This window comes from Moschus berezovskii, chromosome X, assembly GCF_049115385.1.
Source record: "Moschus berezovskii isolate FMDL1 chromosome X, NW_MosBer_1.0, whole genome shotgun sequence".
Lineage (NCBI taxonomy): Eukaryota > Metazoa > Chordata > Mammalia > Artiodactyla > Moschidae > Moschus > Moschus berezovskii.
In genome coordinates this window covers 109,417,214-109,489,302 of record NC_142488.1, presented here as the reverse complement: position 1 = coordinate 109,489,302, position 72,089 = coordinate 109,417,214, and the positions used below count along the sequence as shown (strand labels likewise).

General features: G+C 39.1%; 1 protein-coding gene across 1 annotated transcript; it reads right to left on the bottom strand.

Annotated features, from left to right (window-relative positions):
• Positions 1-19,128: 19,128 nt before the first annotated feature.
• Positions 19,129-66,450, bottom strand: LOC148773431 (dedicator of cytokinesis protein 11-like). Its single transcript, XM_088834297.1, has 8 exons — positions 66,310-66,450; positions 41,255-41,377; positions 38,386-38,499; positions 37,727-37,873; positions 31,332-31,429; positions 28,525-28,663; positions 19,362-19,470; positions 19,129-19,163 (listed from the first exon to the last, which is right to left on the bottom strand). Exons 1-8 carry the CDS (start codon positions 66,448-66,450, stop codon positions 19,129-19,131), a joined length of 906 nt encoding a protein of 301 aa, XP_088690423.1.
• Between the last annotated feature and the right edge of the window lie 5,639 nt (positions 66,451-72,089).

Here is a 72,089-nt window from a genome sequence, read left to right as displayed (position 1 = left end):
GATTGCTATCAGCCAGCATCTTTGTATGTTTTGTCGGTGGGCTTCTGTGGTGGCTCAGATAGGTAAAGAATCTGCCTGAAATGCAGGAGAGCCCGGTTCAATCCCTGGCTAGGGAATGTCCCCTGGAGGAGGGCCTGGCAACCCACTCCAGTATTCTTGCCTTGAAAATCCTATGGACAGAGGAGCCTGGTGGGCTACAGTCCATCAGGTCGCAAAGAGTTGGACATGACTGAGTGACTTTCACTTTCCATAACAAAGGAGGATGTGGTGATGGTGCTGGTGGGATTACCTTATTTTCAAAAACAAAACATTACCTCTTGGAACATAATTTCTCTTGAATGTGACCTGAATTGTATTCAGCTAACCCTGTACTTACTTGGGGTTCTGGTGGAACAAAGTGCAGCCCAGTTTCCTCCCAGAAGCCTTTCACTTTCACTGTACTTGTTCTTGTAGGGATAATTCTGTCAGCTCAGGCCTTTCCCTTCACTCAACCTCTTTCATTTTGTGTGTTTTTGTATCTAGAATTAGTTTGGGCTATGGAGGGAAGATCTAGTACTATCTTATGTTACAGTGCTTCTGGAAGCATCTCAAATCTTGACTATGGCAAGCAAGAATTATGAAATAATTCAGGGCATGAGCACTATAGGACCTGATCAGCTTTGCACTGAACAGAACTCCACGTCTATATTAGCTCTGCTTTTGCTTCTCAGTATCAAACATCCAAATATAACAGTGCTAGGCACTATTGCTTACATCTCTCAAACAGATACAGAATCCAGAAGACCCAGTCCAGTTAATGACAGTAAAAGGCCACCCTTGGAGTAACTACTAGATTATAATGCCTTATCTGTATACCCCAGGTGGCTCGGTAGATAAAGAATCTGCCTGCAATGCAGGAGACGCAAGAGACTTGGGTTGGGTCCCTGGGTTGGGAAGATCCCCTGGAGGAAGGAATGGCAATCCACTCCAGCATTCTTGCATGGAGAATCCCATGGACAGAGGAGCCTAGCAGGCTACAGTTCATGGGGTCGCAGAGTTGGACACCACTAAAGTGAGTTAGCATACACCTGTGTATCTACCCACTGAATACAGCCTTGATCGTCCGTGTAGCTGGTTTACAATGGTAGATCAAAAAATTGTGACAGATGGTCGACAATTCCCAGATTACAGCCCTCAACCGTTCATATGATAGCTTCCCTTGGTTTCCTATCAGAGGCACACATTCAGCATGCTAAACGAGGAGTCCAGAGCCTGTAAGACTCTCAGCCCTAGGCGGTCTACAGAATCAGTGATTATTACAAAATGCTGCAATACACAAAGAATACAAAATGCTGAAATAAGCAAAGAACAAGACTTGTTGGTCAGAATTTGACTGAGATTGGCTTCAAAATTTTTCTAACATGGGGATGAAACAATTAGAGTGCAAATGTTCTGACAGAAAAAAAAGCTGCTTTACTGAGTTTGAGTCTAAGGCAAAAGGATAGGGGGGTCAGAAGAACAAGATCATGTTACCTGCTTTTATATGCACTCTATTATTATTTTTCCTTTGCATGGCTGTTATGATAGTGATCGGTTCTAATGGTCAGTGCTCATATAATAGTTAAAATGAAGTTTTTAACTACCCTGCCTAAGGTCCTTCCTTAACACACACATCCTGGTTCCTACCCATCCTTCAAGGCTGTCGTCCTTCATGAAGCCTTTTGTTCTACATCTAAAAAAGTTCTGCCTATTCAAGCACTTGTCATGACCACTGATTTGCTATTATCAGACCTTCTCATATCTCCTATGTGACTATGTCTTATCTTCCTCAAACACAATCTCTTTGAGGTCTGGGGTATTGTTCACACTGCCTTGCCCATACTAAAAGCTCTAGAAGCATCTGCTTATCTAAACAGGCTTTCTTGAGACTGCTCAAGTACTTATTCTTTGGCAAGTGCTTTTATGTTTCAAGGAAACAGAGACAAAAAAATCAGAAGAGACTCTACCTTAAGGGGCTTACCTTCTTAGTAAAAAAGTGGGAGAGAGGAACCTTTTTGGGTCTCTGTACAAACCTGCAGCAGGAGACTGTAGGAAATAGTATATAATAGCTGAAAACACTTTGGACTCTGAATTAGGATGCTTTGATTTCATTTCTAATTTGATGTGTATCTTGAGTACATTTCTTAGCCATTTGCCATCCATTTCCTTATATGTCATAGAGTACATGTCATATTAACATTAAGAAATGTACTCTTTCTTAATAGGGTACATTTGTCATCTATTTCCCTATACGTCATACAAGGATCATATGACTACTGGGGGAATTGATTGAATCGGAAAACAGATGCAAAGCATGTTGCAGGGAACTTCCTCAACCCAATAAAAAGCATCTATGAAAAACCCATAGCTAAAACTACACCTAAAGGTGAAAGTTTGAAAGCTTTCTCCCAAAGATGACTAATAACAAGAATGTCTTGCTCTTACCACTGCTATTTAACATTCTACCGAAAGTCCTAGCCAAGTGCCAAGTGAGAACATGAATAGAATCAAGATTGGAAAGGATGAAGTAAAATTCTCTATATTTCCAGATGACATGATATTATATAGAAAACACTAAAGAATCAGTTAAAAAAAACTATTAAAGCTAATAAATGCATTCAGCAAGCTTTCAGGATACAAGGCCAATACAGAAAAGTCAGTTGTATTTCTATAAACTAGCAAAGAATAACTGGAAAATGAAATAAAAAAAAACTCCCTTTATAATAGTATTAAAAAGACTAAAATACCAAGGAATAAATTTAACAAAGAAAGTGCAAGACTTCTACACTGAAAACCACAAAATACTATTGAAAGAAATTAAAGAAAACCAAAGTAAACAGAAAAACTTAAGTTTGAATTGAAACTTTAACTTGAATTGAAACTTAAGGTGACAATACTTCAGGTGGCAAAACATAAGGTGGCAATACTCCTCAAATTAAATTATGGATTCATAGCAAATCCTACCAAAATCTCAGCTATATTTTTTTTTCCAAAAACTGACAATCTGAATCTAAAATTCATATGTAAATGCAAGGGACCAGAATATCCAAAACAGTCTTGAAAAAGAACATAGCTAGAGGACTTGCTTCCCAATTTTAAAACTTACTATAGAGCTACATTAATCGAGACAATGTAGTCCTGGCATAAAGACAGACATATAGATCAACGGAATAGAACTGAGAGCCCAGAATAAAACCATACGTTTATGGCCAACTGATTTTTGAAAAGAGTACCAAGATAATTCAAGGGGGAAAATAAGTCTTTTCAACAAATGGTACAAAGACAACAGGATATCCACATGCAAAACAATGAATTTGAACCCTTATCTCACACCATATACAAAATCCAGTTGTAATGAATCAAAGACATAAAAGTAAGAGTTAAAACTATAAAATTCAGAGGTGCTGATAGTCCCCATGGTGGCTGCTCCGGAGCCTAAGGACCCAGGGAACGGGAAGTTAGAAATAAAAGATTATGTGACATTGGAGTAGAAGGATTTATCTTGGTGACTTTAGGATGCTGGTTCCATTTTAGGTATAATTATGCAAAGCTAAGAATCCAGGAAATACTTGCCAGAGAAGGAATTAAAAATAAGATTATATATGAAAGTGCCCATCTTGATCCTGAGAGAAAACAAATCAGTGGCGGCAGCAGCAATTGAGCATAGAAAACCCAGCAATTGAGCATAGAAAACAACTCACTTCAGTGTGAACAAAGCTGAGATGAACTACAGAAAATATTTTATGTACCATAAGAAGGCTTGCAATTTGTAAATAAAGTATGGGTAAGTAGTAAAATTAAAAAAAAATTTTTAACTCAAAGAAAATATAGGTATAGATCTCCATGACCTTGGATTAAGCAATGTCTTTAGGCACAACATCAAAGAACAAACAAGAAGAAAACAGAGAAATCAGACTACACCAAAATTAAAAACTTTTGTTTCCAAGAATACCGTTACAAAAGTAAAAAGTCAACCGCAGAAATACATGGAATTCTTATAGCTGATAAGAAACTTTCATCTAGAACATATAAAGAACTTTTGCAACTCAAGGATCAAAAGACAAACCAGTGTTTAAAAATGGGTAAAGAATCTGAATAGACGTATTTCCAAAGAACCTATAAGAATGGTTAACAAACACATGAAACAATGCTCAACTTCATTAGCCATCTGGGAAATGCAAACAAAAACCCTAATGAGATACCACTTCACACCTACTAGGAAGGTACAATCAAAGAGGCAGATAATAACAAGTGTGATTGAGAATATGGGGAAATTAGAATCCTTATTTAGTGCTGCTGGGACTGTTCAGTATAGTTCAGTAGCTCAGTCGTGTTCAGCTCTTTGTGACCCCATGAACCACAGCACGCCAGGCCGCCCTGTCCATCACCAACTCCCGGAGTCCACCCAAACCCATGTCCATTGACTCGGTGATGCCATGCAACCATCTTATCCCCTGTTGTCCCCTTCTCCTCCAGCCCTCAATCTTTCACAGCTTCAGGGTCTTTTCAAATGAGTCAGCTCTTTGCATCAGGGTGCCAAAATATTGAAGTTTCAGCTTAACATCAGTCCCTCCAATGAACACCCAGGACTGATTTCCTTTAGGATGGACTGGTTGGATCTCGCAGTCCAAGGACTCTCAAGAGTCTACTCCAACACCACAATTCAAAAGCATCAATTCTTCGGTGCTCAGTTTTCTTTATAGTCCAACTCTCATCCATACATGACTACTGGAAAAACCATAGCCTTGACTAGACAGACCTTTGTTGGCAAAGTGATGTTTCTGCTTTTTAATACACTGTATAGGTTGGTCATAACTTTCCTTCCAAGGAGCAAGCGTATTTTAATTTCATGGCTGCAATCACCATCTGCAGTGATTTTGAAACCCAGAAAAAATAAAGTCAGCCACTGTTTCCACTGTTTATCCATTTATTTGCATGAAGTGATGGGACTGGGTGCCATGATCTTAGTTTCCTGAATGTTGAGCTTTAAGCCAAATTTTTCACTTCCTAATGCAATTACTGTGAAAAACAGTCTCAGTTCAGTTCAGTTCAGTCGCTCAGTTGTGTCCGACTCTTTGCGACCCCATGAATCACAGCACACCAGGCCTCCCTGTCCATCACCAACTCCTGGAGTTCACTCAAGCTCATGTCCATCGAATCGGTGATGCCATCCAGCCATCTCATTCTCTGTTGTCCCCTTCTCCTCCTGCCCCCAATCCCTCCCAGTGTCAGAGTCTTTTCCAGTGAGTCAACTCTTCGCATGAGGTGGCCAAAGTATTGGAGTTTCAGCTTTAGCATCAGTCTTTCCAATGAACACCCAGGATTAATCTCCTTTAGAGTGGACTGGTTGGATCTCTTTGCAGTCCAAGGGACTCTTAAGAGTCTTCTCCAGCACCACAGTTCAAAAGCATCAATTCTTCGGTGATCAGCTTTCTTCACAGTCCAACTCTCACATCCATACATGACCAATGGAAAAACCATAGCGTTGACTAGACGGACCTTTGTTGGCAAAGTAATGTCTCTGCTTTTTATTATACTATCTAGGTTGGTCATAACTTTCCTTCCAAGGAGTCTTTTAATTTCATGGCAGTTCTTAAAAAGATTAAACATAGTTACCATATGACCCAGTAATTCAACTCTTAGGTATATGCCCAAGACAAATAAAAACATGTCCATATAAAAACTTGTACACAAGTGTTCATAGCAACATTATAAACAATAGCCAAAAAACAAAAATAACCCAAATGTTCATTAACTGATGAACAGATAAAATATGACATATTCATACAAAAGGAATTATTATCTAGCCATAAAAAGGAGTGAAATTCTGATACAAGTTAGAACATGGATGGACCTTGACAACATCATGCTAAATGAAAGAAGCTAGTCATAAAAGGTCACACAGTATATGCTTCCATTTATATGAAATGTCTAAAATACTAATCTATAGATGCAGAAAATTGATTACTGATTGTCAGGGGCTGGGTGGGGGCTAGTTGGTGGGCAACAGGGAGTGACTGCTTATGAGTATGGGATTTCCTTAGGAAGTGATGAAAATATTCTAAAATTAATTGTGGTGATGGTCACACAACTGTGAATATACTAAAACCCACTGAATTGTGTATTTTAAATGGGTGAATTGTATGGTGTACAAATTACAGCTTAACAAAGAGGAAAAGAAAAGAAAGTATGTTGGAAAAAGTCTTAAGATGCCATACCTAGAGGCACAATCTTTGAAGAATTTAGTCGCAACATCAATCCGGAGTTGGATAAACATACATACACACTTTTCTTAGAGGTGCCATTATGTGGCTAGGGACTAGAAAGAAAGCATTGTCACTGGAACAAGATGAACAAAGCACTCTTACTGGCCAATTCCCAGGACAGGGGAATAGTCCTGTGATACAAACCCATTCCCCACCCCTAATCATCTTTTACTCTACTCCTCTCCCTGTGTTTTGATAGCTGAAGCAGTGTACTGTTAGTATAAGACTGAAGGTAGCCCACCATTTTGTGTATGAGAAGCCTGAAATATGTATCTCATTATTAAGATTTCCAACAGTTAGGAAATTCCTAAGATTTCAATACATTGCTCAGGTTCTGCATTACAGATAAACTAGTATTTATAATCAAAGGCTTGGGTTTTTATTATGCTGACCTATTTAGTTTGTTAATTAACCAGTGAGTCATCTCTAGTTCTAGGTCACGGTTCCAAGGCTGTTGCTACCACTGCTGCTTTTTGTTTCATTTTTAAAAAGATGTTTCAGTTCAGTTCAGTCGCTCAGTTGTGTCTGACTCTTTGCGACTCCATGGATTGCAGCACGCCAGGCTTCCCATGTCCATCACCAACTCCTGGAGTTTGCTCAAACTCATGTCCATAGCAGATCAGTGATGCCATCCAATCATTTCGTCCTCTGTCGTCCCCTTCTCCTCTTGCCTTCAATCTTTCCCAGCATCAGGGTCTTTTCCAATGAGTCAGTTCTTTGTTTCAGGTGGCCAAAGTATTGGAGTTTCAGCTTCAGCATCAGTCCTTCCATTGAATAGTCAGGACTGATTTCTTGTAGGATTGACTGGTTGGATCTCCTTGCAGTCCAAGAGTCTTCTCCAACACCACAGTTTAAAAGCATCAATTCTTCAGTGCTCAGCTTTCTTTATACTTCAACTCTCACATCCATACATGACTACTGGAAAAACCATAGCCTAGACTAGACGGACCTTTGTTGGCAAAGTAATGTCTCTGTTTTTTAATATGCTGTGTAGGTTGGTCATAGCTTTTCTTCCAAGGAGCAAGCATCTTTTAATTTCATGGCTGACGTCACCATCTGCAGTGATTTTGGAGCCCGAGAAAATAAAGTCTGTCACTGTTTCCATAGTTTCCCCATCTATTTGCCATGAAGTGATGGGACCAGATGCCATGATCTTAGTTTTCTGAATGTTGAGTTTTAAGCCAACTTTTTCAGTCTCCTCTTTCACTTTCATCAAGAGGCTCTTTAGTTCTTCTTTGATTTCTGCCATAAAGGGTGGTATCATCTGCATATCTGAGGTTATTGATAATTCTCCAGCAATCTTGATTCCAGATTGCACTCTATCCAGTCTAGCATTTCACATGATGTACTCTGCATATAAGTTAAATAAGCAGGGTGACAATATACAGCCTTGACGTACTCCTTTTCCGATTTGGAACCAATCTGTTGTTCCATGTCTATTTCTAACTATTGCTTCTTGACTTGAATACAGATTTCTCAGGAGACAATTCAGGTGGTCTGATATTCCCATCCCTTGAAGAGTTTTCCACAGTTTGTTGTGATCCACACAGTCAAAAGCTTTGGCGTAATCAATAAAACAGAACTATGTGTTTTCCTGGAATTCTCTTGCTTTTTCTATGATCCAATAGATGTTGGCAGTTTGATCTCTGGCTCCTCTGCCTTTCCTAAGTCCAGCATGAACATCTGGAAGTTCACAGTTCATGTGCTGTTGAAGCCTGGCTTGGAGAATTTTGATTATTACTTTGTTAGCATGTGAGATGAGTGCAATTATGTGGTACTTTGAACTTTCTTTGGCATTGCCTTTCTGTGGGGTTGGAATGAAAACTGACCTTTTCCAGTCCTGTGGCCACTGCTGAGTTTTCTAAATTTGCTGGCATATTGAGTGCAGCATTTTCACAGCATCATCTTTTAAGATTTGAAATAGCTCAACTAGAATTCCATCACCTCCACTAGCTTTGTTCTTAGTGATGCTTCCTAAGGCCCACTTGACTTTGCACTCCAAGATGTCTGGCTCTAGGTGAGTGATCACACCATCATGGTTATTTGGGTCATGAAATCTTTTTTGTATAGTTCTTCTGTGTTCTTGCCATCTCTCCTTAGTATCTTCTGCTTCTGCTTCTCCTTTGCCTTTAGCTTCTCTTCTTTTCTCAGCTATTTGTGAGGCCTCCTCAGAGGACCATTTTGTCTTTTTGCATTTCTTTTTCTTGGGGATGGTCTTGCCCACTGCCTCCTGTACAATGTCACAAACCTCTGTCCATAGTTCTTCAGGCACTCTATCAGATCTAATCCTTTGAATTTGTCACTTCCACTGTATAATTGTAAGGGATTTGATTTAGGTCATACCTGAATGGTCTAGTGGATTTCCCTAGAAATTTCACTAAAAAGATATTTACAGTATTTATATATGCAGTCAATTCATATAAATATGGTAACAATAGCAGTAACATCTATGTACATGATGCCATTGGTGCATTGGTTACTCAAAAAATCTGCATGGAATTGCTTACTTTCTCTATGGGTTATCATTATCGTGATAAACTAATACTACTAATGGTGACTTTATTCACATTTTACAAGCTGTTCAAAGACTATCAGAACAGTAGTTTCCAAGGAACCTGGAGTCAAGCTTAGTTGCAAAAATAATCAGTATAGCAGAAATGTATCCTTTGATATGAATTCATCTGTAGAGGCCAAATCACTTCATGAAATATTTATTTTTTTAAATTTATTTATTTTGCTGCTGCTAAGTCACTTCAGTCGTGTCCAACTCTGTGCGACCCCATAGACGGCAGCCCACCAGGCTCCCCCGTCCCTGGGATTCTCCAGGCAAGAACACTGGAGTGGGTTGCCATTTCCTTCTCCAATTATTATTTATTTTAGTTGGAGGCTAATTACCTTACAATATTGCTGTGGTTTTTGCCATACACTGATATGAATCAGCCATGGGTTTACATGTGTTCCCCACCCTGAACCTTCCTCCCACCTCCCTCCCCATCCCATCCATCTGGGTCATCCCAGTGCACCAGCCATGAAATCTTTAAATTATATAAACAGTAATACCTAATAGACACAGTGTTTCAAGGCATACTTAGCTGGCTTTGTCTAGTCTAACCCAACTTGTTCTCTCTATATACCTTTCTGCCCTTAGTTTGGAAGCTGGTGAAAAAAACCTCGGGAAATTGTGCCACGACCTGGAGGCCTGTGGCCACAGGACACATAATTATCTTTAACTTTTCCTTTTTCCTCCTTGGTCATCAATGAATCATGTCCAATCTTTCCACATAGTATCTCTTGCACTTGTCCTTTCTCCATTCTTGTTCATATCTATGGACTTATGGAGTCATAATTAACTATCTAACTTGTTTCCATATGTCCATCTCTCTTGGACTCACAGGCATCTGGCAGCAATAAAAAAGGATTACATTCATAAAAATAGTGCTTAGTCAAGTAATATCTCCATTCAAAAACCTTGACTGGTTTCCTTCTGTTTATTGAGTAAAGTTCAAATACTCCTGGTATTAAAGGTCTTCCAAAATCTAGGTGTGAATTTTCTTTCTAGATTCAGAATCCATTACTCCATTGAACAAACCTGGCCTCTTCACCATCCCCTGAACTTTTATAAACTATTTCTGCACCTTTGCACGTGATGGTCCTCCTGCCTAGAATAGCTTCTCATCTTTGAAAGCCTGTTCAAGGCTTTCGTTTCTCCATGAAGTCATCCCTGAACATTAAAACTCACAGCAGCTTCTCATCCCTTGAATATGATATGCGTCATTCATTTGGCAGTCCTCAGAGACAACTTATCTTGTCTTATATTGTTAATTCTTGTATTATTTATTTTTGTGTCTATCTTGCCTCCTCAACTAGACTGCAACTCCCTTGAGGGCAGGGGTCATTTGTTATACTTTTCAAAATGACCCACAGGGCACAATGCCGTGCTGGGGAATAAGATAGGGACTGGTCATTGACAAAAGAGCACTCAAGTTTCCCCAAGATGCCTCATTCTCAGAAGGCAGCACTCTCTCTGGGTGATGATTTTTTTACACATATGTGCCAAATATAATAATAGTTTTAAAGGTGAAACTAACTCTTCACGTTACTCTAAGATATTAAGAAATTACAGACTGCTTCTGGAATTTCTGAAACCCTTATTAAAATACAAAATTAACCTTTCATAAGTAATTTAATGCTTCCCTGAAAGCTTAAAAATGACATGTAAAGAAAAATGGCCAAGCCAGGTGCATAATAAACTCTAAGATTTACTTAATCACAGAGTATTTAAAAAGCCAAAGCTCCATGCAATCCACTTATATTTCAGTGTCTGTTTTTTCCTTTTTTGTCTTTAAAATAGGCTAAACTACATATGAAAAATAGATCTAGGACTTAATGTTTACATGAAAGGCAGCCAAAATTTTATGGATAGTTTAAGTTAAAAATGTCCTTCACATCTTGGTTTCTCCTGAATTATTTAGTTAATCTGAGGTTTCTTCATAGTTAGAGATGTAATCCTTAGCCAGCAGCTGCTAAATATGTGGTGGTTATGTATACTGACTCAAGAAATGCTGTGATCATCAAGTTTTATCAAAATACTTATTAATCTTGTAAACTGAAGAAAATCATCATTACAAAATCCCTACCCTCAGATTCTGCTGCTAACTCTTTGAAGTTGCATAGTATATACTGACTGCATATCTCAGAGATGTTTGTTTATCTTTATGGATAGCTTCAGCTGATGAAGCTTTGGCAACAAAGGCTGCTTGCTAGGCAAACACAGGCCACAAAGGAATCTCTTGTCTTGTATGTGAGAGAGACCACTGACTGTGAATACCTAGCATGATTGGATCAAAACTTGAAGGATTGGTAAGCCTGCTATTTCTATACGTATCATTTCTTTGTGAAATTTTCCTTTTCACATAATGCTTTTGTTTCCTTTAGCTCAGTCTAGACCATTGATAGGCAAGGTTTCAAATTATCTCCTCAGTTGGAAGTATCCATGTTTCATGAAAATTTTATCATTTTTTTTCTCCAAGGACTAGTATAATAATGAATTTAGCTTCCTGTCAAGAAAAACGCTAAGTTCAAAGTATTGTTTCCTTCACTTTTAATTACAAAGAAGTTTTAACTCTTATTGAGTGCCATTATACCGTTTTACACAGTGCCATTAATATTTTAAGTAACAATTAAGCAAATCGAATTAAAGTTTTTGAGCTCCACTTCTCAGTATATAGATTTACCTAAAAAAGTACAAGCTAAGCACAGTGGTGCAATTTTCCAGGCACTTTCAAGTTGCTTAAATATTTACAAATATGTAAGCACCCTGTATGAAAGCATGAAAGTTTTGGTGTCAGGAAGAAACACTCTGTGTATAACAAATCTTTGAATTTTTAACATTTGCACAGCTCCAAATATTCCTGAGAAAGTTCAGTCTTGTTGTCACTTGACATCTGCATGTTCTCATATTTCAGCAGTGTATCTTGGGGAACCATAACTTTGGTCACTCAACATACCACTAATTGCACAAAATACATGTAATGTGTTGCTCATCCAGGGAGAATGCATTGGGGCTTCTTGTATTATCTGAAACGAAAAAATGGCATGTTTATCACAAAGCAAAATAGCCACGGCCAAAAAAAGTATGTGTATATGAAATCACAGGCATATTCCAATTTATCACTGACATTGAGCTATTTAAAACAGAACTTAGCTATATAAAGCAAAAAGAGCAAAGAAAAACATTACCGACTCAAATCTTCAAAGCTGTATTACAAAGGCAGCGTATCAAAAAAGCAGAAAAGATCTGGTTACTCATTAAGAGAAACGAAAGGTTGTAAAATGCAAAATTCAACAGAAAGTGAGAGGTAATAAAATGTTTAAAAAATGTTCTTATTCAGTTCAGTTCAGTTCAGTTCAGTCGCTCAATCGTGTCTGACTCTTTGCGACCCCATGAATCACAGCACGCCAGGCCTCCCTGTCCATCACCAACTCCCGGAGTTCACTCAAACTCATGTCCATCGAGTCGGTGATGTCATCCAGCCATCTCATTCTCTGTCGTCCCCGTCTCCTCCCGCCCCCAATCCCTCCCAGCATCAGAGTCTTTTCCAGTGAGTCAACTCGTCGCATGAACTGGCCAAAGTATTGGAGTTTCAGCTTTAGCTGGTCAGAAAAGAGCCTCAACTGTGAACTTTTTGATATGAGTTTATAGATCATCTTCTAAGAGTGGTTCTCAAGTTCACTTGGGGGCTATTCAATATGCAGATACCCATGCCCCTTTCCTGGAGACTTGGGAAATAATTTTAAGTGAAGAGAAAATAAGTCAATATTTCCAAATATACACCATAATTATGTAAACTAATTGATGCAAAAAAATGTTTAATGAAGAACTTCGTAAATATATTAATAATTTTATAACCTATAAGCATAGAAACATATATATTCATAATAGTATAGACATTTAAAAAATTATCCATTTTGTGTGATCAAAAGCAACAGATATCTCATGCATGGATTAGATGAAAGAATAGCATACCAACCACTTTACTAAACAGTCCCAACTTAGCTTTCGAACCTTCAATACTAGGTTCTCAACTTAGCTTTGAAATTTCAGTAGGAAGCCTGCAAATGGCTTCTGGTGGCAGCAATGGGTCATATCATTTGTGCTGCTGCAAATCACGTCTTTATTATAAAGTCTATCATAGAAAATTTTCCTCTTATAAAAACTTAAAGAAGTTTTAAAAAGGACTTCATATTTTGATATAGTGTAACAGATAACACTGAAAAGGGCCAAGGAATAGCCAGGCCATATCTTTTTGTCAAGTCATCATTTATGGAGCTAAACAGATAATTGACATTTCAATGCACAGTTATATTTTATCTTATTTTATATTATTATATACCTTTGGGAAATAATAAATCTCAAATTTTGTGACTAAAAATAGTTATTTTACATGAAACTATAATTGGAAATATTGATTTATAAAACTTCACTAAAAACTCAAAATTTGCCTAAACTAAAGTACACCTAAATATGATACATCATGACTGTACAGCTTTCATAAATATAAACTAATAGAAAGCAAGATTTTTCTTGGTTAGCTATAAATATATATAATATATAAGATAGAATGATATATAATGTATAATATATAATATTAAGGGTCTAAAATTTGGTCTCTAGAACTACATATAATAGTCATGGTTTATAGAAATTGAATGAGAAAGACAGGTGGGAAATATGACAGCAGATTCATAAAACCCAAGTTTCGGGGTGTTAAAAAAGAGACAAGGAACTTCCCTGGTGGTCCAGAGGATGGGACTCTATGCTCCCAGTGCGGGGGGGTAGTGGGATCAGCCCCTGCTTGGGGAGCTGGATCCCACATGCCACAGCTAAGACATGGTGCAACCAAATAAATTTTTAAAAAGAGAGAGAGACAAAGAGGCCCAAAATGGAGTCACTTGTGCTAAACCCACATCACCTGAGTTATAATATATAGCCTAATTGTAGTTTCAGCCTTTTTCAGGCAGGTAATCTTAACTAGCGGAGAAGGCAATGGCAACCCTCTCCAGTACTCTTGCCTGGAAAATCCCATGGGCGGAGGAGCCTAGTAGGCTGCAGTCCATGGGGTCGCAATGAGTCAGACATGACTAAGCGACTTCACTTTCACTTTTCACTTTCATGCATTGGAGAAGGAAATGGCAACCCACTCCAGTGTTCTTGCCTGGAGAATCCCACGGACAGTGGAGCCTGTTGGCTGCCATCTATGGGGTCGCACAGAGTTGGACATGACTGAAGCGACTTAGCAGCAGCAGCAGCAATCTTAACTAGTCAAAAAAGTACATGTATTACTTTCAAGTTTGGAATTTCCTGGTCAGCACTAGTGAGGTAATTCACTGGACAGACCCTTGTTATGCTCCAGAGGAAGGTGACCTTGCCTGAAACAATCAGGTATCTTTTAGAATAACTTCCTTGACCTGACTCCTTCTACCTGTAAAAGACTTCCATTTTCTACAGCTCTTAAGAGCTCCTTTCAATCTGCTACATGGGATCCTGCTGGACTCGTGAATCACTGAATAAAGCCAAAATCTTTAAAACTGACTCAGCTGACTCTGAATAAAAAGCAGAGACATTACTTTGCCGACAAAGGTCCATATAGTCAAAGCTATGGTTTTCCAGTAGTCATGTACAGATGTGACAGTTGGACCATAAAGAAGGCTAAGTGCCCAAGAATGGATGCTTTCAAACTGTGGTGTTGGAGAAGACTCTTTAGAGTCCCTTGGACTGCAAGGAGACCCAACCAGTCCATTCTAAAGGAGATCAGTCCTGAATATTCATTGGAAGGATTGATTCTGAAGCTGAAACTCCAATACTTCGGCCATCTGATGCAAAGAACTGACTCATTGGAAAAAGTCCTGATGCTGGGAAAGATTGAAGGCAAGAGGAGAAGGGGACAACAGAGGATGAGATGGTTGGATAGCATCACTGAATAAGTGGACATGTGTTTGAGCAAACTCCAGGAGGTGGTGAAGGACAGGGAAGCCTGGGTGTTGCAGTCCATGGGGTTGCAAAGAGTTAGACATGACTGAGCAACTGAACAACAGCAGTTGAATTTTGTTTTTTAACAAGGAAAAAAGAACTGTATAGAATGCTCTAAATATCTTGATCATCATAATAGCAGTAAATTGAATAATTTGCTTTCAATTTGAATAATTTAGAATTCAAGGCTAGGTCATACAGTTGCATGCAATTTCTGTAACTGTAATATATATTGACTTAAAATGCTATAATTGTTTTATATTTTTGTAAAAGAAGAGTTCTGTTGTTTTTTCCTATGGACAATGGAGAACAGAACCCCGTAAACTGGACAGTTTCTAGGAACAAATTATGTAGTCTATTTGATTAAAGTATTCCCCAGATGGCTCAAATGGTAAAGAATTCACCTACAATGCAGGAGACCTGAGTTTGATCCCTGGGTTCAGAAGAGCCCCTGGAGAAGGAAATGGCAACCCACTCCAGTATTCTTGCTTGGAGAATTTCACAGACAAAAGAGCCTGGTGAGCTACAGTCCATGGGGTCACAAAGAGTCAGACATGACTGAATGATGAACACTTCAACATACCCCAGAACAGTGATGGTGAAGAGAGGCATATCCCCACTGCACTCAGGGGCTGAACCTGAGATACAGACAATAAAGGAAGTGGAATGATTCCCTGCCTGCCTAGTCCTGATCACCTGACTGCTTTGGGAAGGAGACAAAAAAGGACCTCGGAAAACTGAGCAGCAAAGGTATGCCTTGGGATGGTTTACACTCACTCTTAAGAGGGCTAACAGAAGTAAAGATGACAAAAAGAGGAAACAGATCACTGATTCCAGACTCCTCAGGCTGGCGCGATTCCCTGTCATGGGAATAGGAGAGTAGGAGACTGGGATGACTCATCGCACTGAAAAATGGGATGATGAAAGTCTAGCTGCCTGGCTTCTCCATACTGAGAAGATGACCGTGGTTAGAAAATTGGACTCCTGGTCACGCAGTGCAACTTTGGACTAAATGTAACAAATTTCCCACAGTCCTTTCTAAGAGAAAGCATGCTGCTGCTGCTGCTAAGTCACTTCAGTCGTGTCCAACTCTGTGTGACCCCACAGACGGAAGCCCACAAGGCTCCCTCGTCCCTGGGATTCTCCAGGCAAGAACACTGGAGCGGGCTGCCATTTCCTTCTCCAATGTGTGAAAATGAAAAGTGAAAGTGAAGTCGCTCAGTCGTGTCCGATCTCTAGCGACCCCACGGACTGCAGCCTACCAGGCTCCTCCATCCATGGGATTTTCTAGGCAAGAGTACTGGAGTGGGTTACCATTGCCTTCTCCAAAGAGAAAGCATACAAGATACCATAAGAGAGATAGCTAGCTCCTCTAGCTAGAGCAGAGATAGTCAACTAGCTCCTGTTTTTCTTGAAATCTCTCTTCTCCCCCTCCCCACCATTACACTGCAGTCCGTTGGCACTAACTGCAGTCAGTCCATTTGGAAGTACACCCTCCATGTGACAGTCTCACCCAGGGGACTGTCTTCAGGCAAGCAGTGAAATGCTCATACCAGGACAGAGGAGGTTCTCCTTTCTGGAACCAGCAATAAGAATGTGTTCTCTAAAGGGCTGTAGTTATCCCTGTTTCTTTTAAGGGGTCTTAATTTCATAAAAAAATTGGGAGCCTGAAGAGTTTCTGAAGCAAATATTTATCTTATTGGCTGTTTTCCTTCTTAAGGAAAGCAAAGAGACATTATGTAAGCTCAGTAGGGCTCAGGCACTGAGGGACCAGACCATCAGGCCATGACTTTTACATCTGTGGTGAAGATGTTAAAATAGTTGAGTGACAATCTATGTATTGAGTAGTTGTAAACACAGATTTCAGGAGCCTAATATAGGAATGACATTTACCAGGATAATTCAGGAATACTCTGGTTTTAAGGTAAGTAGATGTGAGAGTTGGACTGTGAAGAATGCTGATCACCGAAGAATTGATGCTTTTGAACTGCGGTGCTGGAGAAGACTCTTGAGAGTCCCTTGGACTGCAAGGAGATCCAACCAGTCCATTCTAAAGGAGATCAGTCCTGGGTGTTCATTGGAGGGACTGATGCTAAAGCTGAAACTCCAATACTTTGGCCACCTCATGGGACGAGTTGACTCACTGGAAAAGACTCTGATGCTGGGAAGGATTGGGGGCGGGAGGAGAAGGGGACGACAGAGAATGAGGTGGCTGGATGGCATCACCGACTCGATGGACATGAGTTTGAGTGAACTCCGGGAGTTGGTGATGGACAGGGAGGCCTGGCGTTCTGTGATTCATGGGGTCGCAGAGAGTCGGACACGACTGAGCGACTGAACTTAACTGAAGGTAAGTAGATGTATAAAAGTCTTAACTACTTAATTATGACATAATTTGGCTGTCAGTGGTGAGCAGATCTTTGCTTCTATATGTTTCAGATTGTGTTTTACTAAGTTAGTTATAACTGACATTAACAGTCAGTCAAACATAAGAATGCTAGGTATTATGAAAAGAGAGTTTTGCAGGCTGTATGGGTATTAAGACAATTCCTGAACTTTGGAACTCACTCAGGATCTCACTCAAACGATCGTAGTTGTCCCTCAGTATCCCCAGAGGATTAGTTCCAGGACCACTGTCCCCCTTCCTCCATGGATATTAATCTATGAACATGCTCAAGTTCCTTATATAAAATCACACAGTATTTACATATAACTTATGCATATCCTCCCCCGTACTTTAAAATCATCTCTAGATAATGTGTAATAGCTAATACAATGTAAGTGCTGTGTAAATAGCTGCCTGCATGCAGGAAATTCAAGTTTTGCTTTTTTTGGACTTTCTGGAATTTTTTTTCAAATATTAACAATCTGCAGTTGGTTGCGGGGAAGGCAATGGCAAGCCACTCCAGTACTCTTGCCTAGAAAATCCCATGGACGGAGGAGCCTGGTAGGCTGCAGTCCGTGGGGTCGCTAAGGGTCGGACACGACTGAGCGACTTCACTTTCACTTTTCACTTTCACACATTGGAGAAGGAAATGGCAACCCACTCCAGTGTTCTTGCCTGGAGAATCCCAGGGACGGGGGAGCCTGGTGGGCTTCCGTCTATGGGGTCACACAGAGTCGGACACGACTGAAGTGACTTAGCAGCAGCAGCAGCAGCAGCAGCACCAGCAGTTGGTTGAATCCCTGGATGTGGAAGCTGCGAATATGGAGGGCCAACTGTAACTAGTTTCTTACAGGTAAAACAGGGATATTCATTTAGGGATCTGGCTACTGAGCCAATCATTTCACTTCTCTAGAACTCTTCTTGAGAGACTCTTAGCCATGCTCACAGTAGATCAACTCAGACTTGCACAGCTACTCTCTCCTAATGGCACTGTGGTACAAAGAACAAAATAGTTTACTACCTGAACAACTGCTAAAGCAACTGTCAGTAACTGCTTCAAATCTGATTTGTGGTGTAGAACAAGATGGCAGAGGAGTAGGTGGACATGGAGTACATCTCTCTCCAAAGATACATCAGGACTACACATTCAGACACAGAAGTGCTTGCATAACACCAGCTGAGAGCAGACAGGAGTACCCAACCACTGGAAAAGAGTATATCAGTTCAGTTCAGTTCAGTCGCTCAGTTGTGTCCGACTATCTGCGACCCCATGAATCACAGCACGCCAGGCCTCCCTGTCCATCACCAACTCCCGGACTTCACTCAAACTCATGTCCGCAGAGTCGGTGATGCCATCCAGCCATCTCATTCTCGGTCATCCCCTTCTCCTCCCGCCCCCAACCTTTCCCAGCATCAGAGTCTTTTCCAGTGAGTCAACTCGTCGCATGAGGTGGCCAAAGTATTGCAGTTTCAGCTTCAGCATCAGTCCTTCCAGTGAACACCCAGGATTGATCTCTTTTAGAATGGACTGGTTGGATCTCCTTGCGGTATAAGGGACTCTCAAGAGTCTTCTCCAGCACCACAGTTCAAAAGCATCAATTCTTCGGCGATCAGCTTTCTTCACAGTCCAACTCTCACATCCATACATGACCACGGGAAAAACCATTGCCTTGACTAGACGGACCTTGGTTGGCAAAGTAATGTCTCTGCTTTTTAATATACTATCAAGGTTGGTCATAACTTTCCTTCCAAGGAGCAAGCGTCTTTTAATTTCATGGCTGCAATCAGCATCTGCAGTGATTTTGGAGCCCCAAAAACTAAAGTCTGACACTGTTTCCACTGTTTCTCCATCTATTTCCCATGAAGTGATGGGACCAGATGCCATGATCTTTGTTTTCTGAATGTTGAGCTTCAAGCCAACCTTTTCACTAGAACCATGCAAAAACTCGGTAGGACAAAGGAACTAGGGGGAAAAACAGGAGTGTTACTAGAACTGGACCTGCCCTCGGTGGGTGCTAGAACTGAAGCAGGGGTCCAATCCCCACAATGGGGCAATCGTCTGGATCAGAGGAGAAACATTTAAGGCTGAGAGTGAAACAGCTGATCTGTGGCAGCCTAAATGGAATGAGAATCAGACAGTCCTTGCCACGGCCATACATACCCATACAGGGAAGCAGGTCCCCTACAAGGCACAGCAGCTGGAAGCTGAAGCACCAGGATTGTGGAGCAATTTCAGGGCGAGGACTTCTGTTGACTGTGGCAAGACGGATCTAGGAGACATGAGGGAGGAAATTATGGTGGAAAGTGCCTGTGGAGGAAAGCCAGGCAGCCATGGAAGCAAGATGATACTGCTGGAGCCATCACCATAGCCTCTCTCTCCCCACACGCCAGCACAGGCAGTTGAACAATAGAGAGGCTGGCCCATCAAACCCCTGACTGCACTGAACTACAGAGCAGGACCCCATCCAGGGTGTTCCTCAAAGTGACTGATGTGCTGAACTACAGAGTAGGACCCCCAGCTAGCGGGGCCTCTCTATGTGCCTGACATGCTGAACAACAGTGAAGGACCCCAGGCAAGGGAGATCGCTAAGTACATGAATGGGTGGAGCTACAGAGAAACACTAGCCAAAGAGGTCTTCTGATCGCCAGCTACCAGAGGCTCAAAAAAGATTCTGATAGGGCGATAACTCCTACAGTGGAGGCAGTCTGTATCCCTGAACACTTGGTGCCGCCATTGTCTCTGTGACCCAAGCAGCTGTGCCACCTTCATGCTCAGTCCTCACTGGGGCAGAGCTGCCACAGGCAAAAATATTCTTGCATCTATGCACATGGGGTTGCTTCGGTCGTGTCCAACTCTGCAATCCTGTGGACTGTGGACTGCCAGGCTTCTCTGTCAGGGCGGTTCTCCAGGCAAGAATATTGGAGTGTATTGGCCAATATTGGTTGCTATACCCTTCTAGAGCACTGTATTTATTGTTTCCCTAGCTTCCAACTATCCTGAGTACTTGGTTCTGCCAGAAACCCTGTGACCCAAGCAGCTGCACCACCTCCGCAGCTGGCCCTCACTGGGGCAGACCCAAGGCCTCCAGGGCAGCCTCAGGAACAAACCCAAGTGAACGACCCATGTGCAAAGGTGGAAATAAACCACAATTGAAACCCAGGGGCAGTGTGGCTAAGAAAGAAGACCCAAAACCTTCCCACCAGCTGTACAAGCTGCAGATTAAATCTACACGATCAACTAGGCAGACTCTGTGTCTATGGAATATATAAAAGGACATTGAGAGCTCCCACAAAAGAAAACGCACTCTTTCTTATAGCTGTGTACATTGCAGGCAAGAACACACAGGAGCAAGACCAGATTAGAGTCTGAGTTGCCCCCACAGCAGGTCCAAAGGCCAGCACAGTGTTGGAAGGCACCCTAGGAGGGCAAGGTGACTGTGACTCCCAGTGATGAAAGGCCACTGACAGCAGTGACTCAAGAAAAATATTTACTATTCTTATATTTTGACTTGTTCTGCAGTTTCTTTTGGATTTTTTTCTTTTTCTTTTTTTCCCCTCTACTGTAGTTGTCAATTTTATTAGTACGATGAAATACAATTAACATTTTGAGGGTTTTTTTTCAATCACATTTTTTATTGTTGCTATAAACCTCTGCCTCTACATTGGTCTTTTTCAGTTTTGTGGAGTTTTCCTTTCTTTTTTTTCCATTTTTAAAATTTTAATTTTTAAATTTTTTAAACATATTATTATGTTTTTCTACATTTATTAATTTGTTTGGTTTCCCTACTTTTCTTTTCCTCTTTCAGTTAATCTTTAATGAATATAAACTTTCCTTATCTACCTCTATTTAGCTTTGCATATCTATTCTTTTCTTATTTCTTTTCCTCTCAACATGTTTATTAGTTTTGTTTTCATTGCTTTATTCCCCACATGGCACATTGTTTTAGTTTCATTTTTTAGTTTGTGCTTTAGTTAGTTTGATCTTAACTGGTAGATATCATTTTTGGTTGCTTTTGTTCACTAGGTCAATCTATTGTACTTTATTTTTGTTGGGCTGTTTTGATTTTGTTTATAGGTGTGTATGTGTATATACCATTATTTTATTATTTGTCTGATTTTGTAACTGCCATTTGTCTGGGGTTTATCTTTGGTTTCTCATGTTTGGGTATTTATTTTAATCTCACTTAATGCCATAACAAACCACTTGTGGAATCTTTGTTCCTGGTCAGAGATCAAGTCCTGAGCCTTTGGAATGGGAGCACTGACTCAAAGACAATAGACTACCAGAGAATTCCTAACACTAGAGAGTATCAAATAGAGAGAACTCTCACCAAAGAAACCACTTGAATACAAGACCCAGCATCACCCAACCACCAGTAGCACCCTGTGCAAGATGCCTCTTCCAAACAACAAGGACAAAAATACAAACTTAATCATCAACAGACAGGATTACCACCTCACTCAGCCCTGCCCAACAGAGGAAAAAAGAACTCAGCACAAATCTCACCCTATAGGAAGCTTACACAATCCACTGGACCAAACTTAGGAGGGCAGAAACCAAAAGAAAGAAAGAGTTCAACCTTGAAGCCTGGGAAAAGGAGACCTCAAACATAATAAGTTTAAAAAAATAATGAAAAGGCAGAGAAATACTACACAAATGAAGGAACAAACTAGAAACACAGAAGTCCAAATAAATGAAGAAGAAATAGGCAAACTACCTGAAAAAGAATTCAGAATGATGATAGTAAAGATGATCAAAAACCTTGAAAACAGAATGGAGAAAATGCAAGAATCAATTAACAAAGATCTAGAAGAATTAAAGAATAAATATACAGAGACAAACAATACAATTACTGAAATTAAAAATAGAAAGAATCAATAGCAGAATATCTGAAGCAGAAGAATGAATGAGTGAGCTGGAAGATAAAATGGTGTAAATAACTGCTGAAAGCAGAATAAAGTAAAAAGAATGAAAAGAACTGAGGATAGTCTCAGGGACCTCTAGGACAATATTAAACACACCAATATTTGAATTATAGGGGCCCTAGAAGTATAAGAAAATTTTTGAAGAGATTATATTTAAAAATTTCCCCAATATGGAAAAGGAAATGGTCAATCAAGTCCAAGAGGTGCAAAGAATCCCATACAGCATAAACCCAAGGAGAAACACAACAAGACACACACTAATCAAATTAACAAAGACTAAACACAAAGAAAGAATATTAAAAGCAGCAAGGAAAAAGCAACAGGTAACATACAGGGAAACCCCATATGTTTAACAGCTGATCTTTCAGCAGGAACTGTGCAGGTGAGAAGGGAATGGCAGGATATATTTAAAGTACTGAAACGGGAAAATCTACAACCGAGATTACTCTACCTGGCAAGGATCTCATTCAAAATTGATGGAGAAATCAAAAACTTTTCAAACAAGCAAAAGTTAAGAGAATTCAGTACCACTAAACCAGCTTTACAACAAATGTTAAAGGGACTATATAGTCAGGAAATACATGAGAAGAAAAAGATCTACAAAAAAACCCCCAAACAATTAAGACAATGGTGTTAGGAATATATCAATAATTACTTTAAGTGGAAATGGATTAATTGCTCCAACCAAAAGACACAGACTGGTTGAATGGATACAAAAACAAGACCCATGTATATGCTGTCTACAAGAAACCCACTTCAGACTTAAAGACACATATAGACTGAAAGTGAGAGGATGGAAAAATATATTCCATGCAAATGGAAAGCAAAAGAAAGCTGGGGTAGCAATCCTCATATCAGACAAAGTAGGCCTTAAGAAAAGAATATTATAAGAGATAAGGAAGGACACTACATAATGATCAAGGGATCAATCCAACAGGAAGACAGCAATTGTAAATATCTATGCACCCAACATAGGAACACCTCAATACATAAGACAAGCACTAACAGACATAAAAGGAGAAATTGACAGTAACACAATAATAGTAGGAGACTTTAACACCCCACTCACACCAATGGAAAGATCATAAAAACATAAAATTAATAATGAAACACAAGTCTTAAATGATTCATTAGATGAGACGGATCTCATTGACATCTTCATGACATTCCAGCCATATGCAGAAGGATACACCTTCTTCTCAAGTACCCATGGAACATTCTCCAGGATAGACCACATCTTGGGTCACAAATGAAACCTCAGTAAATTTAAGAAAATTGAAATCGTATGAATCATCTTTTCCAACCACAATGTTATGAGACCAGATATCAATTATGAGGAAAAAAATATAAAAAGCACAAACACATGGAGATTAAACAGTACATTTTAGAATAACAAACAGATTATTGAAGAAATCAAAAGGGATACCAAAATTCCTAGAAACAAGTGACAATGAAAACACAGCAACTCAAAACCTATGGGATGCAGCAAATGCAGTTCTAAGAGCTAAGTTTATAGTAATACAATCCTACCTCAAGAAACAAGAAAAAGATCAAATAGACAACCTAACTTTACACCTAAAGTGTAAAAAGAAGAACAAAAAACCCAAAATTAGTAGAAGGAAAGAGATCATAAAGATCTGAGCAGAAATAAATGAAAAAGAAATGAAAGACACAATAGTAAAGATTAATAAAATGAAAAGCTGGTTCTTTGAGAAGATAAAATTGACAAACCATTAGGCAGACTCATCAAGAAAAAAAAGAGAGAAGAATCAAATCAACAAAGTTAGAAATAAAAAAAGGAGAGGTTACAATAGACAATGCAGAAAAACAAAGGATTATAAGAGAGTATTATGGACAATTATACAGCAAGAAAATAGATAACCTGGAAGAAATGGACAGATTCTTAGAAAAGTTTAATCTTCAAAGAGTGAATAAGGAAGAAACAGAAATTATGAACAACCCAATTACAAGCACTGAAATTGAAGCTGTGATCAAATTTCTCACAAAAAACAAAAGCCCAGGACCAGATGGCTTCACAGGAGAATTCTATCAAACATTTAGAGAAGAGCTAATGGCTATCCTTCTAAAACTCTTTCAAAAAATTGCAAAGGAAGAAAAACTTCCAAACACATTCTATGAGACCACCATCACCCTGATACCAAAACCAGATAAAGACAGCACAAAAAAGAAAACTACAGGTCAATATCATTGATCAACATAGATGCAAATATCCTCAACAAAATTTTAGCAAACAGAATTCAACAACATATTAAAAAGCTCATACACCATGATCAAGTTGAGTTTATTCCAAGGATGCAAGGATTCATCAATATACACAAATCAATCATTGTGATACACCATATTAACAAATTGAAAGATAAAAAACCACATGATAATCTCAATAGGTGTAGAAAAAGCATTTGACAAAATCCAGCACCCTTTTATGATTGAAACTTCAAAAAATGGGCACAGAAGGAACCTACCTCAACATAGTAAAGGCTATAAATGATAAGTCTACAGCAAACATTAGTCTCAATCATGAAAAACTGAAAGCATTCCCTCTAAGATCAAGAACAAGACAAGGGTGTCCACTTTCAGCAATATTATTCAACATAGTTTTGGAAGTCCTAGCTGTAGCAATCAGAGAAGAAAAAGAAATAAAAGGAATTCAGATTGGGAAAGAAGAAGCAAAGCTCTCACTGTTTGCAGATGACATGATACTATACATAGAAAACCTTAAAGATATATCAGAAAGTTAATAGACCTAACCAGTGAATTTAGCAAAGTCACAGGATAGAAAATCAATACACAGAAATCACTTGAATTCCTATATAGCAATAATGAATAATCAGAAAGAGAAATTAAGGAATCAATACCATTCACCATTGCAACAAAAAGAATAAAATATCTAGGAATAACCTTACCGAAGGAGACAAAAGAACTGTATACAGAAAATGATAAGACACTGATGAAAGATATCAAAGATAACATAAACAGATGGAGAGATATTCCATGTTCCTGGGTAGGAAGAATCAATACTGTGAAAATGACTATACTATCAAATGCAATCTAAAGATTCAATGTGATCCCTATCAAATTACCAATGGCATTTTTCACAGAACTAAAACAAAAAATTTCACAATTCATATGGAAACACAAAAGACCCCGAATAGCCAAAGCAGTCTTGTGAAAGAAGATTGGAGCTGGAGGAATCAACTTTCCTGATTTCAAATTATACTACAAAGCTACAGTCATCAAGACAGTATGGTACTGGCACATAAACAGATATATACTGGTTCCAAATAGGAAAAGGAGTACGTCAAGGCTGTATATTGTCACCTTGCTTATTTAACTTATATGCAGAGTACATCATGAGGAACGCTGGGCTGGAAGAAGCACAAGCTGGAATCAAGATTGCTGGGAGAAATATCAGTAACCTCAGATATGCAGATGACACTACCCTTATGGCAGAAAGTGAAGAGGAACTCAAAAGCCTCTTGATGAAAGTGAAAGAGGAGAGTGAAAAGGTTGGCTTGAAGCTCAACATTCAGAAAACAAAGATCATGGCATCTGGTCCCATCACTTCATGGGAAATAGATGGAGAAACAGTGGAAACAGTGTCAGACTTTATTTTTTTGGGCTCCAAAATCACTGTGGATGCTGATTGCAGCCATGAAATTAAAAGATACTTACTGCTTGGAAGGAAAGTTATGACCAACCTAGATAGCATATTAAAAAGCAGAGACATTACTTTGCCAACCAAGGTCCGTCTAGTCAAGGCTATGGTTTTTCCTGTGGTCATGTATGGATGTGAGAGTTGGACTGTGAAGAAAGCTGATCGCCGAAGAATTGATGCTTTTGAAATGTGGTGTTTGAGAAGACTCTTGAGAGTCCCTTGTACTGCAAGGAGATCCAACCAGTCCATTCTAAAGGAGATCAATCCTGGGTGTTCATTGGAAGGACTGATGCTGAAGCTGAAACTGCAATACTTTGGCCACCTCATGCAACGAGTTGACTCACTGGAAATCTGACGCTGGGAAAGGTTGGGGGCGGGAGGAGAAGGGGACGACAGAGAATGAGATGGCTGGATGGCATCACCGACTCTGGACATGAGTTTGAGTGAAGTCCGGGAGTTGGTGATAGACAGGGAGGCCTGGCATGCTGTGATTCAAGGGGTCACAGAGAGTCGGACACGATTGAGCGACTGAACTGAACTGAACTGAACACCTATGGAACAAGATAGAAGCCCAGAAATAAGCTCATGCACCTATGGGTAACTTATTTTTGACAAAGAAGGCAAGAATATACAATGGGGCAAAGAGAGCCTCTTCATTAAATGGTCCTGGGAAAACTGGACAGCTACATGTAAAAGAATGAAATTAGAACACTTCCTAACACCACACACAAAGATAAACTCAAAATGGACTAAAGACCTAAATGTAAGACCAGAAACTAAAATTCTTAGAGGAAAATATAGGCAGAACACTTGATGATATAAATCAAAGTAAGATCCTCTATGACCCACCTCCTAGAGCAACAGAAATAAAAACAAAAGTAAACAAGTGGGACTTGATTAAACTTAATAGCTTTTGCACAGTAAAGGAAACTATAAGCAAGGTGAAAAGACAACCCTCAGAATGGGACAAAATAATAGCAAATGAAACAAGTGACAAAGGATTAATTTCCAAAACATACAAGTAGCTCATACAACTCAATACCAGAAAAACAAACAACCCAATCAAAAAGTGGGGAAAAGACCTAAACAGACATTTCTCCAAAGAAGACATACAGATGGCTAACAAACACATGAAAATGAGCTCAACATCACTCATTATTAGAGAAATGCAAATCAAAACTACAGTGCAGTATCACCTCACTCCAGTTAGAATGGCCATTGTCAAAAAGTCTACAAACAATAAATGCTGGAGAGGGTGTGGAGAAAAGGGAACGCTCTTGCACTGTTGTTGGAAATGCAAATTGATACAGCCACTATGGAAGACAGTATGGAGTTTCCTTAAAAACCTAGGAATAAAACCACCATATGACCCAGTAATCCCACTCCTAGGCATATACCTTGAGGAAACCAAAATCGAAAAAGAAACATATATCCAATTGTTCATTGCAGCACTATTTACAATAGCTAGAACATGGAACGGAGAAGGCAATGGCTAGCCACTCCAGTACTCTTGCCTAGAAAATCCCATGGATGGAGCAGCCTGGTAGGCTGCAGTCCGTGGGGTCTCTAAGGGTTGGACACAACTGAGCGACTTCACTTTCACTTTTCACTTTCACACATTGGAGAAGGAAATGGCAACCCACTCCAGTGTTCTTGCCTGGAGAATCCCAGGGACAGGGGAGCCTTGTGGGCTTCTGTCTATGGGGTCACACAGAGTTGGACACGACTGAAGTGACTTAGCGGCAGCAGCAGCAGAACATGAAAACAACCTAGATGTCCGTCAACAGATGAATGGATAAAGAAGTTGCCATACATATACACAATGGAATATTCAGTTCAGTTCAGTCGCTCAGTCGTGTCCGACTCTCCACGTTGTTGACCAACCTTGACAGTATATTAAAAAGCAGAGACATTACTTTGCCAACCAAGGTCCGTCTAGTCAAGGCTATGGTTTTTCCCGTGGTCATGTATGGATGTGAGAGTTGGACTGTGAAGAAAGCTGATCGCTGAAGAATTGATGCTTTTGAACTGTAGTGTTGGAGAAGACTCTTGAGAGTCCCTTGTAGTATTACTCAGCCATAAAAAGGAACACATTTGAGTCAGTTCTGAAGAGGTGGATGAACCTAGAGCCTATTATACAGAGTGAAGTAAGTCAGAAAGAGAAAGTTAAATATTATATACTGATGCATATATACCAAATCTAAAAGTTGGTACTGAAGAATTTATTTGCAAGGCAGCAGTGGAGAAACTGACATAAAGAATAGACTTATGGACATGGGGAGAGGGGAGGAGAGGGGAGATGTATGGAGAGAGTAGCATGGAAACTTACATTACCATATGTAAAATAGATAGCCAAGGAAATTTGTTATATCTCTTAGGAAACTCAAACAGGGGCTCTGTATCAACCTAGAGGGGCAGGATGGGGAGGGAGATGGGAGGGAAGTTCAAGAGGGAGGAATATATGTATAGCTATGGTTGATTCATGTTGATGTTTGACAGAAAACAACAAAATTCTATAAAGCAATTATCTTTCAATTAAAAATAAATAAATCTTAAAAACTCTAATTCTCATTACATCATTTAATGGTTAAAGAATATACAAACAAATTTTAAAATAACAGACTTGATTTCAATGTAACACCATTTCAAACTAATATGTTTGCTAAGTAACAATTTAGGGACCCCAGATCATGTTTTAATTTTCAACCACTCTAATACTTGCCTGTTCATGAATAATGTCAGACAATTCTTTCACCATGTCTCTGAAATCTGACATGAGCTCTTCATGATATTCAATCTGATCCTCTTTCATTAACCACTCATTTAGTTCCAGTGCAATGCTGCATGCTTGGATGAACTTCCTGTAGATGAAGATCAAAGATAAAGTTTTTGTTACTTATTATTCAGAAGTCTCACTGACATTTTAATATTTACTTTAACCATGGCTTGCCTAGAAGGAAGATTAGAATCCCACATTTTCTCACTGTGTTTTTGCTAATCCCACTTCCTAAGTCTGAAATATCTTTTTTTCCCCCCATCTTTGCTTCTGGTTTCTTATCTCTTTCAAAACCTAGCTCAAAATATATAACCTCTAGGAAGCCTACCTGCTCAGTCATTTACTTGATATGATATCAGCTATGGTTGTGCTCACAGTAATTTATATCTGTAGATAATGTCATTAATTTAAAAATAACTTATTTGGGGCTATGTACCCAGTACAGTGCTTGGTGTTATAGGCATGAAATATCTGCCCTGGGTTGGTAAGAGTGGTGACAGGGAGTTGATGACTTATCATAAGAATATTTTTCCATTATTTCATATGTTTATGTTTAATGTCCATACTTAGAATGCAAAACTTAGGGGACAAATACCTCACTGACCATTTGTTCTGTATCCCTATCATAGCAACTAGTAGAATCTTTTTGTACATGCCAGGCATTAATACGGAGAAGGCAATGGCACCCCACTCCAGTGCTCTTGCCTGGAAAATCCCATGGATGGAGGAGCCTGCATTTACCTAAATTACAAAAGGAGAAAAATGAGAGTTGTCAGAATGTAATTAAAAAGTAATTTTTGCATTTCTCTTTTTAAAAAGAATACTATATTAAAGATCCATACCTGAGAAACATATTTACTATTTAGCAGCAGCAGCAACAGGCAAAAATAAATATTGAATGAATGACTACTGGTTATTCTGTAACCTGAAATAGCTGATAATACAGAGACAGGAAAAATAAATGAAGTAAGTTGGGAGCAAATGAGTGGACGTTATCTTTCTACTCAGTCTGCTTTACTCATCTGTCTCTCTTAATCTGAATGTAAACTCTTTTATATACAAAACATTTTTTCTACTGCATGACCATTCAAACATACCTTGGCTTAGAGGGACTCTCAGTCCAGAGACGATATTGTATGCCCTAGACTGGTAGAATCCAAGTGCAACTAAGGATACAGGATAGAAGTAAGCCTATACAACCCTTCCTGCCCTAAATGATCTGGAAAAGCTGTGACATGAGGTCAGTCAGGCAAAGGAGGAAATCACATAACAAATGTAGGCTTCTGTTTGTGTCACAATATCCACAGCAATGAAGTGGTTGCCATATTTAATGTCTTGGGTCACTAGGACATTGTTACAGTTCTGCAGCAAGAAAGAGATCACACATTTCCTCACTACCTAAAATACCATTAGAAGGTAACTTAAACGTTATAAAAGGGAACAGATAATTTTTTTAGAAGGACATTATTTGGGGAATATTTTGGTTTCACTTAAGAAGACAATGGAGTAAAAAAAACTAGAGGTCTGATCTGAAAACTACAAAGCACTTACCTAAACATGTCTTTCAACTCGTTTACTTTTTGGGTGGATACTTGCTAGCTGACTGTCATTTAAGAAAGCCCTTGCATATGCTTATGGACCTAAACTACAAAAGGAGAAAAATGAGAGTTGTCAGAATGTAATTAAAAAGTAAATTTTGCATTTCTCTTTTTAAAAAGAATACTATATTAAAGATCCATACCTGAGAAATATATTTACTATCTTATTATAAATTTATTTGAAAAAGATTAACTAAAGCAAATCATCTACCAAAATTATACTCTAACAAGTTAGTTAACACTTTCTGCTATCTAAATATAGGGCTTGGCTATAGTTAGAGGGATTTAAGTTAAAGCTCTCTGACATAACAAAAAATTTACAGAAACTGAACATAATGTCTTTATTAAATTAATAAATAATGTAGAGGTTTTTGCACCCAGTCAGAGTATAGACAATTACAATTAGTGCTTGTTCTGTGCCCTTATGAAAGCAAGAGGAACAACAAGAAACATTTAATCCATGGTTAGCAACCAACATACTTGCACTGAAACACAGCCCTGCAGTTTAAGTTGGAGCTGAATCATGTCCACGTCAGCAGAAGAGCAAAGCTTTTGCAGCTCTGCAGCTTTATCTTTTATTTCATCAGTGGCAACATCAATTGGCTTTAAATGAATCTGGTGTTCACAGTTTATAGAAATCCTCTTCTTCACATATGGAAACGAGTTTGAAGCTATTAAAGATTAAGATTGACAAATGAGTTTTTAAGATAGTTAATCAAATAGCCAAATTAAAGAAAAAAATCTACTGTGCTTAATTTTCCCCATAGTTTCTCTGGAAAATCCCTTAGAGATCAAATAGATGCCTTATTACTTCAGGACTGAAGGAAAAATTCTCTCTGAGACGACTCAGACTAATCATGAATTACATAGTTACGTATGGGAAAGGAATGGTTTATAACATAGCATGTTTGTGTAAGTGAGTGACTGAACAGCAGAACAATAAGCGATTAAAATTTCAATTACATTTTCCTGCTGACCAGCTGCTGCTTGTATTATCAAAAAAGATCATGTCAAACAAAGAAATTATGCCAAGTCCTACTTACTAGTCAAGATTGTACGGCGTTTGCACTGTTCTTCTATACAGCCTTGCTTTTTGCCTGACAATGTATAAGGAGCCTCAAAAACAAATCTGTTGATATTATGGTTTTTTCAAACTCAGTTTTTCTTATTGTGAGTTCTTTATCATCAAAGTAGGGCTTCACATAAGTGACTTGGATATGAGCATATTTGGGATCAAGCTCTTTGACATTTACCTGGAAAGTAAGAAAGTTTTGTTTTTTTATTCAACAGAGGGAAAATGGGGTACAGGTAAGCTACTAACACCTCTGAGATCAACTGAGGAACAGTGTCATTGAATACACTTTGAGATGAATACACATTTGGAAGAGGTCTTTGCTCCTTCTTCAAGGATTGTTTCCTTCTAATTATTAAGAAGTTACAGAAGCCTATTTGGAGATTATAGAAACGTAGACAGAAAAAACTGCAATGCTACCATTCAGCAATGACCATCATTTACATTCTCATATATTTCCTTGTAATCTTTTTTCTATGCATATATATTTATTTACAAACCAGAGATCACACTTTGCTTTTATAGCATTAAAATAGCATCATTTGTAGCATTATTTTTCTTTTTTAGCATTAAAATAGTAATTAAAATAATTACTTTACTATGGAAAAGAGAGAATTTTGCAAGAAACAAGAGACAAAGACTTGTCACATACAAGGGATCCTGAATAAGATGGTCAGATTTCTCATCAGCAACTTTGGAGATCAGAAGGCAGTGGACTATAAAGAAAAAAAAATCTATTAATCAAGAGTTCTGTATCTGGCAAAACTGTCCTTAAGTGAGGGAGAAATTTAGACATTCCCAGATAAAAGCTGAAGGAGTTCATTACCACTCAGTTCACTTCAGATACTCAGTCATGTTACTCTTTGAGACCCCATAGACTGCACCATGCCAGCTTCCCTGTTCCTCACCAACTCCCGGAGCTTGCTCAAACTCATGTCCATTGAGTCAGTGATGCCATCCAACCATCTCATCCTCTGTCATCCCCTTCTCCTCCTGCCTTCAATCTTTCCCAGCATCAGAGCCTTTTCCAATAGTCAGTTCTTCATATCAGGTGGCCAAAGTATGGGAGTTTCAGCTTCAGCAACAGTCCTTCCAATGAATATTCAGGGTTGATTGCCTTTAGGATGGACTGGTTGGATCTCCTTGCAGTCCAAGGGACTCTCAAGAGTTTTCTCCATCACCACAGTTCAAAAGCATCAACTGTTCGGTGCTCAGCTTTCTTTACAGTCCAACTCTCACATCCATACGTGACTACTGGAAAAAACATCGTTTTGACTAGATGGACCTTTGTTGGTAAAGTAATGTCTCTGCTTTTTAGTATGCTGTCTAGGTTGGTCATAGCTTTTCTTCCAACAAGCAAGCGTCTTTTAATTTCATGGCTGCAGTCACCATCTGCAGTGATTTTGGAGCCCAAGAAAAGAAAGTCTGTCACTGTTTCCATTGTTTCCCCATCAATTTGCCATGAAGTAGTGGGACGGGATGCCATGATCTTCATTCTTTGAATGTTGAGTTTTAACCCAGCTTTTACACCACTAAGCTTGCCCCATATGAAACACCAAAGGGAGTCCTGCTGGTCACAATGAAAGAACATCAGACAGTAATTCAACCTGTATGAAGGTCTTGGTAAAGGTAAATACATGGGTAATTATAAAATCTAGTATTGTCATAACAATAGCAACATATTTCTGTTTTTTGATTGCTACATGATTTAAGAGACTTTACATTAAAAAATTATTAGTCTACAGGACTTTCTTGGTGGTCCAGTTTTTAAGAATCCTCCATCCATTGCAGGGGATGTGGGTTCAATCACCGGTAGGGGAACTAAGATCTCGCTGCAGGACAACTAAGCCAGGGCACCACAACTAAAAAAGCCCCTGTACCACAACTACTGAACCCATGTACTCTAGAGCCTATGCTCTGCAACAAAAGAAGCAATACACTGAATTAACAGAATGAAGAGGAAAAAAAATACACGATCATCTCAATCAATGAAGAAAATGCATTTGACAAAATTAACACATATTCATAATGAAAACACTCAGCAAACTAGGAATCGAAGGAAATGACTAAAATCTGACAAAGGACCACTGTGAAAAACCCATAGCAAACACTGTATTCAATCCTGTGACAAGGGATAGAAATTTTCTTAGTAGCTTTTAAAACTTCTACAAAAAGCCTATATTCAAAAATTCTTTCTTTTCTTTCCCATTAAATATCTAGATTCCTCCAGAGAAACCTAAGGAAATAGTTGAAGTTAATTATCTGGCTAAGACAAAACATAGAAGAGAAATAAAAAAGAGGTCAAGACTGATTTTAACCTTCTAAAAATAAAGTATATGGTAAAACATCCAAACAGTACATGAGGGTACACTTGAAAAATAAAAAATGTTTTCTTCTCCGTAAGACTCTAGTCTATCTCCTTCAGTTCAGTTCAGTTGCTCAGTCGTGTCCGACTCTTTGCGACCCCATGAATCACAGCACGCCAGGCCTCCCTGCCCATCACCAACTCCCGGGGTTCACTCAAACTCATGTCCATTGAGTTGGTGATGCCATCCAGCCATCTCATTCTCTGTCGTCCCCTTCTCCTCCTGCCCCCAATCCTTCCCAGCATCAGAGTCTTTTCCAGTGAGTCAACTCGTTGCATGAGGTGGCCAGAGTATTGGAGTTTCAGCTTTAGCATCAGTCCTTCCAATGAACACCCAGGATTGATCTCCTTTAGAATGGACTGGTTGGATCTCCTTGCAGTCCAAGGGACTCTCAAGTCTTCTCCAGCACCACAGTTCAAAAGCATCAATTCTATGGCGATCAGCTTTCTTCACAGTCCAACTCTCACATCCATACATGATCAGGGGAAAAACCATAGCCTTGACCAGATGGACCTTTGTTGGCAAAGTAATGTCTCTGTTTTTTAATATTCTGTCTAGGTTGGTCATAACTTTCCTTCCAAGGAGTAAGCGTCTTTTAATTTCATGGCTGCAATCAGCATCTGCAGTGATTTTGGAGCCCAGAAAAATAAAGTCTGACACTGTTTCCACTGTTACCCCATCTATTTCCCATGAAGTGATGGGACCAGATGCCATGATCTTTGTTTTCTGAATGTAACTATTAACACTTTTGTATCATTCCATCTATGGCTGATTCATACTGATGTATGGCAAAAACCCCCCACAATATTGTAAAGTAATTATCTTCCAATTAAAATAAGTAAATTAAAAAGCAACTTTGTATCATTCCAGAAATTTCCTAAGCACGCACAAGTTAGTGTGTGTAAATATCAGTCTTCACAAATGTAACCATCCTGCCCATAATGTCTGCATCTCACATTTTTCTCTCAAGAATATATCTTGGTTGGTTTGTATCAATACTTATACATTTTTAAAGTAGTTTAGCTATATCCATTCGGAGAAGGCAATGGCACCCCACTCCAGTACTCTTGCCTGGAAAATCCCATGGATGGAGGAGCCTGGTAGGCTGCGGTCTATGGGGTCGCTAAGAGTCGGACATGACTGAATGATTTCACTTTCACTTTTCACTTTCATGCATTGGAGAAGGAACTGGCAACCCACTCCAGTGTTCTTGCCTGGAGAATCCCAGGTGCGGGGGAGCCTGGTGGGCTGACGTCTATGGGGTCTCACAGAGTCGGACATGACTGAAGTGACAGCAGCAGCAGCAGCTATATCCATTATGAGGGTAGTACCATTTCCTTAACCATATGGACACAGATTGTTTCCGGGGTTTTGTTATATAAACTTTATAGCAATAAACATCTTAAACACACATCTTTGTGTACATCTACAAGATAAAATCTTAAACATGAAATTATTGGGTCCAACAAAACATACATTTAAAATACTGGAAAATATTGCCCACTGTTTTTTAAACTGTTTGTGCCCTTAAGCAGATTTTGTTCTTTGGCAAGTAAAAGAGTGTTTAAAATTTTTAATTTCACACATTAAGAAAGAAGAAGGATTTTAAAAGTAGCAACTGCTTCTTTTATCTGTTGCCATGAAGAGTGACTAAAATATTGTGTTTACAAAGAGGGTCAGGAGTCCAGCTGCCTGACGGTGGTTTGTCATTTGTGCCTGTTGGCCAGGTTTTCAGAGGCAGAATAAAGTAGAAAACTGCATGTTTTTCTGCAAGCCTGGTTTTCTATTAACTTTCCATTTATAGTATCAGTAGTGTGGTAGCAAGCCTAAAACTTGCTGGCTACAAAAGAGAAAATTTTCTGTGGTCTTAATTCAATAAAACAACACAGAAGACTGAAACTGATAAGAAGCAGAGAGGTTTTGCCAAATAGTAATGAATTTTGGACCTGCCAGCATACCTATTTTTAAATGTCTAAGGCAAATATTCAAGAAAAAATCATCTCCATAAAATATAGGTAAACGTACAAAGCGAAGAGATCATTTTCATAGTAGAAAATGAAGTGTCTTTACCATCGCCAAGGGCTGTTCACTCTGGCAATGCTGCCTGTTAGCTATTAAGTGTTTTGCAGAGCACCATGCACATCACAGTCCCTCGGTACATATTTCTGGGGCCTGCAGCTCTTGCACTGCATTAAAGGTCTTTCCTACCTTAAAAATCAGTTCTCATCCTGAACATGCCCATGGTGACTAAGGACAATCAGTCATTCCCATTGTGATCTTCCACAATTCTGTCTATATGGAACTATGCATTTCTAAAAAACAGCCTCTCTTGCTGGAACCTTTCTCATTCTTGCCTTGGCAGCGTCTAGTGGGATGGATCATCTTTAGATCAAGGCATCGCTCCTAAACCTACATCACTGCAAATATAACTACTGAACTAAGGCTATCTTAAGTGTGAAATATGTGTCCTAAGATGATTTTTCTTTTAAAAATCTCATTTATTTATTTCTATTTTTGGCTGCATTTCATCTTCTTTGCTGCTGTGTGTGGGCTTTCTCTAGTTGTAGTGAGCTGTGAGTACTCTCTAGTTATGGTGCCCCGGATCTAGAGCGCCGGCGCAGTAGTTGTGGCGCACAGGTTTAGGTTCTCCACAACATGTGGAATCCACCTGGACTAGGGATCAAACCTGTGTCTCCTTCATTGGCAGGCAAACTCTTGCCTACTGGACCACCAAGAAGTCCCACCTAAGATGATTTTAATCATAAAGTATGAAATTGACAATCATGAAGCACAACAACATTAACAATAATGGCTAACTTCTATTGAGCATGCTAGCTTCTATGTTATTATCAAATGCCTTCTTGTATATTAGGAACTCTAATCACTTTCCGTACATTGAATAATTTAATCCCTACAACTATCAAGGATGTATATTGTCACCGTTCTTATTTAACTTATATGCAGAGTACATCATGCAAAATGTCAGACTGGATGAAGCACAAGCTGGAATCAAGATTGCCAGGTGAAATATCAATAACCTCAGATATGCAAATTACACCACCCTTATGACAGACAGTGAAGGGGAAGTAAAAAGCTCTTGATGAAAGTGAAAGAGGAGAATGAAAAAGTTGGCTTAAAACTCAATATTCAAAAAATAAAGATCATGGCATCCCGTCCCACTACTTCATGGCAAATTGATGGGGAAACAATGGAAACAGTGACAGACTTTCTTTTCTTGGGCTCCAAAATCACTGCAGATGGTGACTGCAGCCATGAAATTAAAAGATGCTTGCTCACTGGAAGAAAAGCTATGACGAACCTAGACAATATATTAAAAAGCAGGATAAAAAAAATTAAAAAATAAAATAAAAAGCAGAGACATTACTTGACTGACAAATGGCCATCTAGTCAAAGCTATGGTTTTTCCAGTAGTCATGTATGGATGTGAGAGTTGGATTATAAAGAAAGCTGAGCACCAAACAGTTGATGCTTTTGAACTGTGGTGATGAAGAAGACTCTTGGACTGCAAGGAGATCCAACCAGTCCATCCTAAAGGCAATCAACCCTGAATATTCATTGGAAGGACTGTTGCTGAAGCTGAAACTCCCATACTTTGGCCACCTGATATGAAGAACTGACTATTGGAAAAGACCCTGATGCTGGGAAAGATTGAAGGCAGGAGAAGGGGATGACAGAGGATGAGATGGTTGGATGGCATCACCGACTCAATGGACATGAGTTTGAGCAAGCTCCGGGAGTTGGTGAGGAACAGGGAAGCCTGGCGTGGTGCAGTCTATGGGGTCCCAAAGAGTAGGACATGACTGAGCTGAACTGAATTCATACAACAACTCTATGAGAAAGGCACTATTATTAAGTTCATTTTACTAACAAGAACAATGAGGCACAGAGAGGTTAAGTAAATTCACCATGGTCACACAGCTAGTAAGTGGCAGAGAATGGAGATTTGAATCTTTCTTTCCAATTCCAAAGCCCCTGTCCTTTCTTTCAGGATCTGGAAAGACTCTATCCACCAGCAAAAAAGGAAAATGTCAGAAGCAATGTGCCACATCTGGAACTAATAAATAATGATTTCAAAATGCAGGGCATGTTACCTTGTCTGAATCCTGAATTATTTTGACATTCTCTGTACCAAATTTTTCACCATAAAGTTTAACAAGTCTCAGGGAAATCTCTGAGAGGCCGGTGAGCTTTGGCTCTTTATAGACGTACTCCTTTCCATCCTCTTCTTCAAAAAAAGACTATTATGAAGTTGAACATATAATAATTTATAAGCATTATGAACAAATGCAGCATTTACAGAACATTCATTAAGTAATCAGCAATAATGTATTTGAAATAGATTTTAAATAATAGTACTAAAAGCCACATGCATATATTGTAGCTGAAATAAATGAGAACGTTCAAACTCACAGTCATATGAGCATATCATTGGCCTGAAGGTTTTTACACTCGATTTTTCATCACTTGCATACTTACCTGATTTTTATTTGAAAACTTTCAGTACTGGGTATTAAATAAATATTTAAGAAGCTTGACTGAAAACGAAACTGAAGGCAACATTCAAGTCTTATATGCTGTCCTCTGACCTAGTGGATTTAGATATGGAAACCAAAGTGAACATTACACCTGCTGTTGTGACAGGTGCTTTATCTAAACAGAATCTTAGAACCAACTGCTGCTATGGTAATCTAATAATTCAAAGGTGAATGTTTAAAAAGGAAAACAACTTGATGAACTAAAGTATACTTACTTGGCCATAAAAGGCAACTCTGAAGAAAGTGCCTAAAAGTCTTTTCTTTGTGTGCATAACCTCCAAAATTTTTGTGTAAGCTCCATGAAGAGTTCTGTAAACTTGAGTAAGTTTCTGAAAATATGAGAATAAACAAATTAGCTTTATCTTCTGGTTAGTTATGAAATGTCTACAATAAATGCATAAGGGGAAAAAACCAACAGCATTTCCTTTTCAAAATGGTTTTGGTGGGGTCATTCGCACTCCCTTCTCCCATGGTCACAGTTAGAAAAAACGCCTTAACAACTTTAGGTGAGAGGGTAGAGCTTAAAATGGTCAAATAACACTGTAATTCTAAATATCATGCTTCATGTCATTCATATCTCAATGGTAGTATATACATTAAAAATACTGTGTTATTGACTACCTTTTTCCTTATGTCTGAATTATTGTAACTAAGAGAAGCAAAATGCTTTGCTAGAGCCCTAAGGTGGAAAGATGGGAATAAACGATCATGCAAACACTTTAGGAAAGGAAAGTAAAATGCAGACACAAAAATAACAGTATAAGCCTGAGTGAGGAATGCTTTTGTAACAAGTTCACAGACACTTGCAAAGAATATATTCTTCTACACACTCAGAAAAAGGGAATGTACTATGCAAAGAACATTATCTAGAATGTGAAAAAACAACATAGAAAACAGGAGAAAATGTTTGCAAATCACACACCTGATGTTTTCATATCCAAAAAATATAAGGAACTCTCATAGTTCAACAACAAAATGACAAAACAACCCAATTTAAAGTGAGCAAAGGACTTGAATAGACATCTCTCCGGAGAATATATAAGCAGCCAACAAAGACATGAAAAGCTGTTCAAAATCATTAGTCATTAAGGAAATAGAAATCAAAACCACCATGTGACACCATTTCACATTCACTAGGATGGCTATAATAAGAACCCCAAAACACAAGTGCCAATCAGATGTGCTGGTGGGAAGGTAAAAGGGACAACAATTTGGTGGTTCCTCAAAAGTTATAAGTAGAATTACTCTGTGACTCAGCAGTTCCCCTCTTAGGAATCTATCCAAGATAAACAAAAACATGCCCATACAGAAACTTACTCATAACTGTTTACAACAGCACTATTTATAATAGCCAAAATGTGGAAACGACCCAAACATACAAACAAATATTGGCATAGCCACACCATGGAATATCATTCAGCCACGAAAAAGGAATCAAGTTCTGATATAAGTTACAACTTGAATGAACCTCTAAATATTATGCTCAGTAAAAGAAGCCAGACACAAAATGTCACATCTTGTATTCATCTTTTTTTATGACACATCCAGAATAGGCAAATCCATAGACAGAAAGCAGATTAGTGGTCACCAGTGGGTAAGGGAGGGGGTGAAGAGTGATTCCTTGAAGGCAATGGAGTTTTTATGCGATGATAAAAACGTTTTGAACATAGAAAGAGGTGGTGGGAGCATAATATTAAGAATGCGTTAAATGCCACTGAACTGCAAACTAGAAAATGGTTCATTGTATGCTGGTGAATTTCATTTCAATACTAAAAGGGGAGCCCGGAAGCAGATGTTCTTTCTTTCAAATTCTTTCCATACTATTTTCTGCAGTTGAAGACAATTTGAGGGAAGTTTCCCTTCCTTTATGGCTGCTGTGGCTGACACTTTTCAGTCCATCCCATAAAGAACACTGAAAAATTACTTCATCTCATGCAGGATGCTTCAGAATCTATACAGACCCTTGCCTCTCCACAAGGAAACATGAGTAGTTCCCCAATAGGACCTATTGTTTCCTTTAATGTGTAGGGAAGATATATTTTTCTTTTTTCCCTATTAGTCAGTTGAAGAGCAAAATGTTCTCTGGGTTCCTTATAACCTGGTCTTCAACTTCAGAGTAAGAGAGTAGGTACTTCGGAACTTTTACAAAGGTTCTTAGGATGCAATGCTTTGACAGAAAGAGTAATGCCAATTCTTGTCTTGTCTCATAAGTTGTTCTTTGTCACCTGTATGACATAGATTTAATTACCTAGCTCTCACTTTTTAATATAATCACTTGAAATCCACTGTGATTTTTCAGGCATGTCCCCATATACACCAAAAGCAGGGCAAAGAATAGGAAGACCCAGAACCCAGGAAGAAAAAGTGAGTTTGATAAGAGCCAATTTGGAGAAGGGATTAGAACACTACACAGATGACATTAAATGTATGTTTTCACTCTGGGACACTTCAACAATGAAAGACTACTTGGTACATATATTTAAGGATAAATTGCTTTGCTTTTAAAAATGACTTGAGTCCTAAATCACCCCTTTCCAGCATAGCAGGGATAGAAAATTATGATATGGACTCAGTCTTGAATATAAAAAGTCCTGTTTAGTGCTGGTGGCAACAGCTATACTACTATTCTTTAGTAATTCCCCTTGATCAAAGATTTATGTGGCGGACAAAACTGGAAAAGCTCCTCATAAAAGGGTAATTCCAAGTAACTTATTATCTCCCCCACTGTCATCTGCTAGCAGTTTTAGTCTCACCATCAAATTGCAAAGCATAGAATTACAACTATATGTTTTCCCAGACCACATGGAAATCCAGTAACTTTTTGTTTTTAGTGAGAACAACATGGATTATTCTCTGCCATGAGTGGAGAAGGGGAGATTGCTAGTAAAAATGCTGTAGGAACAACTGGCATAATGTTAATTCCAATGTATATTTTAAACATTGCATCCTTAATTTCATTTGGAAAATTTAAATGAATATAAGGTAGGACTGGAATTTTAGGACTTTTCAGTGTTTTTTAAGGATAGCAACTTAAGACCAAAATAAAATATATAGGTGAATGATGCAAATGTATCAGTTACTTACCTCAAACTCTCGACGATTCTCATAAATTGGAATGATCAACTTGGAAATTTCAGAAATTACTTCATAACACTCTGCTTTCCATAAGCCATCCACACAATGTTCTAGCAACTCCAGCAAAACTTCCTGCATTGAGAAAAAATGTAATGAGGAATTAGAGATAATTTTAGAGCTCTGGGCAAATGCAGTTTGAACTATTTCAAATGAATAAAAAACAGAATGTACTAAATTTAAGGAAATGTACAGAAGGAGTATAGTTGTGTGACTATATTTTCTAAATGACATACTTGAAATATTTGATATTGAAACCACATTCTTAAAAGTATGAAATGAATATTGACAATAGTAAACTACTATTTACTTTGTTTTGCATATAATCAAGATGTTAACCGTAGTTACAAATGGTAACATGTTGAGAAGTATTTTCCAAACTGAGGATATTAAATGTCGGACAGGGTAAATTCCACTAAGCCTATAAATGTCCATGATTTTTGCTTTCTACTAAAATTATATTTACACACAGTTAATAGAGTCTTAAGGTAATTTCACAATTTTCAAGCTGCTGCATCAGTGACATCAGTGTTCATTAAAATGATGTGATTTTGGCCAACAATACTTCCTTCCTATTGGCTCTAAAACCAGTGAGAATGATAGTATAATACCTCAAGATATAGATCTCTGACTTTGCCATAATAACAGCTTCTATAAAACAACCATCATCTCATGTTCTCAACAATGAAAAGATGATGCTAATTACTCATACTATCCATAAGTCTTAACAGTTTGTTTCTATCTTAAAGAGATGAATTTCAGACCTATAGAAGTGACTGCTACAATGGTTCTTAAAGTCTGTCCTCTAGTCAATTCTGAATTCATCTTTTATCTAAACTAGCTTTTTCCCTTGCATTTCCTACCTAGCCAGGGGTCATATCCTACAGACTCTGAACTATAAAACTAAAAGCAATTTTGACTTTACTCTTTGTTATAGGTTGAACTGTGTCCCTCACAAAGATAAGTTGAAGCCCTAACTGCCAGTGCCTCAGAATGTAACCTTATTTGGAAACAGTGTTACTGGTGATAATGATGAGTGAAGTTGATGTCATACTTGAGTGACTTACTTACAGGAGTGATTTAATGGGTGAGGCTTACTCCAAGAGGACAGAGACAAACAGGGAGAACACCATGTGACTACAGAGGCAGAGACTGGAGTAACGTAGCTATGAGCCAAGGAAACCCAAGACCAACAGCTCCCATCAGAGCTAGGAGGAGGCAAGGAAGGCTGCTACCCAGAGTCTCAGAGGAAACAGGGTCCTGGTGACACCTTGATTTCAGACCTCTGGACTCTAGAACTGTAAGACAATAAAGTTCTATTATTTTAAACCACCCAGTTTGTGTACGTTGTTATGGCAACTCTAGGAAACTAATACACTCTCAGTCTTGACTCATCTTCTAATCAGTTCATCGCCAAGTTCTGCCACTTTTACTTCCTAAATACTTCTCAAATCTGACCCTTCCTCTCCATTTCTACACTCATTGCTAAGGTTCAAGATGTCATTATTGTTTTCTAACAGATCTTCCTGCCTCCAACCTTGACACTTTCAAATATATCCTCCACAAATCTGTCATAGGGTTTTGAATAAAATACAAACCAGACTACAACCCTCTTCCCTTAGAATCTCATGGCTCCCTATCATTTGCAGAATTAAGGACAAATTCTTTCATTTGGCACACAAGTTTTGCAGCAATCTGGCTGATATTTTATAAAATCATCACTCATCAAGCTAGCCTTGTACTTTATGCTCCAGCAGTGATGAACTACTATTAGTTTCTCTGAAGCACTAAGGTGTTGCCTTAACTTTGTGCTTTTGTCCATTCTGTACCCTCGTGTCCTTTAATCCTTTTCACTTAGTTAACCCTGTAAGAAAAGTTAGATTTCACCTCTTCCAGGATCCTTCACCTCACCTGCCTCTTGAGAAACCTGTATGCAGGTCAGGAAGCAAATGTTAGAACTGTACATGGAACAACAGACTGGTTCCAAATAGGAAAAGGTGTACGTCAAGGTGGTATATTGTCACCTTGCTTATTTAACTTATATGCAGAGTACATCATGAGGAACGCTGGGCTGGAAGAGGCACAAGCTGGAATCAAGATTGCTGGGAGAAATATCAATAACCTCAGATATGCAGATGACACTACCCTTATGGCAGAAAGTGAAGAGGAACTCAAAAGCCTCTTGATGAAAGTGAAAGAGGAGAGTGAAAAGGTTGGCTTGAAGCTCAACATTCAGAAAACAAAGATCATGGCATCTGGTCCCATCACTTCATGGGAAATAGATGGAAAAACAGTGGAAACAGTGTCAGACTTTATTTTTTGGGGCTCCAAAATCACTGCAGATGCTGATTGCAGCCATGAAATTAAAAGACGCTTGCTCCTTGGAAGGAAAGTTATGACCAACCTTGATAGTATATTAAAAAGCAGAGACATTGCTTTGCCAACCAAGGTCCGTCTAGTCAAGGCAATGGTTTTTCCCGTGGTCATGTATGGATGTGAGAGTTGGACTGTGAAGAAAGCTGATCGCCGAAGAATCGATGCTTTTGAATTGTGGTGTTAGAGAAGACTCTTGAGAGTCCCTTATACTGCAAGGAGATCCAACCAGTCCATTCTAAAGGAGATCAATCCTGGATGTTCATTGCAGGGACTGATGCTAAAGCTGAAACTGCAATACTTTGGCCACCTCATGCGACGAGTTGACTCACTGGAAAAGACTGTGATGCTGGGAAAGGTTGGGGGCGGGAGGAGAAGGGGACGACGGAGAATGAGATGGCTGGATGGCATCACCGACTCTGTGGACATGAATTTGAGTGTACTCCGGGGGTTGGTGATGGACAGGGAGGCCTGGCGTGCTGTGATTCATGGGGTCGCGGAGAGTCGGACACAACTGAGCGACTGAACTGAACTGAACTGAACTGAGCGACACAAGAGACCTATTTTTCCCACTGTGATACTTCATTGGGTGGATATTTATCACTCTACTTGCCCGTTATATATGTATCTGACTTTACAAATAGGCTGTGACTCTTTAAGTGTAGGGACAATATATTATTTTGGCTTTCTCAGTCACTAGCAGGGTGGTAGTAAATAGTAGATGTTCATTAAATGTTGCTACTTGAATAATCTATATATTAACACTTAGTATTCAAAGTATCTATCAACAGTGGAAAGGAGGACATTTCCAAATCTTTGAGGAAATTTTAAAAAATCTATTACAAACTAGTAATGTTTGTCCCAGGAATGTAAAGTTGGTTTACAATTAAGAAAAACTCCAATGTAAACAGAATGTACCATGTAAACAGAATAAAAGAGAAAAAATGTGATCTCTAGCAATAGTTTCAGAAAAAGCATTTGAAAATTCTCAATACCCCTTTGCCATGTTAAAAAAGAATCCCCTCAAAACAGGGAATCGAAGAGACCTTTTTCAATCTGATAAAGAGAATTTACTAAAAACCTACAGGCTGAACACTCTTCTCCTAAATTTGGGAACAAGTCAAAATATCTGCTCTTACTATTTCTATTCAGTGTTATGCTGAAGGTGCTAGCCAGTGTAATAAGGCAATAGAGAGAGACAGAGAAGGCACAGAGATTAGCAAATGTCACACTGTCTTTCTGTGCAGATGACATGACTGTGTATGTAGAAAACCCTAAGGAATATACAAACTACTAAAACTAGTAAGACGATTTAGCACGGTTGCAGATTATAAAATCAACATACAAAATCAGTGTATTTCTGTATACTAGCAATGACGAACTGAAAAATAAGATTAAAAAAACACACAATACTATTTCCAGTAGCATCAGAACATCCATTACCTAACAAAATATCCAGGAAAGGACTTCTACTCAGAAAAAGCACAAAGTATTGCTGGGTAAAATTAAAGACAACCCAAACAAGAATTTGGCAATAAGAAATTCATGATCTGAGCCACAGTCAGCTCCTGGTCTTGTTTTTGCTAACTGTATAGAGCTTCTCCATCTTTGGCTGCAAAGAATATAATCAATCTGATTTTGGTGTTGACCATCTGGTGATGTCCATGTGTAGGGTCTTCTCTTGTGTTGTTGGAAGAGGGTGTTTGCTATGACCAGTGCGTTCTCTTGGCAGAACTCTATTAGCCTTTGCCCTGCTTCATTCCGTGCTCCAAGGCCAAATTTGCCTGTTACTCCAGGTGTTTCTTGACTTCCTACTTTTGCATTCCAGTCCCCTATAATGAAAAGGACATCTTTTTTGGGTGTTAGTTCTAAAAGGTCTTGTAGGTCTTCATAGAACCGTTCAGCTTCGGCTTCTTCAGTGTTACTGGTTGGGGCATAGGCTTGGATTACTGTAATATTGAATGGTTTGCCTTGGAAACGAACAGAGATCATCCTGTCATTTTTGAGATTGCATCCAAGTACTGCATTTCGGACTCTTTTGTTGACTATGATGACTACTCCATTTCTTCTAAGGGATTCTTGCCCATTTTAGTAGCTCCATTTCTTCATTCTGTATAATCCCTTCCGATTATACAGTGGAAGTGAGAAATAGATTTAAGGGACTAGATCTGATAGACAGAGTGCCTGATGAACTATGGATGAAGGTTTCTGACATTGTACAAGAGACAGGGATCAAGACCATCCCCAAGAAAAAGAAATGCAGAAAAGGAAAATGGCTGTCCTCCTCAGAGGACTTACAAATAGCTATGAAAAGAAGAGAAGTGAAAAGCAAAGGAGAAAAGAAAAGATATACCCATTTGAATGCAGAGTTCCAAAGAATAGCAAGGAGAGATAAGAAAGCCTTCCTCAGTGATCAGTGCAAAGAAATAGAGGAAAACAATAGAATGGAAAAGACTAGAGATCTCTTCAAGAAAATTAGAGATACCAAGGGAACATTTCATGCAAAGATGGACACAATAAAGGACAGAAACAGTAGGGACCTAACAGAAGCAGTAGATATTAAGAAAAGGTGGCAAAAATACACAGAAGAAGTATACAAAAAAGATCTTCATGACCCAGATAACTATGATGGTGTGATCCCTCACCTAGAGCCAGACATCCTGGAATGTGAAGTCAAGTGGCTCTTAGGAAGCATCACTAAGAACAAAGCTAGTGGAGGTGATGGAATTCCAGTTGAGCTATTTCAAATCCTAAAAGATGACGCTGTGAAAGTGCTGCACTCAATATGCCAGCAAATTTGGGAAACTCAGCAGTGACCACGGGACTGGAAAAGGTCAGTTTTCATCAATCCCTAAGAAAGGAAATGCTAAAGAATGCTCAAGCTGCCGCACAATTGCACTCATCTCACACACTAGTAAAGTAATGCTCAAAATTTTCCAAGCCAGGCTTCAACAGTATGTGAACTGTGAAGTTTCAGATGTTCAAGCTGGTTTCAGAAAAAGCAGAGGAACCAGAGATAAAGTTACCAACATCTGCTGGATCATTGAAAAACCAAGACAGTTCCAGAAAAACATCTATTTCTGCTTTATTGACTATGCCAAAGCCTTTGACTGTGTAGATCAAAATAAACTGTAGAAAATTCTGAAAGAGATGGGAATACCAGACCACCTAACCTGCCACCTGAGAAATCTGTATGCTGGTCAGGAAGCAACAGTTAGAACTGGACATGGAACAACAGACTGGTTCCAAATAAGAAAAGGAGTATGTCAAGGCTGTATATTGTCACCCTGCTTATTTAACTTATATGCAGAGTACATCATGAGAAATGCTGGACTGGATGAAGCACAAGAGGGAATCTAGATTGCCGGGAGAAATATCAATAACCTCAGATAGGTAGATGACACCACCCTTATGGCAGAAATCAAAGAAGAACTAAAAAGCCTCTTAATGAAAGTGAAAGAGGAGACTGAAAAAGTTGGCTTAGAGCTCAACATTCAGAAAATTAAGATCATGACATCTGGTCCCATCTACACTTCATAGCAAACAGATGGGGAAACAGTGGAAACAGTGACTTACCTTATTTTGGGGGGCTCCAAAATCACTGCAGTTGGTGATTGCAGCCATGAAATTAAAAGACTCTTACTCCTTGGAAGGAACGTTATGACCAACCTAGACAGCATATTAAAAAGCAGAGACATTACTTTGCCAGCAAAGGTCCTTCTAGTCAAGGCTATGGTTTTTCCAGTAGTCATGTATGGATGTGAGAGTTGGATTATAAAGAAAGCTGAGTGCTGAAGAGTTGATGTTTTGAACTGTGGTGTTGGAGAAGACTCTTGAGAGTCCCTTGGACTACAAGAAGTTCCACCAATTCCATCCTAAAGGAGATCACTCCCTAGTGTTCATTGGAAGAACTGATGAAACTGAAACTCCAATATATTGGCCACCTGATGTGAAGAACTTCCTCATTGGAAAAGACCTTGATGCTGGGAAAGATTGAAGGTGGGAGGAGAGGGGATGACAGAGGATGAAATGGTTTGACATAATGAACATAATAATGAACATAAGTTTGAGTAAACTAGAAGTTGGTGATGGACAAGGAGGCCTGGTGTGGTGCAGTCCATTGGATTACAAAGAATCGGACACGACTAAGCGACTCAATTGAACTGAACTGAAACAAGACTCGATTGAAAGATTCAGCATTGTTAAGCTCTGCATTCTCCACGTAGTGATATATAAATGTAACAAAATCTCAACAAAGCTTCCAGAAGGCTATTTTGAGGAAAGAGAAAAGATTATTTGAAATTTTATATGGAAATCAAAGGATATGGAGTAGCCAAAGTGACTCTGAAAAAGCAGAAAGTTGGAGGATTAACACTATATTATCCCAAGACTTACAAACTTATAGCAATCACGACAGTGTGATATTGGTATCAAGAAGCACAAATAGATCAGAGGCACAAAACAGAGTCTAGAAATAGATCACAAACATATAAAGAATTGAAATTTAACTAAGGTGCCAAAGCAATTCAGCAGGGGTGAAAGAAATTTTAATTCTCCCCAAATGCTGTGGACCATGTAAAATATCTGTGTACAAAAAAATGAATCTTCACCTCTACCTCATTACATGCACAAGAATGAATTCAGGACAGATTATAGACCCAAGTGTAAAACTCAGGAACAAAGTTTATAGCAAAACATATCTGACAGTATCTTCACAGTCTCGAGGTAAGCAAGGATTTCTCAGACCAAACACACACACACACACACACACACACACACACATACATACATACAAATAAACCTTTAAAAAAGTGTAAATTGGACTTTATCAAAACCAAAACTTTCTGCTCAATAAAAAAACTTAGTGAAGAAAATAAATATATCAATCAAATACTGGTAAACAATCTGCAGCACATATATCTATCTGACGATGGCCTTATACCCAGAATATAGAAAGAAATAACTCCCAGATATCAACAACAAAAAAAGAATAATGAAATTTATAAAATGGGCAAAAGAATTGAACGAACATTCCCAAAAGATAAATGGAAGACAAAGAACCACAAGAAAAATGAGTTGCTCAGTCGTATCTGATTCTTTGCAACCCCATGGACTACAGCACGTCAGGCCTCCCTGTCCAGCACCAAATCCCAGAGTTTACTCAAACTCATGTCCGTTGAGTCGGTGATGCCATCCAACCATTTTACCCTCTGTCCTCCTCTTCTCCTCCCACCTTCAATCTTTCCCAGCATCAGGGTCTTTTCCAATGAGTCATTTCTTCACATCAGGTGGCTAAAGTATTGGAGTTTCAGCTTCAGCATCAGTCCTTCCAATCAATATTCAGGACTTATTTCCTTTAGGATGGACTGGTTGGATCTTGCAGTGAAGTCCAAGGGACTCTCAAGAGTCTTCTCCAGCACCACAGTTCAAAAGCACCAGTTCTTCAGCTCTCAGCTTTCTTTATAGCCAACTCTCACATCCATACATGACTACTGGAAAAACCATAGTCTTGACTAGACGGACCTTTGTTGGTAAAGTTATGTCTCTGCTTTTTAATAAGCTGCCTAGTTTGGTCATAACTTTTCTTCAAAAGAGCAAGAATCTTTAAATTTCATGGCTGCAGTCACCATCTGCAGTGATTTTGGAGCCCAAGAAAATACATTCTGTCTCTGTTTCCACTGTTTCCCCATCTATTTGCCATGAAGTGATGAGACCAGATGCTGTGATCTTAGATTTCTGAGTGTTGAGTTTTAAGTCAACAGTTTCACTCTCCTTTTCACTTTCATCAAGAAGCTCTTTAGTTCCTCTTCAGTTTCTGCCATAAGGGTGATGTCATCTGCATATCTGAGGTTATTGATATTTCTCCTGACAATCTTGATTCCAGCTTTTGCTTCATCCAGTCCAGTGTTTTTCATGATGTTAAGTTAAATAAGCAGTATACAGCCTTGATGTATTCCTTTTGTGATTTGGAACCAGTCTGTTGTTCCATGTCCAGTACAAACTGTTGCTTCCTGACCTGCAAACAGATTTCTCAGGAGGCAGGTCAGGTGGTCTGGTATTCCTATCTCTTTCAGAATTTTCCAGAGTTTGTTGTGGTCCACACAGTCAAAGGCTTTGGCATAGTCAATAAAGCAGAAGTAGATATTTTTTTGGAACTCTTTTGCTTTTTCGATGATCCAATGGATGTTGGCAATTTGGTCTCTTGGTCCTCTGCTTTTTCTAAAACCAGCTTGAACATCTGGAACTTCACAGTTCACATACTGTTGAAGCCTGGCTTGGAGAATTTTGAGCATTACTTTGCTAGTGTGTGAGATAAGTGCAATTTTGCAGTAGTTTGAGCATTGTTTGACATTGGTATTAGAATGAAAACAGATCTTTTCCAGTACTGTGGCTACTGCTGAGTTTTCCAAATTTGCTGGCATATTGAGTGCAGCACTTTCACAGCATCATCTTTTAGGATTTGAAATAGCTCAAGTGTAATTCCATCACCTCCACTAGCTTTGTTTTTAGTGATGCTTCCTAAGAGCCACTTGACTTCGCATTCCAGGATGTCTGGCTCTAGGTGAGTGATCACACCATCGTGGTTATCTGGGTCATGAAAATCTTTTTTGTATAGTTCTTCTGTGTATTTTTGCCACCTTTTCTTAATATCTTCTGCTTCTGTTAGGTCTGTCTGCTTCTGTTTCTGTCCTTTATTGTGTCCATCTTTGCATAAAATGTTCCCTTGGTATCTCTAATTTTCTTGAAGAGATCTCTAGTCTTTTCCATTCTATTGTTTTCCTCCATTTCTTTGCACTGATCACTGAGGAAGGCTTTCTTGTCTCTCCTTGATATTCTTTGGAAATCTGCATTCAAATGGGTATATCTTTCCTTTTCTCCTTTGCCTTTCACTTCTCTTCTATTCACAGCAATTTTATTAGTTATTAGAGAAATACAAATGAAAAACACAGTGAGATACCACTTCACTTCTTATAAGATGGTAAAAGTATAAAAAGATTAGCAATAGCTAATGTTGGTGAGGAAGTGCAGCAGCTGAAACTCTCATCCATTGCTGGTGGGAATATAAAATGTTCCAACCACTTGGAAAAATTGTGACAATTTCTTATAAGGTTAAATACAAAACTTTCTGAGGATCCAGCAGGGTATATTTATTCAAGAAAAATGAAAGCATATGTACAAAATGTCACAGATAAGAATGTTTAAAGCAGCCATATTCTTAATAGTCCCAAATTGGAAGCAATCCAAAATCCATCCACAGGAGAATGGATTTTAAAATGTTATGTCAAGAGAATAGAATATTTAGCCTTGAAAATGAACTTTTGATTTACTCAACAACATGGATGTACCTCAAAAATTTAATGTCAAGCAAAAGAATGAAGAAACAAAACGGAGATAGTGACTGATTCCATTTTTATGACACCAAAATACTGTTAAAACTAATCTACATCAGATATTGGGGCTGGGCAGACTGACTGGAAATGGGCACAATGGAAATTTCTGGAGTAATAGACATGCTCTATTTTTTGTTTCTGGTGGTAATTTATATGGTAATTTTGACAGCTGTCAAAATTCATCAAGCTGTCCACTTAAGATGTGTGCATTTTACTGTATGTTAATTTTATCTTTAAAACTATCACAAATCAAAAGTCTGAAATGCAGTTTAAAAAGAATTAAATTATTATTGGGTCAACTCACCTACTTAAAGAAGCCATTAAATGAACAACAATTTGTATTTTTCATTTCAATAAAACTTGTAAATCAGTGGCAGTTATTTTCCGTTGGCTAGGGCACGAGGAAAAAGCCCTATTATATAAACTGAAACATAAAATGGCACTATGGAGAATATGATTCTATCTGTATACCTTAAATGAAAAGCATACATAAATTATTACTGTAGAACACAAAAGAGTTCCAACAAATGTGTTTACATAAGACACTGATTATAGTTCTTGACTAATAAGAAATATTACTACTTTCCTTTGGAGTACAAAAAAGGGTCAGGCTTAAGGCCACTTTTATGACTAAGCTGAAGCTCCTGTTTGGAAAAAAGGACATAACTTCAGCTGTGCTAATCCATTTATCTCCCGTGAACTCCCTGGAATCTTCCTGCTGTGGGCCCACACAAACTGGAGATCTTACATGAAAATCATCTAATTCTAACTAAAAGTGAATTAGTCTAACTAAAGTGAATTAATTTACCCCATGCTTCACAGTCAAGCAATAAACTTGTATTAAAATTCAAGTGTCCAGATTCTCTGTTATGATTAATTAATCCAGCAAACATGTTTTAAACATCAACTCTTCTAAGTTCTGGGAGTAAAAGCCAAGGTTACTATCCAGGTGGTCAGTGATAAAGCCTGATATTTATGTAGAACCTAATGACTTATGATTGCCGAAAAATTGATGCTTTTGAACTGTGGTGCTGGAGAAGACTCTTGAGAGTCCCTTGGACTGCAAGGAGATCCAACTAGTCCATTCTAAAGGAGATCAATCCTGGGTGTTCATTGGAAGGACTGATGCTAAAACTGAAACTGCAATACTTTGGCCACCTCATGCGACGAGTTGACTCACTGGAAAAGACTCTGATGCTGGGAAAGGTTGGGGGTGGGAGGAGAAGGGGACGACCGAGAATGAGATGGCTGGATGGCAGGGGTTTGAGTGAACTCTGGGAGTTTGTGATGGACAGGGAGGCCTGGCGTGCTGTGATTCATGGGGTCGCAAAGAGTTGGACATGACTGAGCGACTGAACTGAACTGAACTGGACTGGATGACTTATAAAGAACCTTCATGTTTATTGTGAAGTGACCAGGATAGTACTATTGTCTTTATTTTATTATTTTTCACTTAAGAAATATTTATTGATTTCATACTATGTGCTAATCATTTTGGGCTTCCCTGGTGGTGCAGATGCTGAAGAATCTGCCTGCAATGCAGGCGATCAAGGTTTAATCCCTGGGTTGGGAAGAGGCCCTGGAGAAGGAAATGGCAACCCACTCGAGCATTTTTGATGCTAGACGGGCTCCTACTGTTACGAATCTTTATATTGTGTTCATTTCTGCCACACAACATGAGTCAGTCATTAAGTGTGTGTGTGCGTGTGTATATATATACCCTCTCTCTTGAGCCTCCCTCCCACCCCCAGATCCTAGCCCTCTAGGTCATCACAGAGCACCAGGTTGAGCTCCCTGTGTTATATACCAACTTACCACTAGATATCTGTTTTACATGTGGTCATGTATATGTTTTAATGCTACTGTGTTCCTCACTGTGTCTGTTTATATTGATGAGGACAGAGACTCATAGAGAAGTAGTAGGTAAAAAAAAAAAAAAGAAGTAATAGGTAAAGCGTCTAGGCGTAGATCATTTTAGCTAAATGAACCAGAGCTAGCTTGAGACTGCTTATATTTAAAAAGCACAATTCATAGAGTACAAAGTGTGTCTCTATCACTTGAAACTGCTGCTCCTTACGTTTCTCAATACAACCTTGAAAAAAATCATTTCTATGGGACTTCAGTTCAGTTCAGTTCAGTCACTCAGTCGTATCTGACTCTTTGTGACCCCATGAATCACAGCACACCAGGCCTCCCCATCTATCACCAACTCCCGGAGTTCACTCAAACTCATATCCATCGAGTAGTTGATGCCATCCAGCCATCTCACTCTCTGTCCTCCCCGTCTCCTCCTGCCCCCAATCCCTCCCAGTATCAGTCTTTTCCAGTGAGTCAACTCGTCGCATGAGGTGGCCAAAGTATTGCAGTTTCAGCTTTAGCATCAGTCCTTCCAATGAACACCCAGGATTGATCTCCATTAGAATGGACTCGTTGGATCTCCTTGCAGTACAAGGGACTCTCAAGAGTCTTCTCCAGCACCACAGTTCAAAGCATCAATTCTTCGGCGATCAGCTTTCTTCACAGTCCAACTCTCACATCCATACATGACCATGGGAAAAACCATAGCCTTGACTAGACGGACCTTGGTTGGCAAAGTAATGTCTCTGCTTTTTAATATGCTATCTAGGCTGGTCACAACTTTCCTTCCAAGGAGCAAGCGTCTTTTAATTTCAAGGCTACAATCAGCATCCACAGTGATTTTGTAGCCCAAAAAAATAAAGTCTGACACTGTTTCCACTGTTTTTCCATCTATTTCCCATGAAGTGATGGGACCAGATGCCATGATCTTCGTTTTCTGAATGTTGAGCTTCAAGCCAACCTTTTCACTTTCCTCTTTCACTTTCATCAAGAGGCTTTTGAGTTCCTCTTCATTTTCTGCCATAAGGGTAGTGTCATCTGCATATTTGAGGTTATTGATATTTCTCCCAGCAATCTTGATTCCAGCTTGTGCTTCTTCCAGCCCAGCGTTCCTCATGATGTACTCTGCATATAAGTTAAATATACAAACTCAACGTACTCCATTTCCTATTTGGAACCAGTCTGTTGTTCCATGTCCAGTTCTAACTGTTGCTTCCTGACCTGCATACAGGTTTCTCAAGAGGCAGGTCAGGTGGTCTGGTATTCCCATCTCCTTTAGAATTTTCCACAGTTTATTGTGATCCACACAGTCAAAGGCTTTGGCATAGTCAATGAAGCAGAAATAGATGTTTTTCTGGAACTCTCTTGCTTGTTCCATGATCCAGCGGATGTTGGCAATTTGATCTCTGGTGCCTCTGCCTTTTCTAAAACCTGCTTGAACATCTGGGAGTTCACAGTTCACATATTGCTGAAGCCTGGCTTGGAGAATTTTGAGCATAACTTTACTAGCGTGTGAGATGAGTGCAATTGTGGGGTAGTTTGAGCATTCTTTGGTATTGCTTTTCTTTGGGATTGGAATGAAGACTGACCTTTTTCAGTCCTGTGGCCACTGCTGAGTTTTCCAAATTTGCTGGCATATTGAGTGCAGCACTTTCACAGCATCATCTTTCAGGATTTGAAATAGCTCAATTGGAATTCCATCACCTCCACTAGCTTTGTTCATAGTGATGCTTTCTAAGGCCCACTTGACTTCACATTCCAAGATGTCTGGCTCCAGGTGTGTTATCACGCCATCGTGATTATCTTGGTCGTGAAGATCTTTTTTGTACAGTTCTTCTGTGTATTCTTGCCACCTCTTCTTAATATCTTCTGCTTCTGTTAGGTCCATACCATTTCTGTCCTTTTTCGAGCCCATCTTTGCATGAAATGTTCCCTTGGAATCTCTAATTTTCTTGAAGAGATCTCTTGTTTTTCCTATTCTGTTGCTTTCCTCTATTTCTTTGCATTGATCGCTGAGGAAGGCTTTCTTATCTCTCCCTGCTATTCTTTAGAACTCTGCATTCAGATGCCTATATCTTTCCTTTTCTCCTTTGCTTTTCACTTCTCTTCTTTTCACAGCTATTTGTAAGGCCTCCTCAGACAGGACTACAACAACTTTAATCTTTCTCTTTTTGTTGTTTCTTTTTTTTGGTCTTCACATTCCTTAAATGTGAATGTCATTGTGATTCAGTTCTTGGTTCTCTGGTCTTCACTTGCTATATTATTTCCCATTATCATTGTGCTTTGCTTCTCACACAGCTATGATTTCTAGATGTGGTTCCACAACCCTGATCTCTCTCCTTAGATTTAGTTCTTAATGTCTAATGACCTGATGTTGTTTCCATTTCAATAACCTTCCACTGATACTTTAAATTCAATACTCATCTAAAATGGAATTCCCCACCTTCCCTGTAAAATCATCCATCCATCATTTTTCTATAAATATCCAAACCTGAAATCTCAGTGCTACTTTTGACTCTTCTCCTACATAGCCAACAAGTCTTCCTCTTTTCCTCCGTGTTCCCTGAACCTGTCACTAGCTGGGTTTAGGCCTGGCTGCTTCACAACTGGACACTTAGGGCAGCCCGCATTCCAGCCTCTGCCCCCAGCTGCCATCCATTGACCTCCAATACATTTCCCACATTACCACCAACTTAAACTTTCCTCCTCCTTGCTTACATCTCATTACTATTCTGCTCAAAAATCTTTGACAGCAACTCAACATTCTAATCAATAAAGTCCAGACATTCAAAGTTTCTCAAAATCGGACCTCCACTACTACTCTTCCCTATGAAAACCTAGTGGCTTAGCCAAAATGATCCATTCATTCTGCCCCCTAAAATACTCTTTACACTTTCCCACTTCTTAACTTTTAACCCTGCTATCCTCTGCTGCTGAAATGCCTTCAGGGCATCCTCATTCTTTAAACCTCTCTCTAATCCTAACTCTCCTCAGCCCAAATATCTCTTACTTTTGATTCTACACGGAACATATGGTCTGTATCATTCAAATGGCACTGCCTGTCTTCTCTCTATTTTGTGCAGGTGGATAGTTCCTTTAGGTAGACATTGGAGGTCAGGGAATCAGCATATCTAATTATTTTATACCTCTTCTATCACCAAGTCCAAAGCGTTGCTCATAAGTCAGTGGTCAACAAATATTTATTGAGTGAATGACAACTGCAGCTGTTTACTATCCATATGAAGCTCAGAGCAGAAATTTTTCATCGTTAAAACATCTTTAAAAGAGGAGAAGAAGCCTCCTCTCCTTAGCTGTTACATTCTTAACTCTATTTTTTATGGAGATGTCTCTAGAGTATTGTGACTGTGGTCTGGTTTCTGGGAAGGTGATTGGATGATGATACATGGTACATTTCCAAAACTAGACAGGAAGAACTATTGCAGAGATAGGGTTCCACATTCCTAAAAGGGACATCTGTTCCCTGGGTAGTTTTAATCCTTATAGTTCATCAACCCTTAGTTACCTTTCAAATTAAGTTATCTGTAATAATTTCTCCATGTAAATATATTTAAAGAAGTTACATTTATCTAACTGGCAATGTAGTCCCTGGAGTCTTACGTCACTATTATGGATATCCAACATTCCAGTATCCTCTTTCATTGCTCCTTCTTCATCAGTGTTGGGAGTAATATTCTTGAAGGCTGAACATCCATTAGGGATTAATTCTGTGTGAATAAAAAACAATGAAATAAATTTACTTTTTAAAAGTGTTTTGTAAATGAAAGATTTGCATTGATTAGTTATCCTTAAAAATATATACATATTTCTGATAAGGAACATTGTCATAAGTGCAATTTTCAGTTACAACCCCCCCCCCAAATTTTAACAATTCTTTCTACTATACCTCCTACCAGTCTTTTCCCCAAACATTGAGCTCAAGGTACTTACAAATAAGTTTCATTCTCTGACTATGCCTCATCTGCAATGCCTACTATAGTAAGTGTTTTCCTAATGTGATCTAAAAATTGTCACTAACACTTTGATCCTATGTATGTTTATCATCTATCATGTAAACAAAAAGGGCATGTACTTTTCAGGTAAACATTGATGAGCTTTTGTAATCATCTCTAGTTCCTTGTTTTACTGGAGAACTGGAAAAGTGGTCTAGGGCTTGTAAAGAGAGGCAGGAAATAAAATACATGCCAGGGATGAAGCATCCTTGGATAGGGCTGGAAGAACTAGAGCTTTTGGAGTTAGGCAGACCCAGTTCTATCATTAACTGTGTGATTTTAGATATGTTTATCTCTCTAAGACTGTATCTGTAAAACAGATGGCAACTACTTATAAGAATTCAATGAAATGTAAAGTGTTTAGAACAGTACCTAACGTACAACAAGTATTCAATTAATTAGTTTTACCAAAGCTACCAACAAGTAAACTAGGTTTCTCTGCTGCTGCTGCTGCTGTTAAGTCGCTTCAGTCATGTCCGACTCTGTGCGACCCCATAGACGGCAGCCCATCAGGCTCCGCCATCCCTGGGATTCTCCAGGCAAGAACACTGGAGTGGGTTGCCATTTCCTTCTCCAATGCATGAAAGTGAAAAGTGAAACTGAAGTCGCTCAGTCGTGTCCGACTCTTAGCGACCCCATGGACTGCAGCCTACCAGGCTGCTCCGTCCATGGGAGCTTCCAGGCAAGAGTACTAGAATGAGGTGCCATTGCCTTCTCCGAGGTTTCTCTAGATAAAATTAAATAATTGCTATCAGTTGGTATAGTAAGAGACTGCAGTTGGACCGCTGGGAGGTAAGAGTGAGCCCAAGCTGAGAACAGCTGCTGTAGGATTGTGGACCAAATTGTTATCATCAAACAAGAGTCTGGGGATAGAAGGCCACACAAGGTTGTTCTACAGATTTTGCACTTAGCAACATGTCCCAACACTTTTGCTGTGGTTGCATTTACCCCTATATAAGTGGGTTGTAACTTTAAAGGAAAATTCAGTCTCCTTATAACAGAATCTGCTAGTCAGTAGAAAATCACTGGTCGCAAAGGGGACAGTTTTTGCCATCTACTGTCCTACAGTCTAATAGTGATGCTTAGAAATGATGACGTACTCACAACTAAATATTTGGTAAGCTTCCTGGTGTTAGAGGCTGGGGAAGGAAGAAGGAAGGTTTAAGAAGGCCAAACTTCATACTGAGATTTCTCAGCATTCTGATCATGTATCGTGTCTTGGTCTATGGGACACTCATTGAGTAGTAGTGCATTGAGAGAACATTTGAAATTTAGAAGAAAATACCCCACTTGATTACCTTTATAAAGTGAAGGGTTAGGCAGTTAAGGATAAGGGCCCAAAACTTGAGTGAACAGATAAAGAATATAGTCCTTAACAAAGAAAAGAGTCAATCCCCTGAAGGCCTCAGGCAGCTACATTCATGACTGGGGGAAAAATTCTGTCGACTCTGAGGATAGTTTATTCTAAAAGATTCCCACATTCAAGGTTTCTCGAGAAGCCCAGGATTTAGGAGACGACAAAATGGGGCCAAAGCATCTTGGGAAGGTTTTTTCGTGTGTATCTCAAGTAAAGGGAGGGTAAATTATGGTTCCTTTCAGAAACAAACAGGTTAAGAATTACTGCAATCCACTCTTCTTGCTAAGTGCATTATCTTGATTCCTATGCCTGATGATGCATTTCCAATTAGAGATCATCTCCTGTGTGTGTGTATATATACACACACACATCCCGTGTGGCTTTCCTTGTGGCTCAGCTGGTAAAGAATCCACCTCCTATGCAGGAGACCTGGGTTCGATTCCAACACAAACATATTCATATATATATATATTTATGAATATACTTGTTTGTTTAAATTATCAACACCCACCAAACTATCCAATGGCAAGAGGACTCTTTTTTGTGGGTCTTCAAAATGCTTGGGGAAAACTTTGATTCCCTTTAGTCTTGTTTCAGATGAAACAAGTTACTAAATCTAGGCCAGTGTATATGTGTGTGAGGGCTCTTCCGTAGCCCTATGTAGCATTATATCACACGGTCTTGAAGGGTCTGCTTTAAATCTTTCTGGTATGTGACCTGGATTCCTGATTCTGCCCTTCAGAGCTGTGGCTTCTGTTTTCCTGATGTTATCCTAGGGCAAGCAAGATGCAAACTGTCCAAGAAGACCGCTACCTTAAGCACGAATGGTCCGTGAAGAAAGTGGAGGAGAGTTTGGAGGGTGGGAAAGCTACCCTTGCTAAAATAAGACTGCTAGTTAGAAGAGGATTAGGAGATAAGAGCCTCAAGTGGAGGGCAGAAAGGGGAAAGGCTGTGACTAGGAAGGACCTGAGGAAAGCTGTCAGATCCCGGGTATAAAGACTTGGGAGAGGTCAACATTACCCTATAAAGCATGGCAAGAACAGACTCTATGGGAAAGGAAATTCCTTTTCCTGGGGTGATGGAGGAGCTCTACACGCCTCAAGCTTTGCTGAATCTCAGATGCTCTGCGGAGGTGGAAGAATGCACACTTGATTCTTGTCTACCCTGGGGGAAACAGCTGTGCGCTGTCTCAGGAAGAGAAGAGGAAGAGGCACAGGAATCTAGTCTCCAGAGAATGACACCTAGAACATGTTGAGGTTTGCAGACAAAGTAGAAGTAAGGCAATTTAGATCTGTTTTTTGATTATGTATTTTTGGGAGTGGGAGTAACTAACACCTCGTATCACCGCTTAGAGGTAACTTAGAAAAAGGGAAGAAAATGAGATCCTTAAGATCTCTGGTACAAAGAGCAAGAGCTCTGGCTGAAAGAAGTTTGAGGGTGGGGGTGAGGCAGGGAGCACTGTACCTCTCTCTCCACTTTCCCTTTCAGTTCAGTGCCTGAAGCATGAAAAACAGGATCTAGAAATGGCCCCTCTCTCGTATTCTGGGGTCACTTCGGGATGCCTGGGGACCAAGTCTTTGCTCAAATAGAAGAACATCTGTCTCCAATGTGTCAGCTGTAGCATTTCATTCCATCTTGATGAAAAAGAAAGCTTTATGATGACTTCAAGAGAAATGGCACAGAACTTTGAGAAAACTGAAAAATTTTGGCAATTGATATGTCAGAGATTTTGTCTTAATCATTAAAGGATATTTTATAGAAAGCAAAGGGTTCTACAATTGCTCTATTATTTCTGATAAATACGTTTGTCTTAAGTATAAATGGAAAATTTTCTTTCAGTCCTGCACTCAAATGTACTTTTACTTACTCTGTGACTATCCAGGTCTTACCTAGGTTATGGATTTCTCAGACTGGAAGACAGGGTAACAGATTAAGTGTTTAACTTGTGTTTTAATATTAGTGGTTTCAGTTCAGTTCAGTTGCTCAGTTGTGTCTTACTCTTTGCAACCCCATGGACTGCAGCACACCTGGCCTCCCTGTCCATCACCAACTCCCAGAGCTTACTTAGACTCATGTCCATTGAGTCAGTGATGCCATCCAACCATCTCATTCTCTGTCGTCCCCTTCTCCTCCCACCCTCAATCATTCCCAGCATCAGGGTCTTTTCCAATGAGTCAGTTCTTTGCATCAGGTGGCCAAAGAATTGGAGTTCCAGCTTCAGCATCAGACCTTCCAATGAATATTCAGGACCTATTTCCTTTAGGATGGACCATTTGGATCTCCAAGGTTGCAGTCCAAGGGACTCTCAAGAGTCTTCTCCATCACCACAGTTCAAAAGCATCAATTCTTTGGCGCTCAGCTTTCTTTATAGTCCAACTCTCATATCCATACATGACTATTGGAAAAACCAAAGGTTTGACTAGATGGACCTTTGTTGGAAAAGTTATGTCTCTGCTTTTTAATATGCTGTCTAGTTGGTCATAGAGTTTTTTCCAAGGAGCCAGTGAGTGGCTTTTAATTTCATGACTGCGGTCACCATCTGCAGTGATTTTGGAGCCCCCCAAAATAAAGTCTGTCACTGTTTCCACTGTTTTCCCATCTATTTGCCATTAAGTGATGGGACCGGATGCCATCAGGTCCTTTAGTTTTAGTCTTAAAGTTTCCTTTAGTTTTCTGAATGTTGACCTTTCAGCCAACTTTTTCACTCTCCTCTTTCACTTTCATCAAGAGGCTCTTTAGCTCTTCTTTGCTTTCTGCCATAAGGGTGGTGTCATTCTGCCTATCTGAGGTTATTGATAATTCTCCCAGAAATCTTGATTCCAGCTTGTGCTTCATCCAACCCAACATTTCGCATGATGTACTCTGTATATAAGTTAAACAAGCAGGGTGACAATATACAGCCTTGATGTACTCCTTTTCCTATTTGGAACCTATCTGTTGCTCCATGTCCAGTTCTAACTGTTACTTCTTGACCTTCATACAGATTTTTCAGGAAGCAGGTCAGGTGGTCTGGTATTCCCATCTCTTTCAGAATTTTCCACAGTTTATTGTGATCTGCACAGTCAAAGTCTTTGGTATAGTCAATAAAGCAGAAATAGCTGCTTTTCTGGAACTCTCTTGCTTTTTCAATAATCCAATGGATGTTGGCAATTTGATCTCTGGTTCCTCTGCCTTTTCTAAACCCAGCTTGAACATCTGGAAGTTCACGGTTCACATACTGTTGAAGCCTGGCTTAGAGAATTTTGAGCATGACTTTACTAGCGTGTGAGATGAGTGCAATTGTACAGTAGTTTGCACATTCTTGGCATTGCCCTTCTTTGGGATTGGAATGAAAACCGACCTTTTCCAGTCCTGTGGCCACTGCTGAGTTTAACAAATTTGCTGGCACTTTCACAGCATCATCTTTTAGGATTTGAAATTGCTCAACTGGAATGCCATCACCTCCACTAGCTTTATTTTTAGTGATGCTTCCTAAGGCCCACTTGACTTTGCATTCCAAGATGTCTGGCTCTAGGTAAGTGATCACACCATCATGGTTATCTGGGTCATTAAGATATTTTTAGTATAGTTCTTCTGTGTATTCTTGCCATGTCTTCTTAATGTTTTTTGCTTCTGTTACATCCATACTGTTTCTGCCCTTTATTGAGCCCATCTTTGCATGAAATGTTCCCTTGGTATCTCTAATTTTCTTGAAGAGATCTCTAGTCTTTCCCAGTCTATTGTTTTCCTCTATTTCTTTGCACTGGTCACTGAGGAAGGCTTTCTTATCTCTCCTTGGTATTCTTTGGAACTCTGCATTCAAATGGGTATATCTTTCCTTTTTTCCTTTGCCTTTCACTTCTCTTCTCTTCACAACTGTTTGTAAGGCCTCTTCAGACAACCACTAGTGGTTTACCTTGTCATAACTGTCACACTTTAATCATGAAATTAGCAAAATCAGGTGTTTTAGATCATTGGAATGATTGAGGCTAAGGGAGGGAAATTCTAAGGATTTTACTAATGCCACCATTTCGGAATAAGATTTTCTAGTTTAAGTGAGTAGAATTTTCAAGGCTTAAAAATAGATTGCACCTATAAGTAAATATGTAAACTTCTCCTAAATTTAACATTACTTTTTGTTAAAATGCAAAATATCATTTTTTCCTACTCAGAAAGTGCTCTTTGATTTCTACAAAGAATAAATTCTAAAAAAAAAAAAAGCTGGAAAATACTGTGAAATAAATATTTAAATGATTAGTTTAAAAGCACCATTTCACTTATTGAAATATGTTACATTGTTTGGTGTTCAGACTGTCTGCCTCAAGCCAATGTCCAAAAAAATCTCACATCAATATTTATATATTTTAGTTGCTCTTTTCTCCAATCCTATAGTTATAATCCTAAAAGCTTAAGTACTGATAATGGAGATAAATAATTCTTGATTTTTGCTTAGTTTTAAGGTCTTTGCACTTGCAAAAAAATTCTGAGAAAATACTTTATTATATTTAGCTATTTTATGTGTCTAACAGGTATAGGTTTATACTTAGTAGGCATAAAACTCATTTTGAATTTCTAATAGCTGAAAAAATGACATAATATTAACCTGATATATCTGAAAGACACACCTAAAACTTTATTAGGTACTGTGTTTAGGGGTCTCATACTTGTTAGTTTATTTGTAACTGCAGGTGTGCAATTTCAATATTTGTTTTTATGGCAATTTCACAGGCATACCAGTGATGCAGGGCAAAAAAAAAAACAAACCTCAAACGAGGCCTGCTTTTGATAATCTACTTCTCCATTTTAAAACCACATATGAACTAAAAAGAAAATAATAGAGGACACCAATACACCGATTTCAAATATATGATTGTTCAAAAGAAACTTAGTCCCAAACAGAAAGTTTTAAATTTAAATACAAGTAAAATGAATCATTTTAGTCATGCTATTTTGTTTGGGAAATATATATATATATATAGCTAACTGTAAAAATTCTGGAATTAAAAAATAAAACATGGTAGTTTTCTCGTAGTCAAAACCACAGTAATATGACTCCCACAAGATGGTTTCATTTTGCAGTAACGTTACTCATTTGATTGCCTTCAAGAAAATACTGGGTTGGCCAAAAAGTTCTTTCAGGGTTTTCCATACGGTATTACAAAAATCCAAACGAAGCTTTTGGCCAACCCCAAAATTTGGCAATTATGATAGACAGTGGGAGGTTTCTTTTCAGTGCCCAATGTCAATCAATTTTTAAAAAATCTTTTTATTTTGTATTGGAGTAGAGCTGAATAACAACGTTGTGACAGTTTTAGGTGGACAGCAAAGGGCTCAGCCATACATATATCTATTCTCTTAACTCAACCGTTTTACTATTTAAGTAGTTGTTACAGTAGTCAACAATACTAATTTTGGAAAGAGAAGCTTTCAGGCAGATTCCTGAATTAGACTTGCCAAATCCCAAGCCCTTTAAAACCATGACTCCTTTTGTGGATGACCCCCAGCCCTACAACCAGCCCCAGCTCTATTGAGACATAATTGATATTGAACACTGTGTAAGTTTTAGGTGTATGTGTTGATTGGATACATGTATATATTGCAAAATGATTACCACATTAGAGTTCATCACAACACATAATTACCATTTTGGACAGAGTGAAGATATTTAAGATCTACTTTCTTAGAAGCTTTCAAGTAGATAACACAATTTTGTTCACTATAATCGCTATATACATTAGATATCCAGAACATATTCATCTTGTAAGTAGAACTGTGTACCCTCTGACCAAAATTTAATTCAGACCATTTCTTCTGCTTGATCCATTCTGTTTTTAATACTCTCGATTTCAGTTTTCACTTCATTCATTGTATTCGTAAGCACCAGAAAATGTTTGGTTCTTTTTTTTTTTTTTTTGAGATTTCCATCTCTGTTTACTCTTCATTTTGTCTGTGTATTATTTTCCTGATTTTACTAAATTTTCTGTTTTACTGTACTTCATTGAACTTCCTTAGAAAAGCTATTTTGAATTCTTGATTGGATAAATTGCATATCTCCATGTCTTTCTTACTACAAGATTATAGTGATCCTTTGGTAGTGTCATAGTTCCTTCATTCTTCATGTTCCTTGAAATTTTGCATTGCTATCTTCACATTTGAAATAGCAGTCACCTTCAACCAATATTACTGTCTGATTTTGGGTGAGAAATACTTTCCATCTGTACTGTTAAGGATTCTGAGGTTTTCACAGACATTGTATGGATACACCTGCTCTGTGATTCTGGCTCCCACATATGACAGAATTCATGAGCACATATCTCTTTTCTCCATCATGTAACACACTAGGCCAGGTGCTAACAGCCTCCCATTTGATTTCCCAAGAGTAGTACTACTTGTGGTCTCTCCCTGGCCCACAAACTCTGGCTGGCTTTCTGCACATGCTCAGTATCCATCTGCCAGAGCTGGCTCTCACTGCCTTCAGCAGCACACCTAGAGATCCAGCTACAGGATGGGGGAAAGTATGGTTGAGGCACATGGAGCACCAGGGGTGCCTGTGGGCCAATGGGGGATCCACAGGCTAAATATCTCTATGGATTTGTTGGCAGGCTTTTTCATGGAGTCTATGATGTGGTCAGTAGGGTCTGTTTGCGTGTAATGCCCTCTAAGAATCCTATCTGCTGCTCCCTCAGCCTCTCCCTGTCTCCCAGTCATTCAGCTCACAACTCAGCACTCTGGATGGAGCAAGAGAGAAATGGGCCTCTTTGGGAGCATCCTGTGCTGCTGGGAAACACAGTAGCCCTTCATATGCTCTCACTTTTCCCTGCATTAGAAATCAAGGGTGAGAAAGTCTCTCTTGGCACTGAGCTGTGCCACCTTGTGGAAAAGGTGACATGAATAAATCAAACTATTCCTCTTACCCTCTTCAATGCATTCAAACTTGTATAATTTTTGCTCCAATAGCATGCTGGAACTTCTCCACTGGACTTCTGGACTTCCCCCAAGGCTTTCTCATCTATGGGTGACTATCTAAAACAAGTGTTCTCCAGGGGATCCTAGACTGCAGCTGACAGGGGCTGGAGCCGGCTCATAGGCCACTGCAAGGTCCACAGACAGGACACAGGTCTGTCTGCCCATTACCTGATATTGGGTGGGTAACATTCCTCCCAGGTCCCTTGGTATGTGGGGCTGGATCCCACAGCTCCCACAAAGACACTTCATCCATGTATGGATGCCAAATTGTTCTTGAGATGGGTATACAAACAAACAACATATTAAAGGGCCATCTAGCTGATGTGTGAACTCCCTTTTTTGTCTTTTTAGTATTTTTAAAAATATATTTCTTTCTTTATCTGCCTGCACTGGGTCTTAGTTGTAGCAGGTGAGACCTTTAGTTGTGGCATGCAGGATCTGATTCCCTGACCAGGGACAGAACATGAGCCCTGCACTGGGAGCACAGGGAAGTCCTCCCAACTCCCTTTTAATACCAAGATACTGTTGTACTAAAAGTGCTGTACGGATATAATTCATGGACAGTTGTTGGTAAAGTTGGGGCAGACAGGGGGAAATAAGTGATGTATGTTATCCAGAGCTCCCCATAAGCCCTGAGGAGAATTTAATCTGTGGCAGTCTTCCAGGGAGACAATCTTGGAAAATAAACATTGAGCATCAGGCCTGGCCCTGTACTGTTTAACTTATTCTTGTACTCTTAATGAAAGCAGAAGGCAAATGAATAATCCAGTTTTCTTTTAGAACAACTTCTGTTCAACAGTGAGTGAGATGAAAGGTGAGCATATTTTTCAGAGCTCAATCACATGCCATTCATAGCTGCGAGTTACAAAGATAAAACTCCTTGGGCTAACTGAAGTTCTCCCCATCCCTAAGAATAGAAATATCTCACTATTTTGATGAAGAAACTCTGCAACCAAAGCTGCTATGTGAACATAACACATTGCTGCCTGAAAAGGGAGACAAAGAAGGAACCGTGAGATTTTGCTCCAGGGGTTTGGGAGGGCTTGTGTTTAGAACAAAGTCACATGCAGTTACCTCTGAAAAATCTCCATTTTTTATATGAATCTTGGCCATGATATCAAGCCCGGTTTTCCTGAGCTCTGAGATACTTGTGTAGGACTTGGCTAAGCTATACTGGAGATCAGTTAGCAATTCAGGGTCCTTCACCTGCTTCATTTGAGCTGTGGCCATAAGAACAGTACAGATTCTCTTGGTCAAGTCTTTGACTTCTGAGGGAAAAGCAGTTGCCCACTATAAAAAAGACGTATTATCAATATCATTGGTGTGCTCTAAACCTAATCAGCTCATCTTGGGAAAAATATAGAACTTTTACCCCTTGTCAGAGATCTCAATATTTGATTCTTGGTTCTTGGCATGTGGGATGTGGGCATGCCTAAAGAGTTTTAAATTAATTCTTTAAAAAAATATTCTACTATCTCAGGGTTCAAAGGTAGTGAGTTTGAGGGCAGTATATTCCTAACACATAAAAGCACTAACTCTGGAGCCAGACTACCTGGTTTTGGACCCCACCTCCTCTGCTGTCTATTTGATTGCCATGAAGGTAATCCATATTCCCCTTTATTGTTTAATTTTAGTTACAATAGTAACTAAAAATTGATATCATACTATGCACCAAGCGGTGGCCTGGGCACTTTGCATGTTTTTAACTTTATAACAACATTATGAATTAAGTACTATTATAATTCATTTTACCAATAGGAAAACCAATGTACACAGCAGTTATGTAGTTTGGCCGAAGTTGTGAAGTTGGTAGGTGGTAGAGACAAGACTGACACTCAGGCAGTTGGGCTACAGAGCTCATGACCTTAGTCACTCTTCCATTTACCAACTGCTGTATGCATTAATGTGAAAACCATACTGTAGACATTTTAAATTATGCAAATAAGAGTTTATGAATCACAGAACACTCTGAAGAGTTTAAAGAGATCATTACTTTCTTTTAAAGCATCGCTTTTGTCCTCAAAAGCATAAAGTTAGAGTTTCCTCTTTATCAGTCCTATGGCTTCCTATTCACTCCACCAGAGTAATCACAATTATATGTAGGGTTCTGAGAAGAGGAGTAGGGACTGGTACAGGCCTTAGGGAGGTTTTCAATGTGAATACCACCAAAGGTGGAGAAAATTATATTCAAAAATGTCTTCTTTAAAGATGACTTTTAAAAATGATTATCCATATGTGTGTGTGTGTGCGTGTGTGTGTGTGTGTGTATACATATATATATAGATAGATAAAGTCTCTTCTTATACATTAATAGAGATTTCATTTACTGGGAGAAAGCTGTATCTTTGTTGTAATAGAGTTTATTGGTAACGATTGCCCTACCAGAATAAAACTGTCACCTCACAAATGAGTCACGAAAAAGATTTCCTATCAAGGAGGTCTAAAACAGACCCCATTTACTTTGAAAAAGTTGGTAGTCTAACTTTTATATAACATGGACTTAAGGATGGTAAAAAAAAACTAGGAAAATAAACTCTTAGGGTATGAGTAAAAGATGCTAAATGACATAAGCTATTTCTGTGTTCTTGGGATTAGTTGGAGCATATACTGATTTCTTAGGGAACCAGTAGAACTGGCTGAAAAGCAAACTTTCCCAGCCCAAGAATGGATGGTACTATTCAGTGTTGTTTTTGTGGTTGTTTTTTGTTGTTGTTTCAGTCTAAGCAATATTTCTATGGGAATATGTTTTGGTACAAAGATTCAACACATCCCAAACATCAAGTATGCTGTGACTGAACTTTTTTTTTCCAGATTTTACACAAATTGTCAAATTATGCTGGAAGATGACCTTTCCCAAGAATGGGGATGATTCCTCTGGGAGGAAACGTTCTCTATTGGCAAAGGAATCTTCTTCCCTTGTACACATACATCACTGAAGAACAGAACCTACTCTCCATGCAACAAAACAACAAATGAACTTTTACAACGTTTTAGGTTTTAAGTATATAGGTAGGAAAGACTAAAGGTGTTCAGGGTCGTGGGTTTGGCCTCAGCCAACTGTTGCCTAAGAACGACAGCCTTAGACGTGTGTTTGCCAGTAAGTATCTCTCGCAGGCCCCAGTTAACAGATGATTCTTTAAGCTCTAAAAATCATCAAGTAATGAATCCCTTCTGTGCCATTCCTCATCTGCTGGCAAAGGATCAGGCAGCTGTTAGCTACTCTAGTAAGTGAAGATTTGTGAAATTTCCAACTCAGTGCTTAATTAGCCAATCTTATACGTGGCAACAATGGTTGAGGAAAAAAAAACCCATTTCTTTTCTAAGTAACTTTAAATATCAAGCCCAGAAAAATTCAAATTATATCATAATTATGTATACATAGTATAGTCATTCATTCACCCAGTCAACTAATATTGAATATTTACTGTGTACCTGGCAGTTTTCTAGGTGCTAGAGGTACAGGGATGTACTAGACAAAGCCTTGACTTGTGAAGCTCACATTCTGTACACTTAGAGATACCAAGGGAACATTTCATGCAAAGATGGGCTCGATAAAGGACAGAAATGGTGCAGACCTAACAGAAGCAGAAGATATTAAGAAGAGGTGGCAAGAATACACACAAGAACTGTACAAAAAAGATCTTCATGACCAAGATAGTCATGATAACGTGATCACTGACCTAGAGCCAGACATCTTGGAATGTGAAGTCAAGTGGGCCTTAGAAAGCATCACTACGAACAAAGCTAGTGGAGGTGATGGAATTCCAGTTGAGCTATGTCAAATCCTGAAAGATGATGCTGTGAAAGTGCTGCACTCAATATGCCAGCAAATTTGGAAAACTCAGCAGTGGCCACAGGACTGGAAAAGGTCAGTCTTCATCCCAATCCCAAAGAAAGGCAACGCCAAAGAATGCTCAAACTACTGCACAATTACACTCATCTCACATGCTAGTAAAGTCATGCTCAAAATTCTCCAAGCCAGGCTTCAGCAATACATGAACTGTGAACTTCCAGATGTTCAAGCTGGTTTTAGAAAAGGCAGAGGAACCAGAGATCAAATTGCCAACATCCACTGGATCATGGAACAAGCAAGAGAGTTCCAGAAAAACATCTATTTCTGCTTCATTGATTATGCCAAAGCCTTTGACTGTGTGGATCACAATAAACTGTGGAACATTCTGAAAGAGATGGGAATACCAGACCACCTGACCTGCCTCTTGAGAAACCTGTATGCAGGTCAGGAAGCAACAGTTAGAACTGGACATGGAACAACAGACTGGTTCCAAATAGGAAAAGGAGTTCGTCAAGGTGGTATATTGTCACCCTGCTTATTTAAGTTATATGCAGAGTACATCATGAGGAACGCTGGGCTGGAAGAAGCACAAGCTGGAATCAAGATTGCTGGGAGAAATATCAATAACCTCAGATAGGCAGATGACACCACCCTAATGGCATAAAGTGAAGAGGAACTCAAAAGCCTCTTGATGAAAGTGAAAGAGGAAAGTGAAAAGGTTGGCTTGAAGCTCAACATTCAGAAAACAAAGATCATGGCATCTGGTCCCATCACTTCATGGGAAATAGATGGAAAAACAGTGGAAACAGTGTCAGACTTTATTTTTTGGGGCTCCAAAATCACTGTGGATGCTGATTGCAGCCAGGAAATTAAAAGACACTTACTCCTTGGAAGGAAAGTTATGACCAACCTAGATAGCATATTAAAAAGCAGAGACATTACTTTGCCAACAAAGGTCCATCTAGTCAAGGCTATGGTTTTTCCCATGGTCATGTATGGATGTGAGAGTTGGACTGTGAAGAAAGCTGATTGCCAAAGAATTGATGCTTTTGAACTGTGGTGTTGGAGAAGACTCTTGAGAGTCCCTTGGACTGCAAGGAGATCTGAGCAGTCCATTCTAGATGAGATCAATGCTGGGTGTTCGTTGGAAGGACTGATGCTAAAGCTGAAAGTCCAATACTTTGGCCACCTCATACAAAGAGTTGACTCTCTGGAAAAGACTCTGATGCTGGGAGGGATTGGGGGCAGGAGGAGAAGGGAATGGCAGAGAATGAGATGGCTGTATGGTATCACCGACTCGATGGACATGAGTTTGAGTGAACTCCGGGAGTTGGTGATGGACAGGGAGGCCTGGCGTGCTGTGATTCATGGGGTCGGAATGAGTTGAACATGACTGAGCGACTGAACTGAACTGCACTGAACTCATATTATATAAAAGTTGTGAATCCAATGCACAGTTTAACTTGAGGAGTGAAACTCCCCTAACAGTGAACATGGTTCTAATTTTTCACTTAAAGTGAGAACATACCTTCATAGGTCTGTCACTGTTTGCAAAGTTATTGATAATGAATAAAGACTCTTGAAATCTTGATCCTCCACTTAGTGCTATATCCACTATCAAATGGCTAACAGAAATTATTGTCTGTGGAAAGAAGAAATGTCTTTTTTTCAATGTCATTTTTCAAATGTCTTTTGAATACATGCTGCTTGTTTTCTTCAGTGTACAAACCCATAAGCACTCATACAAAATGCTTCTTTTAAAGATTTTACAGAGTTCCATCAAAATCTATTTTCTCCCTACATGAGTGGTTTAAATTCTTCTATTGAAACAGCAACTTTAGGGGCTTGCCTGGGGGCTCAGTGGTAAAGAATCTGCCTGCCAATGCAGGAGATATGGGTTCAATCCCTGGTCTGGGAAGATCCCACATGCCGTGAATCAAGTAAATCTGTGCCACAACTTTTGAGCCTGCACTCTAAAGCCCATGAGCTATAGCTACTGAGCCCACATGCCAAAGCTACTGAAGCCTGAGCATCCTAGAGCCCATGCTGTGCAACAAGAGAAGCCAATGCAGTGAGAAGCTGGCACAACAATGAAGAATAGCCCCTGCTTGCCACAACTAGAGAAAGCCTGCACAGCAATGAAGAATCCAGCACAGGCAAAAATAAAGAAAAAAAAAATTTTTAACTAATGACATAGCAAATGAAGCAACTGCCAAAGAATTAATCTCAAAAATATACAAGCAGCTCATGCATCTCAATTCCAGAAAAATAAACAACCCAATCAAAAAATGGACCAAAGAACTAAACAGACATTTCTCGAAAGAAGACATACAGATGGCTAACAAACACATGAAAAGATGTTCAACATCATTTATTATTAGAGAAATGCAAATCAAAACCACAATGAGGTACCATCTCACGCCAGTCAGAATGGCTGCTATCCAAAAGTCTACAAACAATAAATGCTGGAGAGGATGTAGAGAAAAGGGAACCTTCTTACACTGTTGGTGGGAGTGCAAACTAGTACAGCCACATGGAGAACAGTGTGGAAATTCCTTAAAAAGTTGGACATAGAACTGCCATATGACCCAGCAATCCCACTCCTGGGCATACACACTGAGGAAACCAGAATTGCAAGAGACATGTGTACCCCAATGTTCATCGCAGCACTGTTTACAATAGCCAGGACATGGAAGCAACCTAGATGTCCATTGGCAGACAAGTGGATATGAAAGCTGTGGTACGTATACACAATGGAATATTACTCAGCCATTAAAAAGAATGCATTTTAATCAGTTCTAGTGAGGTGGATGAAACTGGAGCCTATTATACAGAGTGAAATAAGTCAGAAATAAAAACACCAATACAGTATACTAACGCATATATGTGGAATTTAGAAAGATGGTAATGAAGACCCTATATGCAAGACAGCAAAAGAGACACAGATGTAAAGAACAGTCTTTTGGACTCTCTGGGAGAAGGCGAGGGTGGGATGCTTTGAGAGAATAACATTGAAACATGTATATTATCATCTGTGAAACAGATCGCCAATCCGGGTTTG

Coding starts and splice junctions, on each gene's coding strand:
- LOC148773431 (XM_088834297.1), bottom strand. CDS start 66,450: ATGAAGCAGGTGAAGGACCCTGAATTGCTAACTGATCTCCAGTATAGC. Junction 41,378..66,309: donor AAAATGGAGATTTTTCAGAG/GTAACTGCATGT, acceptor TTCTCAATGCAG/GAAGTTTTGCTGGAGTTGCT. Junction 28,664..31,331: donor CTCACAATAAGAAAAACTGA/GTTTGAAAAAAC, acceptor CTTCATCTACAG/GAAGTTCATCCAAGCATGCA.